Consider the following 72,089-nt stretch of genomic DNA (forward strand, 5'->3'; position numbering starts at 1 on the left):
TATCCCATAATAGTCATCATCTATATGTGACTGTTTAAAAATTACTATTTAAAATGACAAATATTATGTCAATTTTAAGTCATTAGAGGTTTTTGCTGAGCATATGGTAGCATGTCCATAGCACTCTACGTCACAGGAGAAAAAACAATGCTACAGGCTGATATTTAGAATCCCTTAGATCCTCTCTATAGTTGCCTTTTAATTTTTCCATGGTTCACTTAGTGTTCCAATAAATTCATATTTTAGAAAAATGTCAATTATAAGATGAAACTTCTGAAAACCACAAAATCTAAGAAAAAATATTTGTAAACTTCAATCATTCATTTATTCAGAGGCTCTCCATATATTGCTAGTTTTGCTCTGAGAACTTCCCTTTGACTATCGGTCTTTAAGAACTTCTTATCTTCACTACCCATACTGGGATATCAGATATTTTCATATAAATGCTTTACAGTAATATCTGCAATATTAATTAAATTTATAGTCTTCCATAGTAATCCATACTAAAGCAAAGGAGTCTTTAAACAAATTTGGTAAAATAAAATTCAAGCTGTTACTAAACTTGTTCAGTTTTCAGCCCATTTGGATTTCATCTGTACATTTTCAATAAAAATTATTGTCATTTGTGTTATACAGTTTAAAATTCTAGCCTAAAAAGTGATTTCTACTGGATTATTCTAACTAACACAACTGGAAGACTAAAATTAGAGAAGTTTCAAATAAGAACAAATCTATATCACTTATGTTCAGGATTATGTAAGTTAATTTTTGGAAGTTTGTAAAATATAAAATTTAGCAATTTTCACAGATGACAAAAATTTATTTTCATATGACTTGTTTACAAATTATGTACTACTGATACAGGTATATTATTTTTTCAATAACAATAGACATATCAAAAGGTATTAATAAATCCTTATTAAATAATGAACATTTAATTCTCTAATCACATATATAATAAAATATGGTTCTATCATTGTTAATTCATAATTCCTGTCTTTTAAAAAATATTTTCTGGTTTAAAGGAATTCCATGAAAAATTCAAATTTTTTGTTTTCTAAGATTTGTTCTTAAATTTTTTTGATAATACATCATAATCAAAGTGACACTTTTTTAAATATTATAAATAAAATAGTCATTGAAAAAATTAAGTATACGTATTTTCAATTTGCTCTTTGATTATTATTAATAACAGCATGGAAAACTTTGTCAGGATCAGTTTACAAATTAAAACATAATGAAGCACTAAAATAAACGATCCTTTCAAAGTAGGCAATGTCAACAATGCATATAAGAAAAACAAAGTGTATTGGTAGAGCAGGTCTGTGACCTTGCAGTATAAAAAAAGGTGATCATGAAGAAAATGTTTTTTGGTGACTCAGTAGCATGTGGAAGTAATTCATGGTGATATAAGCAAATAAATATTATATAAGTTAATAAAATTGTTGAGTCAAATATTCATATTCTGTCCTAGAGCAGCGTAGTACTATGTTTCACTGAATATTCTACTCAACAAAAACTGTATAAAAATGAACCTACTCTTGGTTTATGATATACAAACTATTTCTGTATGAAAATGTGTATGTGTAATAAAGTAAACCTTTTATTTAGTCTTGCGAGCTATTGGACTTTAGAAAAGTAATTTCACATTACATGTGGTCATCTGAGATTTGTTTTTTATACCCAGCATTATGTTACAAAGGAGAATCCATATATTTCACATGTAGCTGCAATTAATATATTTTCATTGATATACATAGTTCATTGTATGGATACATAAAAATGTATTTGTTTATCCATTCTCATGTCAGTAATACTTTGGTTTCCAGTTTTCTTCTATTACAAATTGTGCTTTTGTACACATGCTTGTGTATCTTCCAATGTACACATGAAAATTATCTCTCTACATATCTATCTAAAAGTGAAAACATTGAATCATAGAGTAAGAATTATTTTAATGTTTAATGTTAAGTACAAACTGTTTTCCGAAATGGCTATAAAAGAAAACTCATGCATCTATATTCTCTGCAATATTTGATATTTTAGATTAATTTCTATAAGCTCTATAGGTGTAAACTATTGCATTGTGTCCTACACTCTCATTTTTCCTAATAAATGATGAGATAGAATACCCTTCATATATATAATGACTTTTAATTTCTTTGTTCTTTTAAGCAATGTCAGCTCATCATTTTGCACAGTGTTCTACTAGCCAATTCAATTGTAAAGGAGTCCTTTTAATGCCCCTATTACAAATTACTTGTCAATTATATGTGTGAAAAAAAAATCACGTTATTACTTTCTCATTTTAATGGAGTGATATATTTTATAAACAAGTTTCAAAAATATGAAAAGAAAGAAAAATAGATATATTTAATTGTATGAAAAGAAATTCTGTCAACCAACAGATGTTTGAAAAAGTAAAAAAAACGAGCTAAAAATTGGGAGAAAAATAGGTTCCATGCATGAAATTGACAGAGAATTATATTTAAAAATTATCAGGACTGTTAGAGGCCTATCTTCAGAGAAGTTGGGGATGTTCTATGGTCCTGGAAGGAAAATAGAACTGAAACTAAGCAATGGAATTCTTCACTACAAATTGAATTCAACATGTGTTTATGAGGTATTTGGCTCATAATTTGGCAATTTGTATATGGAAATAAAATGAAGAAAGAGGTGAGGTTGACGCCTATTAACGGAATACACAAACAATGCCAACAAAAGTAAAAGGAGATGATTTTAGAGGGAAGATAATGACTTCAGTTGTTGTATACATTGATTTTTTTGTGTGTGCTGTATGGAAGGGTCACATTTCATTCTTTTTCTATATGAATACCCCATTATTGCAGAAGCATTTGTTGAATTTTTATTTCTTTGTTTATTTTTGTTGGTTTCTTTGTTTGGGAAGGGCATGGGGCGGGAATTGAACCCAGATCTCCTATATGGCAGGCAAGAATTCTACCACTGAACTACCCTTGCACCCTGATTTTTATGTGGTCTATAGGACCTCCAAAAGAAGATGTTTGATCACATTTGAGTAATATTAAGGTTTACTTCTGGTGTGTTAATTGTGTATAAATTTAATTAAACTGTTAGCAATTCAACCTAAACTAGGGTAAAAATAGAAAAAACAAGCAAAGAAATATAAGAAAATACTCTGATGAACATCCACATTTCTAAAAATTTAGTAAAAGTCATGAGAACTTTGGGAGGAAAAGCAGGAGAGAATTGTGTCAGGATTCTAAAGGCAGAACATTTCAGTAAGCAAATAAAATTGTCAAATACTGACAAGAGGTTACGTAACAAAAGAACTGGATGTTTCCAATAGTTTTAGCCACAGGTAGGTGGGCTGTGCCCTTTATAAAATCATCTGCAGATTTCAGTGGATTAAGGATATACTGAGAAGAAAGAATAGAATAATAATTTCATAATTTTATCTTTAAAATTATATAAATATAATATAGTATTTTAAATCATCATAGAAAAAATTTAAAAGTCTGATTCTTCTACTTTCAGTTTTCAATTTGTTTCATGTAACTTATCAATTCACATTTTGATTTAGACAAGCATAATGATGATAATTTCCAAAGCACAGTTTAATTTCAATAATACGTTATATGATTCAATAACGCAGTACAAACACCTTAGCTGAATCATTTTCTTTCTCATTGCTTGGTTAGAATTCTGTATGTAATTAGGTACTAAATAGAAAAATAAACAATGCATTATATAACAAAATTTGTAATTCCAGCATTTAAAAATTCTAATTTAAGTTCATAGGAATAAATAGGGCCTATTTATCGATTTAAATAGGGAAAATAATAACATCATGGCTTTAGCTTAATATTCTTATTTTGGATTATTCTTTAAGTCTGTCTTATTTCTTTGGTATAAGTACAGAATAGTGTTGGCATTTATTTATTCATTCAGCAAATATTTACCAAATATAACAAGATACAGAACATGTAATTGTGTTCTGGGCATTTATCTATTTATAAAGTCAAGAATACGAAGCATAGATAATGAAAATTTCCAAGCTTATTCTTCTTCCTCTCTTTTCCTGGACCAATTCCACATCTTTGCTTTATAATGTGATTATGAAGAAATAAAAAACAATAACTCAAAACTTATTTTCCTTTGTTAATAACTGTGCCAGTTTGAAATAATGTGTACCCCAGAAAAGCCATATTCTTTAATCTGATCCAATATTATTTAGGATGGGACTTTTTAATTAGTTTGTTTCTATGGAGATGTGACCTACCCAATTATGGGTGGAATTTTTTGATTCATTTGTTTCCATGGAGATTTTACTCATCCAGTTGGGGTGGGACCTTTTGATTAAGCGGTTTCCATGGAGATGTGTCTCCACGCATTCAAGGCGAGTGGTTTACTTCAGTTCTTTAAGATAGAACCATTTTGGAAGGAGCTTCAGAGCTGACCCAGAGAGGGGTGTTTGAAGATGCAGAAACAAAATGCTCCTGGAGAAGCCATTCAGAATGAGAAGCTGGGAGGGAAAGCTAGCACACATCAACATGTGCCTTCCCAGCTGACAGAGAAAGCCCGAATGTCATCAGCCCTTTCTTGAGTCAAGGTATGTTTCTCTGGATGCCTTAGTTTGGACATTTTTATGGCCTTAAAATGTAAACTTGTAGCTTAATAAATTCTCTTTATAAAAGCCAACCCAGGAACTTCCTGGAAGATGGCGGCTTAGTAAGACGCGCGGATCTTAGTTTCTTCTCCAGGACACCTACTAGGGGAGTAGAAACGATACAGAAAGCGCCCAAAGCCACAACAGAGATAAAAAAGACAGCGTACCCCATCCTGGAACGGCTGGCTGGCTGAGAGAAGCAGCTCGGGAGAGATCGCCGAGGCGCGCGGGCCTTACCGGGCGGGGTGGCAAGCGGCCGGAGTTACTCCCTTCCCCCTTCCCGGGCCGGCTGGGAGAATTGGAGAGGTGGTCCCCTGAAACCAAGGCGACTGGTGCCCACACCACGCGCAGCCCCCGGACCAACTGAGAGAATTGGATCGGAAACCCCCAGGCCGCGTAGAACGGTGACCCCGTGACTCCCGGGGAACGTGCACTCTCTCGGGCGGGCCGCTGCCGCTGGTGCCCTCCCGCCACGCTTGTTGCCCAGGGCCGACTAGGAAATTCGGACGGGCTCTTTCCCTGGCTGCGGCGACCAGCAACCCTCCCTGCGTTCGGACCCCGGGCCGGATCAAGCCGCTTCGGCTAGCGAACCCCCAGGACGGCGAGAGTTTTCCAAAGTTTAAGGTCCCACAGCACCTTTTACTGGTGGGACCCGCAGACAAACGTGTGCCACGAGCGCCACATACTGGGCAGGATAAGAAAAACAGAACCCAGAGATTTCACAGAAAAATATTACAACCTTGCTGGGTCCAACACCAAGAGAAATCTGAATAAATGCCCAGACGCCAGCAGCAGAAGATAACTGTCCACGCTCAAAAGATTGAGAATATGGCTCAGTCAAAGGAACAAACCAATAGCTCAAATGAGACACAAGAGCTGAGACAACTAATGCTGAATATACGAACAGAAATGGAAAACCTCTTCAAAAATGAAATCGATAAATTGAGGGAGGACATGAAGAGGACATGGGCTGAACATAAAGAAGAAATAGAAAAACTGAAAAAACAAATCGCAGAACTTATGGAAGTGAAGGATAAAGTAGCAAACATAGAAAAAATAATGGATAGCTACAATGATAGATTTAAAGAGACAGAAGATAGAATTAGTGATTTGGAGGATGGAACATCTGAATTCCAAAAAGAAACAGAAACTATAGGGAAAAGAATGGAAAAATTTGAACAGGGTATCAGGGAACTCAAGGACAATATGAACCGCACAAATATACGTGTTGTGGGTGTCCCAGAAGGAGAAGATACGGGAAAAGGAGGAGAAAAACTAATGGAAGAAATTATCACTGAAAATTTCCCAACTCTTATGAAAGACCTAAAATTACAGATCCAAGAAGTGCAGCGCACCCCAAAGAGATTAGACCCAAATAGGCGTTCTCCAAGACACTTACTAGTTAGAATGTCAGAGGTCAAAGAGAAAGAGAAGATCTTGAAAGCAGCAAGAGAAAAACAATCCATTACATACAAGGGAAACCCAATAAGACTTTGTGTAGATTTCTCAGCAGAAACCATGGAAGCTAGAAGACAGTGGGATGATATATTTAAAATACTAAAAGAGAAAAACTGCCAACCAAGACTCCTATATCCAGCAAAATTATCCATCAAAAATGAGGGAGAAATTAAAACATTCTCAGACAAAAAGACACTGAAAGAATTTGTGACCAAGAGACCAGCTCTGCAAGAAATACTAAAGGGAGCACTAGAGTCAGATACAAAAAGACAGAAGAGAGAGATATGGAAAAGAGTGTAGAAAGAAGGAAAATCAGATATGATATATATAATACAAAAGGCAAAATGTTAGAGGAAAATATTATCCAAACAGTAATAACACTAAATGTCAATGGACTGAATTCCCCAATCAAAAGACATAGATTGGCAGAATGGATTAAAAAACAGGATCCTTCTATATGCTGTCTACAGGAAACACATCTTAGACCCAAAGATAAACATAGGTTGAAAGTGAAAGGTTGGGAAAAGATATTTCATGCAAATAACAACCAGAAAAGAGCAGGAGTGGCTATACTAATATCCAACAAATTAGACTTCAAATGTAAAACAGTTAAAAGAGACAAAGAAGGACACTATATACTAATAAAAGGAACAATTAAACAAGAAGACATAACAATCATAAATATTTACGCACCGAATCAGAATGCCCCAAAATACGTGAGGAATATACTGCAAACACTGAAAAGGGAAATAGACTCATATACCATAATAGTTGGAGACTTCAACTCACCACTCTCATCAAGGGACAGAACATCTAGACAGAGGATCAACAAAGAAATAGAGAATCTGAATATTACTGTAAATGAGCTAGACTTAATAGACATTTATAGGACATTACATCCCACAACAGCAGGATACACCTTTTTCTCAAGTGCTCATGGATCATTCTCAAAGATAGACCATATGCTGGGTCACAAAGCAAGTCTTAACAAATTTAAAAAGATTGAAATCTTACACAACACTTTCTCGGACCATAAAGGAATGATGTTGGAAATCAATAATAGGCAGAGTGCCAGAAAATTCACAAATACGTGGAGGCTCAACAACACACTCCTAAACAATGACTGGGTCAAAGAAGAAATTGCAAGAGAAATTAGCAAATACCTCGAGGCGAATGAAAATGAAAACACAACATATCAAAACTTATGGGACGCAGCAAAGGCAGTGCTAAGAGGGAAATTTATTGCTCTAAATGCCTATATCAGAAAAGAAGAAAAGGCAAAAATTCAGGAATTAACTATCCATTTGGAAGAACTGGAGAAAGAACAGCAAGCTAACCCCAAAGCAAGCAAAAGGAAAGAAATAACAAAGATTAGAGCACAAATAAATGAAATTGAAAACATGAAAACAATAGAGAAAATCAATAAGGCCAGAAGTTGGTTCTATGAGAAAATCAATAAGATTGATGGGCCCTTAGCAAGACTGACAAAAAGAAGAAGAGAGAGGATGCAAATAAATAAGATCAGAAATGGAAGAGGAGACATAACTACTGACCTCACAGAAATAAAGGAGGTAATAACAGGATACTATGAACAACTTTACGCTAATAAATACAACAATTTAGAGGAAATGGACGGGTTCCTGGAAAGACATGAACAACCAACTTTGACTCAAGAAGACATAGATGACCTCAACAAACCAATCACAAGTAAAGAAATTGAATTAGTCATTCAAAAGCTTCCTAAAAAGAAAAGTCCAGGACCAGATGGCTTCACATGTGAATTCTACCAAACGTTCCAGAAAGAATTAGTACCAATTCTCTTCAAACTCTTCAAAAAAGTCGAAGTGGAGGGAAAACTACCTAATTCATTCTATGAAGCCAACATCACCCTCATACCAAAACCAGGCAAAGATATTACAAAAAAAGAAAACTACAGACCAATCTCTCTAATGAATACAGATGCAAAAATCCTCAATAAAATTCTAGCAAATCGTATCCAACAACACATTAAAAGAATTATACATCATGACCAAGTAGGATTCATCCCAGGTATGCAAGGATGGTTCAACATAAGAAAATCAATTAATGTAATACACCATATCAACAAATCAAAGCAGAAAAATCACATGATCATCTCAATTGATGCAGAGAAGGCATTCGACAAGATTCAACATACTTTCCTGTTGAAAACACTTCAAAAGATAGGAATACAAGGGAACTTCCTTAAAATGATAGAGGGAATATATGAAAAACCCACAGCTAATATCATCCTCAATGGGGAAAAATTGAAAACTTTCCCCCTAAGATCAGGAACAAGACAAGGATGTCCACTATCACCACTATTATTCAACATTGTGTTGGAGGTTCTAGCCAGAGCAATTAGACAAGAAAAAGAAATACAAGGCATCAAAATTGGAAAGGAAGAAGTAAAACTATCACTGTTTGCAGACGATATGATACTATACGTCGAAAACCCGGAAAAATCCACAACAAAACTACTAGAGCTAATAAATGAGTTCAGCAAAGTAGCAGGTTACAAGATCAACATTCAAAAATCTGTAGCATTTCTATACACTAGTAATGAACAAGCTGAGGGGGAAATCAAGAAACGAATCCCATTTACAATTGCAACTAAAAGAATAAAATACCTAGGAATAAATTTAACTAAAGAGACAAAAAACCTATATAAAGAAAACTACAAAAAACTGCTAAAAGAAATCATAGAAGACCTAAATAGATGGAAGGGCATACCGTGTTCATGGATTGGAAGACTAAATATAGTTAAGATGTCAATCCTACCTAAATTGATTTACAGATTCAATGCAATACCAATCAAAATCCCAACAACTTATTTTTCAGAAATAGAAAAACCAATAAGCAAATTTATCTGGAAGGGCAGGGTGCCCCGAATTGCTAAAAACATCTTGAGGAAAAAAAACGAAGCTGGAGGTCTCGCGCTGCCTGACTTTAAGGCATATTATGAAGCCACAGTGGTCAAAACAGCATGGTATTGGCATAAAGATAGATATATCGACCAATGGAATCGAATAGAGTGCTCAGATATAGACCCTCTCATCTATGGACATTTGATCTTTGATAAGGCAGTCAAGCCAACTCACCTGGGACAGAGCAGTCTCTTCAATAAATGGTGCCTAGAAAACTGGATATCCATATGGAAAAGAATGAAAGAAGACCCATCTCTCACACCCTATACAAAAGTTAACTCAAAATGGATCAAAGATCTAAACATTAGGTCTAAGACCATAAAACAGTTAGAGGAAAATGTTGGGAGATATCTTATGGATCTTACAACTGGAGGCGGTTTTATGGACCTTAAACCTAAAGCAAGAGCACTGAAGAAGGAAATAAATAAATGGGAACTCCTCAAAATTAAACACTTTTGTGCATCAAAGAACTTCATCAAGAAAGTAGAAAGACAGCCTTCACAATGGGAGACAATATTTGGAAATGATATATCAGATAAAGGTCTAGTATCCAGAATTTATAAAGAGATTGTTCATCTCAACAACAAAAAGACAGCCAACCCAATTACAAAATGGGAAAAAGACTTGAACAGACACCTCTCAGAAGAGGAAATACGGATGGCCAAGAGGCACATGAAGAGATGCTCAATGTCCCTGGCCATTAGAGAAATGCAAATCAAAACCACAATGAGATATCATCTCACACCCACCAGAATGGCCATTATCAACAAAACAGAAAATGACAAGTGCTGGAGAGGATGCGGAGAAAGAGGCACACTTATTCACTGTTGGTGGGAATGTCAAAGGGTGCAACCACTGTGGAAGGCAGTTTGGCGGTTCCTCGAAAGCTGAATATAGAATTGCCATACGACCCAGCAATACCATTGCTAGGTATCTACTCAAAGGACTTAAGGGCAAAGACACAAACGGACATTTGCACACCAATGTTTATAGCAGCATTATTTACAATTGCAAAGAGATGGAAACAGCCAAAATCTCCATCAACAGAAGAGTGGCTAAACAAACTGTGGTATATACATACGATGGAATATTATGCAGCTTTAAGACAAGATAAACTTATGAACCATGTAATAACATGGATGGACCTAGAGAATATTATGCTGAGTGAATCCAGCCAAAAACTAAAGGACAAATACTGTATGGTCCCACTGATGTGAACGGACATTCGAGAATAAACTTGAAATATGTCATTGGTAACAGAGTTCAGCAGGAGTTAGAAACAGGGTAAGACAATGGGTAATTGAAGCTGAAGGGATACAGACTGTGCAACAGGACTAGATACAAAAACTCAAAAATGGACAGCACAATAATACCTAATTGTAAAGTAATCATGTTAAACCCTGAATGAAGCTGCATCTGAGCTATAGGTTTTTGTTTTGTTTTGTTTTGATTTTACTATTATTACTTTTATTTTTTTCTCTATTTTAACATTCTATATCTTTTTCGGTTATGTTGCTAGTTCTTCTAAACCAATGCAAATGTACTAAGAAATGATGATCATGCATCTATGTGATGATGTTAAGAATTAATGATTGCATGTGTAGAATGGTATGATCTCTAAATGTTGGGTTAATTTCTTTTTTTCCGTTAATTAAAAAAAAAAAAAAAGAGAAGGGATAATTGGAGATGAAGGGATACAGACTGTACAACGGGACTGGATATAAAAACTCAGAAATGGACAGCACAATACTACCCAATTGTAATGCGATTATGTTAAAACACTGAATGAAGCTGCATGTGAGGTATAGGTTTTTTGTTTTTGTTTTTTTTGTTTTTTTTTCTTTCTATTATTGTTTTAATTCTTATTCTGTTGTCTTTTTATTTCTTTTTCTAAATTGATGCAAATGTACTAAGAAATGATGAATATGCAACTATGTGATGTTATTAAGAATTACTGATTGTACATGTAGATTGGAATGATTTCTAATTGTTTTGTTAATTCTTTTTTTAATTAATAAAAAAAAAAAAGCCAACCCATTTCTGGTATATCGCTTTTCTGGCAACATTAATAAACTAAAACAACCACCTTGTTACATTTCACCTGTATGTCCCCTTTGTATCTCCTGGATCAATGTAGTAAGTAGCTTATAACCATTTTTTAACCCATACTTATTTAATAGCTCAATATTTCTTTGACCTAATAATTTAATATTAATAGTAGGCCAAAATCTGAGTTGTGACAATGAATAATAAAATAGGCTATGTGGTTGCTGAGAGATTTAAACTATGTGATAAGGAAAATCATTGCCAAGACAGAAAGAATATTCTATGCCAAAACATATTGTTTTTTCCCCTCCAGTAAGAAAACAGAAAATTAATTTGGAAGTGGCAGGTTTATGCTACTTTTGGTATCTTTAACACATGTTTATAAAATACCTGGAATTGTCTTTAAAGATATCTTCATGCTTCAACTTCTCTCCCACGATGTAAAATTAGGCAATTGTTTTTGTAATAAAATACATCTTACAACTGAATTTACTATAGTGAAACTTCTAATGTGCTTTTAAAATAATACAACCCCCCTCATAACTGCTAATAATGTTTAGTTGTCTTCTTTGCACAGGGTTGGAGGATTTCTATCTTGTTTTAATAGATAGCCAGTTCTCCTTCTCCAGAATTATGTAAATTATATTTAAATGTGTACAGTGAAAATTCTTCAGTCACGTCATTTCAGACTTGCTACTACTCTTTGAACTCTTTTGCTTGTTATATATTATAGAAGCAAAGTTTAAAAAATATGACTCAGATATTTTAATTTACCAAAAATATATTCTTCATTCTCATGTGCACACACAAAATTTAGACTGGTAAGTGAAATTCTTAGAAAGTAAATCTATGAATGTGTGTTTTCTTTTCCCAAAATTATAAGCCAAAGGACTGAAAACTTCAGAAATGTGATGAACAAGAATCTTAGTTGTTCGTATGCTACTGCAATTTATTACCATATTCAGGGTATATATTTAGCCTGTAGACTTTGGGCTAGCTATAGATATAATAATGAAATAGTTTAGTAAAGGAGATGAAGTCATTGGCTGAGTCCCCAAATCTACCCAGAAGTGACCCAGCCACCTCAAATCCTTCCAAAGAGTGGCCTGTCTTCAGTTCTAGCCTTCCATACTATCATTTCATTCTCTTGCCAGCTTTGGTTCTGACTGGTCAGTGTTCACTAAATATTTTGATTAGCATCACAGGTGAAACTAGAGAACATCAAAGAAGAGTAAGGAGGCACTTAAATGAATTCCACTGTAGTCATTGTTTTCATACAAATAAGAGTACCAGAATTTCCCTAAGGACTTCATTAGAGATTCTTTAAGGACTTGATATTTCTTCTTCCCCCAATGTGAAATGCATATTATATTGAATACTCCTTTCAAATGATTGTACGACATCATGAAGTTCTATATGCAAGAAGTCATAAGAGTTTATGTTTCAGATAATGGGATGAATAAGACCTGATCTTTTTCTTCTCAGATTTCATAGGAAGTAGCTGCCACATTCAAGGGGTATCAAACAGGGGTATGAAAAGACAACTGAAGAGGTGCAGATATCCAGCAAAAGGAAGAGAATCTAACTTTACCTCCCAAGTAGATAAAGTTTCAAACATTTCTTTGGAAGAACAAGTTTGGGGTGCATGGAGTTGAGCCAAAGTTTACCTTGACCTCATTATATATCACAAAGAGGGAAGAGAGCAAAGAAATACACAGGTGTATCTCTTTTTAGATGTCATATACATTTCATTATTCCAATATTAGTCTTTCATTAAAATAAGTCCCAGTTGGTGCCACTACATTTTTTTTAAAACAAGAAAGCTGATTCTAAAGTTTGTAAGAAGTTCATAAGAAAAACACTCAAGAATAGGCAGGAAAATTATAAAAAAGGAAGAGAAAATTAAATATTGAGAAAGCATCATCTTATTGATGCCTTGATTTTGGACTTCTCCTAGCCTCAAAAGCATATTCCAATAAATTTCCATTGTTTAAGCCAACCCATTGCATGGTACTTGCTTCAGCAGCTAGGAAATTAAAACAATGGGAAAGAAAAGCAATTACCAGAAGAATTCAGAGGGTGTTTACCAGATACACAAAGTTTAAAACATGCAAAAGAATAATGAGTTTCTCTAGGGATAATCTATATATGGTAAAAAAATATGAAGAAATGTGTTGAAATGATAAACTTCAGATTCAAGATTGTGCTTACCACATGCAAGGGGAAAAGGGAGGGCAGAAAGGATTCTCAATTGGAAAGAGGACACAGTCTCAATTCTTAATTTTTTTTAACATGGGCAGGCACCGGGAATCGAACCCAGGTCCTCTGGCATGGCCGGCAAGCATTCTTGCCTGTTGAGCCACCATGGCCCGCCCACAGTCTCAATTCTTAACATCAGTAATTGGTACATAAGTATTTGCCACACAATTATTCATTTGAATTATGCAAAGCAATTAATTTGCTAAACTATAGCATATTAAAATTTTGAATTGAACAACTGACTTTTCTGATAAAAACTACTATACCTTCAACTCTCTAAAAGAAGCCGCATTCCCCTTTTCTTTTCTTTTTTAACTTACTTATTTTTATTAGAGAAGTTGTGTATTTAAAGAACACCGTACAAAATACAGTCTTCTTCTTTTCTTTGGAAAAAGAAACCTGAGCCTGGAGTTATTACATGATTTTAAAGCCTGTTTTTATTGACCTCTGAAAAACATAATTATTAAGAACTGCTCCGATAAAGTATCAACACTTTGAGAACTTAACCTGGCACAGAAGATGCTAGGTATTCTTTGATTATTTTTAATCTCTTAATAACCGATTTGGGCTGGCAGCCAGGGATTCACGGCCCTTGGCTTTCTGTCAGATGTCAGTGGACATGGCAGTTCTCCCGGCTTCTACCATCTCTTTCAGGTTCCGTTGATGTTTAGCTTCTGGCTGCTCCCTCTGGCATTTTTTCTCTCTGTGACATTTCCTATAAGACCTTCAATAATAGTATTAAGACCCACCCTGATTAAGCTGAGTCATGCCTTGTTTAAAGTAAACTTATCAAAAGATCCTACTTACCAATGGGTTCACATCAACGTGAATGGACCAAGTTTAAGAACATGTTTTACTGGGGTACATAGCTCCGAACCACCACCACACTCCCCAACATGATTTGTTTGTGATATTCACCCATGTTAACATATGTGGATACATTTCATACTTTTTTTTGCATCAGTAGGCACCAGGAAATGAACCCGGGTCTCTGGTATGGCAGGGGAGACCTCTGCCACTGAGTCACTGTTGCACCACCCTCCATTTCATTCATTTTTCACTGTTTTCATTATATCCATTACTTTGTTGTCATATTCACGTGAGACTTTCTATAGCATACAGTATTAGGAGCAAAATTGCTCAAAACTAAAGAAAGGACCTATTCAAATTGAATAAGTCTTGTCAAAGTGCTTTTAAATGTGGGTATATTAAATTATATTCATATCATCAGTTTATGAGTTTTTTCCATTATTCCACAGTCAGTACTATATGCACTATTTTCAGAGTTGTGTGTTTTTGCATATCTTTAGGTATGAACTTCTATCTCTTCATAAGTTTAATTTCTGGTTTCCTGATGTGATACTGATGGTCATTTCGTACATTTATTGATTATTTTTGTTTCCTTTTCTGTATACAGCTTTGTCACATCTTTTATGTATTTTTCTTATTGATTTGTACAAGGTCTTCATGAATTATTAAATGTATTATGTATGTGTGAAAATGTTATTGCATTGAAATTATTTAGGTTTGTGTTAATGTTTTTCCACAAATGTTTATTACTTCCGCCTTTCAAACCTCATTTGTTAGATTTAATATTTGGAATATTCTGGGGAACATCTGGTAAACAGTATCTTTCAGAAAAAAATAAATTTTCTGCTGTTTTAGTGTAAGAAATGCAATCAATATCATATATTGATTTTCTATCCAGGATATTTGCTTAATCCTTATTGTACTTTGAATAATTAACCTACTTATTCTCTTTTAAGTTTGATATACAGATAAAGCATGATATTTGTTAATACAGGCATCTTTGCTTCTTTTCAATCTTAATATTTTATTCCTTTTGCTGTTTATTCATTCAATAAAATATTGAATGAATCTGATGATAGCAGGCCATGTGATCTAGTGTCTTTTTTGAAATATATGCTGATGATATTCATATGATAAGTAAATATTTGTTTTATAACTTTTATTGGCCTGTGAAAGTATCCTTGTAGTCCTACTTTACTAAGAGTTTTTGTCTATTTATTTTACCTATATTCATTTTGAATATTAAAAACATTTTCTGTATTTCCTGCATACACATTTTTGCTCGTATTCTATTCATTCTTTTAATTACATTAATTTGTATATCTATGTGTATGTGCACGTGTGTATATATACATATGCATGCATGTGTGTGTGTGCATCTCGGCATACATGCAGACACCTGAAGGTTATTGATTAGGGAATCTGTATATGCAATTAGACCTGTATCAAACAGATTTACTTCTTTTGGTTTCATTTATGTTCTAAATAAGATTGCCTTATAATTTTCTTTTCTCTATTATTCTCATTTGATTTTGATAGCAAGGTATATAACTATTATTGGGCTAGGTCTTTCCTCTTGTTATATTCTATTGAATCATTTGCTTATGATTATTATAATGATCTGTTTCATGAATGTTTGCAGAAATCACATGTATATATCCTTGGGTCTTGTCATTTTTTTTCTTTTCTTTTTTTTTTTTTTTTTTTTTTTTTTGCATGGGCAGGCACTGGGAATTGAAACTGGGTCCCTCTCATGGCAGGTGAGAATTCTGCTACTGAGCCACCATCGTACCCCCCTGGGTCTAGTATTTTAAAGTAGATTTTATAGTACTGAATCAATTATATATATAAGATTAATCATATTTCTAATTCATCTTGAGTCAAATGTATATGGCACACACACACATATATATATATATCCTACATATATAAGAAAATGTGTGCATAATTACAGCTACAGAATATATTAAAATTCAATTTTTGCAAAGAAGCTATTTCATTTTTTTTGAATTGAGTTTGTATTAATACTTTGCAGAACCTTTTAATAATATTCTCTCTTTTTTTGTATAGTGAAAGAATTTATAAAGACAAGATAGTATTCATGATACTGATGTTGAAAACCACCAGGTGTTACTCCATGTCAAACGCTTAGCTTTCACACTGTCCCAGGTGATATTAGAAAGAGTGAGCTGTCAATAATTTATAAATGTTTACTTAAATGTCTATACTTAGATAGTTAGTTAATTTTGCAGTTCGAAGCTTTTATAAACGATTGCAAATTGCCCACTTTTCGTACTGATTACCGAGAGGATTTAAAAATATCCTGATGTGATGGTGGCTTTCCTTGTTAAAATTTAATCAAGCTCCTTAATTTTATCCATATTGCTTTATTTTGCATTCTGGATCTGAACATTCTAATATGAAGTGACCTGGAAAATCTAACTCTATTATGTGACTGTTTATGGCATATTTACTCTTGTATTTTGTAACCCTAAATTATGAGCCACGTTCACCTGGCTGGTGGATTGATCTTTGTGTCCTTATTGAGGGCTTGTGCCTAGACAGTTAACAGTTTTTAGGTTGTGATTTCCTTATCTCCACAATAAATGCAATTTCAAATCATAAACCCATGGTGAGGGCAAAGCTACGATTGCAATTTCTTAATAAAGATGCTTTTTGCCAATGTATAACCAATTCCGAAACACACAGTAGGCTCACTTTCTCAATTTGTTGGAAAACAAAATTTTGGTTTTTAGCCTATCCTTTCCTGAGGGTGTGTCCTCAAGTAACCCCATTACGTGCAAGATCTCTGTTTTGCACACACGCATACAAACACATACTCACACGCATACTCTGCTGTCACACAGACTTGTCTCCTGTCCCTCACTACTTTAAACTTAAGGCACTGGTCTCGGTATCAGTTAATGTAACAAGGAAGACCACAAATAGAAGTCTGTATTTTATATGAAGTCTGTATTTTATATGAAGATACAAAAACTTAATGTGTGTTTTCCATGATGTGACTGATGTGAGATGATTCCTTTCTAAAGGACCACTCTGTGCAGAGCACGTTGAGAAACAGTATTGAGTGGAGAAATTCAGGTGCAGGCAGCAGGGAAAAAAGTGATGAGACCAGTTAAAGGCTCACATAGTCTCCCTGGAGGGAGGAGATGGTGATTGCTCTTAGGAGGGTTGCAACTGATTCTGTGGAGACTTAGAGGTGTTAAGAATCTTTGCAAAACACAAGTAGCAATGAAATAAATACCCTGTGTACATATTTTGTGCATTCTAATTGTAGATAATGTTCACAAAGCAAATATTTGAGCTAGTTATGTACTCATTTGATGCATTTTATTTTATCTCTATAAGTTACAATATTTTTTCTTCAGATGAAAAGTTTTCATGTTAATACTACTTAGGAGCCTTATATTACGTGGCATCATTTTAATGTTTTATCCTATTCATCTACTGGAAGAAGATTAAAGGAATGTAGTATTCTGGAAATAGCAGGAACTGTGGAGTTATAACCACTGTTTAAATTATGTGTCTGCAACTTGCATGGTGTGTATTTTTGCACATTACCTAACTTTTCTGAGGTTCATTTATTGTCTTTGATCTCTGGCTAACCTGCACAGTGGTTAAGAGAACTTAAAGAGCAAGCATTGAAACACATACTACAAGCCTGCCTCATTCTAAACTCTCCAGAAAATGGTAGCTGTGTATTATCCTCATTATCGCTGTTATTATTATTAGAAAGCTATTCACTGAGCTCTGGATGATGATGTTTCTGTCAGCACTAGTTTTTTTGAAATAGCTATTTTATTATCCAAGTGAATTAACAGGGTTCATATAAAGGTATCTACCAACTCAGTTTCTGGAAGACTTCTGAAAATAAAATTTAGCAATTCTAAATTCTATATCGTCCTTATTCATGCAGAAGCAGATCCCTTTTTTGAATTGACCAAAGCTTATCCATGTGGAAAAATGTATTTATAGAGCAAGACCTAAAAGCACACATACTACATACCTTCCCAAGATTCTAAAAATCTTATCTGTGTGTGAGGGTGTGTGTGTGTGTGGAAAATGGAACAGTCTTCTATCATATATAGATTGAATTTATTTCTCAAATTGAAGGTGAAAATTGTCTTATAATAGTGATTTCTCTTCTGGCTTTAAAACCATCTTAAAGTAATTTTGAACGTGTCACTTCTCCATCTGTCATCATAACAACATCATTTCATCTCCAGTACTGTTAAAAAGTTAACTCTAACCTCCACATCTCAATTTGTATTATTTTAAGGAGGATAAGTGAGAAGTATAAGTGGTAAATATGAAAAATAATACTTTTTAGAAATTTCTTTTTAAAACAATATTAAAGTTTTTGACAAAATTTCCTCTGTCTGAAAGTTAAATAATTCTTTCAAAGTACAAGCTCTCATAACCAAGATGCTAACTTGCTAAAGTACAAAATGTAGCACAATTCATTTGTATATATATAATTAATTCACTGGCAAATTATATGACCTACTTTCATGTATGCAATTAGCCATTCAACTAAATCTCTTACTCTGAATTACTGAGAATATTTTGGTGCCCATGAGAACCAGCGGGGGGCTATCTATTTTAAGTATGCCTTAATAGCAGGTTATGACCAGGATGAGCATATTTCCATTCATTTAGTAATTTGTAATGTGTGAGAATAGTAAAGCTATATCTAATTAAAGTATCACATAAATCACACCTCATTTCTAATTAGTAGTAAATACTAAGCAAGGAATAAGGACATATTTTCCCCCTCCGTTAGAATTCCTAATTGAATTTAACTGATGGAAGAGAAAAGAATACATGGCCCTTGTTTTTGCCATAAATGAACACTGATCACTTTACTTTCATTTATTTTATGAGAGAGTGGCATTTTGTTTTGTGCTGTAGTAGTGTGAGGGTTAAAAGTAGACGTTCATACCTTTGCATTGCCTCATACATTAACCTAAAATAAACAGCTCAATTGCATATTTCAAAGGGAAGGTAGTTGAATTTTTAAATTTTGGTCTTAAGTATTAAATAACTTGAAAGTATTCAAGGCATCAGTACTAAAGTCACAGAATTTAAACAAAGGACTTAGAATTAGATTTGATAAGGTGTGTATTTCACACCTTGCTTGGTCAGTCATAATTCTATTTTTTAGTAGCCTTTACTCAGTAACATTAATACAGTTCTCAGGAGTTTTGTAAAGTAGAAGAGCATCTCTTCAATGAAACAAATGGGTAAAAATGTTATTTTTTATGAGGTAGCATGTCTGAAATTCTAGGATATTTTATACTGACATTTTACACCAAAAACCTTAAAACATGGATAATTTTACACAGAAAGTAGCTGATTCATATTACACAAATTTTATAATTATTTGCATTCTTGGCCATGAATACTAAATGCAATGACGTTTGGTTTCCCTAAAGTACTTGGTTTTTAATTTATTAGTTACTAAACATTTAATTCTTATCATAAATGAGATATGAATATATTTCTTCTGTGGCTGTAAATATTACATATTTTTAAATCAGCTAACATAATATTTCAGGAAAAATGTTGCTACATCTTAAAATTAAATAATGGTTTGCTCACATTTATTAAGGCTAATTATGTAGACAAGATGTTAATTCACTTAATGATGAGTAAGTTGTCACTTAATGGTTAATAACCATTTTGACACTGTTTACATGGAGGAAAATTTTCCATTTTTAAAAGCAATTCTGATTGTCAAAAGTCAAATTATTAAATAGGTTTATATTGCTCCACCCAGAAGCATGCATTATGCTATCTATCTCTGCATTTTGACAGAAAAAAGCAAATTTCAATAAAATAGATGTATTTATTTTTTCCCTCTCAAATTTCACATAGTTTTGTTATTGTAATGGACATTTGATTTCTTTTTTTAATGTCAAGCATCTAACCCAAATTCACAATAGTACTCTGATATTTGCCTGTATGAGATGATGGAGGGAGATTGTTTCAAGCATCCAAAGGCTTGTTAGACAGGCCTACTCCACTAGCCATTCAGTCTTGCTGCCTGAGGACTGACAGACTACATTATGTGCTCATTCATTCTGATGCTTCCCCAAAGGGCCCTCTTCCACACACCTACACACGATGTCAAGACTCACTACAGAAAGGATGATTGGATTGGACAGGCTGTGAGCAAATGTTCCCATATGCACTGGTTTGAATCAGTTATCCAATCCAGAGAAGACCATATTCTTTTAATCCATTCTTGTGGGTGCAGATGCATTGTAGGTGGGATCTTTCGATTTGATTATTCCCAATTCAAGGTGGTTCTTAATTCTTTCACTGGAGTCCCTCTATGAGAAGAATAAAGACAAAAAACACAGAGGGACAGATACAGAGTACAGAGAGATGAAACCAAGTGAAGGGACAGAGACAGAAAATGCCCTGGAGACCTAAGACCACAGGACACAAACAGATCAGAGAGGTGTGACTGAAGAAGCAAGCAAGGATGCACAAAACCTAAAAGCAACTGAATCCGGGAGCAAAGGACCATCAGAAGCCTTCCCACGTGGCAGAGGAAACCAGGATGCCGTCCCTCTTTTGTGAAATTGTCTTGTTGATGCCTTAATTTGGACATTTTCATGGTTTTTGTAATTCGTAACTTAATAAATCCCCATTGTTAAAAGTCAACCCGTTTCTGGTATATTGCCAGCTTTAGCAAACTAAAACACCATGCATGGTCTTTGAAATGGTTCTTGATGGCTAGCCTTTGGAGCTCACTAATTTCTAAATTTTCTGGAGTTTTTTTACCCAAAATCTATCGTCAGTATAGTACCCTGCAATACGCAGCAAATGAATCCCATTTTTACCTAAAGTAGCCTGGGTTATTTTATGTTGTATTTAGTGAGTTATTTCAGCCAGTACCTTTTTTGACCTATAAATTTCCATATTTTTGTATTTTATGTTCAGATTTAATTTTTCTCTCTAATGCTCGTTTTATCTCTTTGGAGCTTCACAGTTCTAGAAAAACAAAAGTATAGCCCAAACTCTGAAAATATTGTAGAAATACAATATAAATCTTTAGTTTATTAACTAATCTACAGAATTATTTTTGAAGTTTAATCATTTTGCTAATCACTATTCTGGCTTCTATCAGCCTATATTAATTTTGTCTCTTGAACTTCATAAAATGATTCACACAATCTGAACATTTATGTGTATGACTTATTTTCCCCATTATTAACCTGTAAGTTTATTTCATAGTGTTAAATGTAGCGGTAGTTGTTTTCATTTTATTTGCTGTCTCCTATTTGATTTGTATGATTACACCAAATTTTTTTTTCTTGATTCTACATTTTTTTTCTTAATTCAGTTTTTCCAGTTTGGAAGTATTATGAATATACCTGCTTTGAACAGACTTGTACACGTTTATATGTCTTATAGTGAACATTTGCAGTCATTTCTTGGAATATACATTTATATCTATCTATAGTAGACATTTAGTGGAATTTCAAAATGAAGTAAAAAAAGAAGCAAATGTTAGATATAATTTAAAAGTTTGCTATTTTTGTCTTCTAACTGTCGAAATAAACACCATGCAATGCACTGGCTTATGCAATGGCAATTTATTGGTTCACAGTTTTGAGAGAAATTCAAAATCAAGCCATCATCTAGGTGATGCTTTCTCCCAGAAGCTGGCATTCTGGAGGCCGGCTGCCAGAGATCCCTGATCCTTTGCCTTTCTGTTATATGGCAGTACATGTGGCAGTGTCTTCTGCTTTCTCTTTCAGGTTCCCTTGATTTCCTGGTTCTGGAAGCTCCCTATGGCTTTCTTTCTCTGTGTCTGAATTTCACTCTACTTATAAAGGGCTCCAGTGCTGGTCTTTAGACCCATCTTCATAAGTTGTGCCACACCTTAATTGAAGTAATCTCATCAATAGGTTCTATTTTAAATGGGTCTCATACCCACAGGAATGGATTAAGACTATGTTTTTCTGGGGTGCATAGCTCCAAGCCACCATTTTTGCCAAAGTGCTTTCATTAATTCTCATACCCACCAGGTTTGTGTGTTTTTTAAACTCTTTTTGATTTTTCTAATTATCAATTGCCACCATACTGTGGCTTTAATTTCCAAATAACTATGAAGTAATGATTTTACTTTACTTCTTTCTTCTGGGTGGCAGAAAATCCACAGCTAGCTTCACACTATATTTCCAAATTTGGTGATCATGTCACCAACAGTATGGTCTAAGTCCTATAGGATTGCTCTTAATAACCTAAGCTAATTTTCTTTTCTCTCTCAAATATTTAATTGTGTCTTTTAAGGATATTGTGGATGTTTATGCTCAGTAGATTTTTAGATTAATAAAAATTAATCTATTCATAATAAAGCTATTATACTTAATAGTTTTTAGATTCCTCCCTTTGCAGGGATACTGAGCACCAGTTTTATGTTTCAGTTACAGTGTTCATTGAGCTATAAGGCAAAATAAACCTAATAAACAAGAAAGAAAAATACATCACATGATGTTTCAAAATATTATGTTACCACATTGCTTCAAAATTTCTGGGTTCATCATGTTTGTGATGGTTGGTTCTGGTGTCAAATTGGTCAGATGATGCCCAGTTGTCTGGACAGGCAAGCACTGGTCTAACCATTGCTGCAAGGATATTTCATGGATGGTTGATAAACTGGAAGACTGATGTATTAAATTACCAGTCCGTTGATTGCAACTATGGCCGATTATACCTACACTCAACTAAGAGGGTGCTTCCCTCAAACAAAATAATCCAGTCAGTTGTTTTTGATCCAGTGGGTTGAAGATGTTTAAGGAAAAAGATTGAATTTTCACTGTTTCTTTAGCCAATGAACCTCTCCTAGTGGAGTTCATTGAGACCCTTCAATGGAGTTGCCAGCTTCACAGCCTGCCCTAAGGATTTTGGACCCTAGCTTTCCCATGGTTGTGTGAGACACCTTTATAAATCTCTTATTTTCAGATATCTCCTGTTGGTTCAGTTTCTCTAGAGAGCCCTGACTAATACAATGTTTGATCTAAATATCCATAAAAAGAGTGGACAGAAATATAAGCAAAAATGTAGAAGAATGAACGGAAGTATTAGCCCAACAAAGCAAAATTTATGAGTTGTGTTTCACATTGCCACAAGCTGGGAAATGTTGGGCTCTTTGGTGAACACTGGGATGGTTTTTGATATGTCAGTTTGGCTGGGTTAGAGGCCCAGCTATTTAAACATTCATATAGATACTGCTGTGAGGGGATTTTACAAATTTATTGAAGTCTCCAATCAGTTGACTTTAACTGTGGGAAGTTATCTTTGGTGGGATGATTGAGTCAATTGGAATGTCTTTCAAGGAGGGCTGAGGCTTTCTGAGGGAGAAAATATTTCCAACTGTACACAATAACTTTGGCACAAACTTCTAAAGTTTCAATTTGTGCATGTTCTTCCCTTCCTGATGATTTCTCTAGTTGAACCCTGAATGATGCCAATTCACAAAGGTTTTGCTGACTCCTGTGTTGCCACATTATTTTATAAGAAAGAGTGCTAATTTATCAGGATTACTACAAGAATTAAAACAGGAGCTCTAAAAATTATCTCATATGACGTTCAAGTTTTCTAGCATTTAGACAAGGTACCAAGAACATGGACTTTAAATGGCATTTGCGGAGAAGTGAAAATATTTGTGTATTGAAACATCTTTAGTTCTAATTTCCAAAAATAGTCTGAGACATCAATGACATGATTAACACAGACCCCCGTTTTCATAAAAGATACTGGCCAGAAGATAACACATATAAAGTTTTTGCCTTGATGGATTGAGGGAAGAGAAGAATGTGCCAAAGAACTTCAAAATTAGAGTACATATAATTGGAAATCTCAACAAGTGTAGCTATATCATTACTTATTTAGGGATTTAGTTCCTGTTTAAAGAAAGTGTCTAAAGTTCCTATATTCTACAAAATAAAAAAGTGACTCATATATTGTTTAGAAAAAAATCCTTTAAGAGTGATTTTTTTAGTTAGCTCTTAAAAATGATTACTGAGTAATATGATATGATTCTTCAGATTGAACCAAATCTCTGAGGTACTTACCATATGCTAGCTCAGTAATAAATTTTGTGGAGATTTGTAATGCAAGGTACAATATAAGGTAGTTATTTTTTTCTGTAAATTACTTTCTTTTATAATCCTGTTGTTACTACTCTTATATATATATATTTATTATGTATGTGTATATATCAGTTATGCACTCATGGATATCCATTCTCAAGAATATATTAACTACCAAATCTCTATTACTTTCTATGTCAAATATTGAATTAAGGTCTGCACATAGTAAATTTAATACTGTCTTTTCAGAACTTAAATCATATCCCACTAATTCATACAAAATTATACATTGCCTGTATAACCTTTATAATCAGAAATATAGTAAATTAAATCTGAGTCAGTACTGTTGGCACAGACTACTTTAGAACTTAAAAGAAGGCATTATCTATAGCATACTAATGTAAATTTAAATCATACTAAAAAGTGCATGAACTTCTACAATTAATCAAATGATCAAGATAAAAATCTAGTGACTTTCAGAACTAATAACAGCATCATTAAAATGAATAAAATGTATTACAAAGCAAACTTTCAAAATAATTTTAAATGAGTTATAACATAATACCCACATAATTAATGAATGCCACAATGGCTCTAAATCCTTAAGTTCATATCACTTTAGCAACTTGGAAAAAAATGGTTAAGTTTTCTAGAATTTTTTATTTTGAGCATTTTAGCAAGAAACAAACTATACACAAATGGAAAAAGGATGATGATATAGCTAAGCACATGCCCAAATCACAGTGCACCTGATTTTCTTTTACTGTACAGAACTATTTCTCCCAGTGAAATTTGCATTATAATTATGACAACCAAGGAATAAGGGAAAAGTTATCTAGGATATGTGGTTGCAAAAAACTAAATGATTATGCCTAACCCAAATATTTCACCCCCTCCACTAAAATTCAAAGTATGTTTTATTATGTTAAAGACAGAAGTAACAAATAATACAGACGTGTATTTTTACAAGCATATACAATAGGTAGGAAGAGATGGAAGGCTAGTGAAAAAATGTTTCTTCCATTTAACATAGTACCTCACATTAGCTTATTAATTTAGGAAGCTTGCAGTTGAGAAAATAAGTAAAAGATAATCAAAAGGAAGAGGGAGAAACAGGGTGAGCTGGACCAAGAGGCAGAAAGAGGCTCAAAATATTGCACAACTTGCAGTTTACTGACAGGTAAATAAAATGGTGACAAAGTGTATCGGAGTGACTTAGAATAGTATTTATCTTTCACCGTATTTTTGAGGCCATGCCTGAGATTCTGAGTGGTTCAGACTTACTCTGACATATATCATTGGAGAGTAAATGCCAGGGGAAAGGCAAGAGTGGGTTTTGTATGTTCACAGTGAGAGCCCAACTGCCAAAGAGTTTTTCAAATATAATATATAAATGATAAATGTTTCATTTTATATATTACTTTTAAATACTGATCTTTCTTCCTGGAGCAATATTAATGTAATTTATGAAAAATATATATTTTAAAAACCATCTACTTCTTTGGGTAAAGGTTAAACAGTTTCTTGTCAAATAAAAGCATGCTATTTCTTAAATAAAAGGGCAGGTATGTTAATATAACTTGGATTTACTTGCACCTAGTCTGAGGTCTTACTGGATGATTACACGAAATGACCTTTAAGTCCATCAAGTCCTGAGATCTCCTGATTGTACGATTAAATAACGTTTTTGTATTTATTCTATACAATAGGAACTGTGATATATCGCCAACAATTCTAACTGAGTAGCATTTTTCTAATCATAGAGATTTCTATGCCAAGGGCACAGCTGTAAGTAAGAATAACCAACTCTGGGAGGCCTTATTTTGATTATAATGATGAGTGGCATGGTTGGAACTTCAAGTACTAGGGTCAGAAGCTTACAAACTAATTAAAAGAATAAGTGAGAGACTCAAGACAGGCATGTTGATACAGATCAGGGATTCATATTACTCTTTCCCACTTATTAGTTCTGTTTCCTGGGGCAAGTCAGAATAGTAAAACCTCTTCTTCTTACAGTAAAGGGATTTAATGAAGATTAAAGAAAATGTCCTACATGAAACCACTTCTCCAACTGTAAAGTGCTGTACAGATATCGAATATTTTTATTTGATATTCTTAATTTTATTTTATATCATTGACCTCGGATTACACACAGATTAATGTTATATAGCAACTTCTGCTACTTCGTAGTTTGTCTTTTTACTATTGCAGGAAAAATGTCATTACTAGAATAAAGGGTGGTAGGAGACAAATGAAAAACCTGAATTGTGTTTTTGGGCTTCTAATATTCTTGACCATATGTTGGTGAGCAGACTTCTGCCCCTTAGAGCTTTGCACCTTATGTCTCATGGGATCAGATAAAAGTTTATAATTCAAACAACTTAAGCAGAAACTTGCATAAATAAATTGCATAGACAGAAACTCTGGAGAATGGAAATATGTATTTGGTGACTTTGTTGATAGGAGTTAATGGATAAAATGAAGTAAAAGGTCATTTGAATCACAACAGCCAGTCTAACGTTCTCACCCCTCTACATTTTAGTATCCTACCCATTTCTGTTATCTTTTTCTTGAGGTACACCGACCAAACGTACAGGAATATTTTCCATGTAGAAGGATTATTTGGCTAAAACCAAGATGTTCATTTTATATGTTGTATCTTTCTTATTGAACTCCATTATGTTTATGAAATTTGCTTCATTTCAAATTATAATGTATTAATAGAATATTCAAAATAAGTACAAGGAGTTGCTAAAACTAAGACTTAAAACAGAATGAAAAACTTTCTTACTGTAGTTCAAAAAATTATCAAAATTTAATTTATATACCACAATGCTGTTTAATATATAGGATATACTGAATAATATTAAAATGTCAATTTTTTTTACAAAATCTGTAACATTTATAAGCTGATTTTGAAGAGTCCACTTAAAATATGATAACTACTTGGTGATTAATAATCTCACATAACTATTTTTAAAATCATATTTGTATATATTTTCATGAATGTACAAATAATTTTTCTAGCATGTATACATAAATTACAAAAGAAAAATATTAACTATACAGGTTTCTCTTTTAGTCACAAAACTTCCAGAGTCTCATGGAATATTAGTATCACACGGAATATCATTTGGGAAATGCTGCACTGGGACAGGGGCATAGCTGTTCTCATAAAAGTCTTCAACATTCTGAATCCCTGCTCTTGAATTATAACTGATAGGTGAAAACCACAGACCTGAAACTATTAAATGAATTATTCTTCTTAATTCTATTGTCTTACACACACTCACATTGAATGCTAACTGTAATTTCTGTTTATTCCTGTGATCAGAGATATACCCTTGAATTTATTACCAATGACTTAGATCTTTCAAGTTCTACGTAGATTCTGAGAAATCATAATGCTTGATCATTTCTCTGTTCTGCATCTTCTGAAGCACCATCTCTATAACTTCATCCATGATATGTCATATCTCTCTCCTTGCATTTTTTTTTCTTAGCATTTATCATTAGGTTACATATTACATATCTGTTTGACATACCCCTTAAACCATGAGCTCCATGAAGGAAGTATTTTTTGCACTTTTTTCAGTTCTATGTCTATAGGTCCTAGAGGAATATGTGGCAATTCGTAGGTCTGTTGAGTGAATGAATGAATTAATGACAAGCATGCCAGTTCCAAAGAAATCATTTTATTTCTAATTTTACATCCAGAGATGTGTTTATTCATCCCTAGACATCATTAGATAAATATTTCCTCCTGACACATAACAGAAATGAATAAACACCAAAGTAATTTGGTGCTTTTATCCACCATTTAACATTGTACAGTGTTGGAGTTTTGACAAAGTTAGATGAAAATGTATTTTTCCTGGTAAATTTTGACACTTTCTGAACTTCTTCACACATAATAATCTCTTCAAGAAAAATTCATTACATTCAGTTATTTTCTTCGTACCATGAAATGCATAAAGCTAGAGTTGGCTTAATTTCAACAAATTAGTTTTACGTTAATAACCCAGAAAATTAAGCAAATTCATTTTTCTCAAGGTGTAACATTAGAGCCAAGTTTCTATGTTTGGGGGAATTATTAACTGTTTAATAGGAATTACTTAGGCCTTTTAGAATGTGAAACTTTGTATCTTCACAGATATTATACTTCACGATCATTACAAATATTGGGATTTTGATCATCAACTTCAATAAATCCTAAACAGGATTTTGCATTAACAAGTCAGTTTTTAATACACTTAGTGAAAGTTTTAAATTCCTATTTAAATTTTTAGTAAAAAATGCATTTTATAAAAATGTTGCTACCATTAGATTTCTTTTTAAGAAAATTAATCTGCTCAAGCTCTAATCTTTTAGTATCTGATTACAGTGACACATAAAGCAAGGTATAACAAGCTTGGATTATTCTAATTAACAAACTTAAGTGGGGGTAAGAACTGATTCTAACAAGACTTGTAGCTGAGAGTTCCCTCATATTATTATCATTATTATTGATATTGGTAAAATTCTATTATTTATCAAATACCATTTATTCCTATTTTATATAAAAGATTTATTGAACACCATTAGTGGCAGACACTGTCTACATATGGGGAATTCAGCAAATGGAATTTGTAATCTAAGATGTAAAATACAATAAACAAGCAAACAAATGCATATGATTTTCATTATTATGACTGCTATGAAACATGAATAGATAGTGCCACCGGAAGGGCGATATTGAAAAAAGATTTAATGGATGAGCCAGAGAAGGGCATTCAGTCAAAGTTTATTCAGACATTTTGAATGAGAGTTAGACAGAGAAGGAACAGCAATTTGAAAACTTGTGCATTGAGAATGTTAGTGCAAAAGGTGTAAAACTGTTGTTATTTTCAAGGACAGGAACGAACCCTGTGTGCTGCCCAAGTTGGAGAATGGTCAAGGATAAGCTGGGAGGCAGGTACGGAAACTAGATCTTTTAAAGCATGACGGTTAGTGCCTAAATATGATTTCCAAGTTCTTAACTCTCGCTTCTGATCATAGTCAATGAAACTCATCGGTATTTTTGTGTTAACTATTAATATATTGACATGCAATTGTTTCATTATTGCACTCACATAGATAAAGGGTATATATATATATATACATACATATATATATATATATATACTTATGCATACATACATATATATATGTATTCTTTCCCCTTTCATCAAAATGATTTCAACGTGTTTACAAAATAACAGGACATCCCAAGGAACTCAGAAATCACTCCACAGAATAAGAACTGCTTTTCATTTCACATTCTATGTCAATACTAACCCTAGCTGTTGTTTGAGGCATTTTACTGCCAGAGTTTTTGAGGGACTGTGTTCTATATGGCAATCCACCACGAAATTGCCTTGTAAAATAGCAAAGATTCCAAAAATGGTTAGGAGTTATCAAAAGGGAGAGCAGAATATGAGATACTCTATCCCTTATTTATCTCCTTGGAACTGGCTTTGAAATCAAGAAGGATGCAAGTATCCTTTGTAGTTTGGAGTTTTACTTGAGAGAAAAAAAGGTATCCGTCTGCTTCTTATGTGGACATTCTGAGATGAAAGATTTGTTGGAGTATCTAGCACATGCAGGACAAATGGTAGCCATAACGCACTCAGAATGCAAAAGAGGGTTCCTCCACTCCCTGAGACCCCCTGAGCGACTCCGGCAGTGAGATGATGGACAAGAGTGGCAGAAGTGGTAAGTCATGTGATGCAGGTGAGCAGCAAAGAGAGAAAGAGCTGCCAGTCCGGGGTCCTCAGCAGCAGTGGCAGAGGCGTAAGTGTGCTGAGCGAGAACACCAAGCCGCCACACACGCGCTGTGCACACGTGTTTGCCTCAAGCACACCGGGAACGGTTCTAAATCAGGCTGAGACCACAAACTCTTCCCCATACCACCTGAAAGGGCAAAAAAGAAAACAGCCTCAGCCTCGCGAGCTCTGCCGTATTTGTCTTAAAGGCCGTAACTTATGTAACCATCACCCCACAAACTCTTTTACTTCTTGCACAGTCACATCCTTTGAAAAAAAGTATAGCAGGTGACAGACTGAGGGAGGGAGCAAAACACCCTTGAAAGAAAACCCTGATTGAGGAACAACCTGAGAAATGCAACACTTCACAGCAACTGGAATTTGAATACTGGGATTAGTTTGGTTTTGCAATCTCTGGTCTGGATTGAGGAAATCCGAGTTTTGGTTTGTTTTTACCCAGAATCAGATCTGGACTTCTCAAAACAGTATAAGTTTATTTGCGAGATAAGGAGAGGTGAGTGGAGAAAGTAGAAGGATATATTATCAATCCACCTGACCCCGTGGGCCCCTACAGTCCCATCTCACTGGGGACAATCCTGGAGTTAATGCAGACAAACATGTAAGAATGAGTCCAACTTGGGGTGAGAGAGCCGGGGTTCAGTTCCTCCCATGGTGTGTGTGTGTGTGTGTGTGTGTGTGTGTGTGTGTGTGTGTTAATTCTGCAGCATATCTAGTGAGTGCATGAATGTTAGCGTAGACTCAATTAGGCAAGAGAGAGCTGGAAGGCAATGTAATGTAGTTGTGCTTTTGAAGTCAGGCCAGTAGTCCCTGATGGGCTGAGGTAAGAGGTTATGAATGGGGTAGTTCCAGAATCCTGTACCAGAACCAGCATAGGGGAAGGTGTCCACAACAGGAAAATATAGGTGGATTTAGTGCCAAGAAAGAGATATATAACTTATAAAATAAAATAATTTCAAGTATGCATATATTTATTGTGACCAAGTAAATAGTAAAATTCTAATGGTAAGTGGGGATTATGGAAACTATGATTTATAAAGAGCCATGTATAGACACTCTATTGGACAAAATTACTTCATTTAGTCTTACTATAATCATTAGTATCTTATTATGTCTACTTAAAATAAGAAAAACTGAGGCAGAGAAAGCTAAATCTTAATTTTCCCATATCTAGTAAGTTAAATGCAATACTATACATGGTACATAGTTATAAAATAATTGTACAATAAAATGTGAACATGAATGAATGACAAATTATTTCAAAATGTGGATTTCTAAAATATGTTCAATATACATTTCATAATTTTTAAATGCTCTAATTGAATGTGTATATCATTATATTCCCCCAAGCCGAAGTGGTTTGAGATATTACATTTTAACTATTTTTGTATCCAAATGTCATGCAGCTTAGAATATCCTGTTCACAACAAGTCTTCTCATTTGAAGAACTGTGTTTTAATACTTTAGAATGCTGTCTTGTGGGAACGTTCTCTTCTCAGTGCCAAACCATTGCATCTCACTGAAACCCTGCCGAGAGGATACCATTTATCTCTGGTTTCCATGAGATAGCAAAACTCCATGTCCTAGGATATCAGTTTTTCTTGCACGAAACATGAAAACAAGGAAAAGGAAATTCAGTTTTCTGGACGTAAAGATAAGATCAGCTGCTGCTAGCATATGACCCTCTTGAGCTGGATGCCTCTTGTCCCTTCCCCATTTCCATGCTGCTTCCCATGATTTTTTACCATAAATGATTGTTCCTTCAACATTATGTGCACCTTTGTTCCGTTGGTTTGTTTCATAATCCCTGCTCTATATGCACTCTTCCTGGTTTCACAGCATCAAATGCAAATATTCTTCTATAGCCTTCGATATGTACAACTCAGAGACTTGACCAAAATATGTGCTAAAACAAGACATCAAGTAATGCAATGATAATAGGATATTGCTAAAATTAAGATTTGCCAAGCTTACCCCATGTGCCAGATAGTGCACTGTGGTTTATACACAAATTATCTGGTTTCATCTTAAGAGTTTCATAATTTTGATATTATTAACCTTATGAAATATCAACAAATATCAAAATTCCATTTCTTTTACATGAAATTATCACCCAGAATTGTAGGGAAAAATACTGAAATAATAGATTTATAATCCACAATTTGACAAGTAAATCTCAGCTTTTAGCATGCAAACATCATACCCCTATACTCTATTTGAAAAACAATGACATCTATAACTTTCTATTCATCAAGTAGAAACATTAATAAAAAGAAGTGGAGAGAAGAGAGTTGTGATTTGCTAAACATCTCCCATGTTTCAGGTGATTAACATAGGCACAGTTACCTATTATGTCCATTAAGTATCACAACAGCACGAAAAGGTAGGCATAATTATGGCCATGTTACAGAAAAGATTTAGAACTTCTGAAGGATTAAATTAACAAAGAAATAGGAATTATGTAATATCTTCTTTGTAACTCTGGATTTTAGAAGACAATTTATAAATATCTTCACAAGTGTTTGTTTTAGTGCTCAAAGGTTGTTTATTAACACTAGAGGCCAATAGGGGATTTTTTTTCCCCAACTATGAATAATAAAAATTTGAGGATGACCATTAGAAGACCAGAAATAAGATGCCCAATTCTGATCCAATAAATTTAGGAAGGAAGGGACCAAGGAAGATTATTCTATCTTAAAAGGGTGAGGGAAGAAAAGAAGAGAAGTAAAAAAGGAAGAGAAGAAAGAATGGATGAAGAGAAGGAGGGGAAAACATCAAGTTTTTCCATATAGAAAACATAAAATAAAATGGTAGTTTTAAAAGAAAGTGTCTTAACTCTTTAGTAATCTGAGTAATGCTTAGAACTAAAACAAAAACTAAAACCAGATTCATGTGATAAAGTAACAGTAAAATAAATGGCTAAATTTGTAAGGAAAAAGTTAACAAATTTAATATAGTAATATATTTTAAGATTCTTGAATGTGAAAATATTTTATGGATTGAAAAAAATAAGGTTACAGAAGTTATGAAAAATTAACCTATATAATTTCATAATTTAACAGTCTGACCACATATGTCACAGTGCTCAACAAAAAGAAAATAAAATTTTTAAGCATTTAAAAAGCATTTTTAATTGGCTAATTTTAATTAATGTCAAAATAAGAAATGAATTCTATATTGTATTTTAATAATACTATAAAATTAGAATTCAAAGGAAAAATACTGCAAAACACATAAAACTGTTCAGAAATTATGAAAGTATTGTTGAATATTAATTAATTAATAATTCCATAAGTAATTGATTAGATTCATGTCTAAAAATTAGGAGGGGTGTGTGTGTGTGCAAACAACCTAAATGCTTGTCAATATTGCAGAGTCGAATAAATTATGTTATAGTTGGACTGTAGCAAACTATGTATAAAATATTATAAGGGGGAAAAAATTGGGTAATAGATCTTGGTGATAGTATGCAATATCACAAATACAATTAATGTCATTGAATTGTACACTCCAAAGTGGTTAACATGGGAAATTTTGAATTGTATATATACTACTACAATAATTTTTTTTTAATAAAACAGTTTGCTAGACATAAATGGAATGATTTGGAAAGATCTTCTCAATAAACATGTAAAAAAGTATGTCTGACAAGTATTCAAAATTCAGTGCCTTGTAAATATGGACACGTGTAGTTTTCAGTTGTCTATAGTAAACTGGTTTACCAGTTTTTGATACTGGTTTGCAATTATGTACAGCTACCAATAGTCACTATAGTGAGTGCTGGAGAAGGCAGTGAAAGAGAGATCTCTGGGAAAAAAGAGGGCATTCATATTTTTCTGGATATATTTGCACACTATTTGAATATTTTACAAGAATTTTCCACAGTTAAAAATGTATAACACACACACACACCACCACCTAGTTGTATAATTTGTCAATTACTTTATAGATATTATCAATATTAGATGTTACTAAATGGTTGCCATCAACTCTTTTCTCAACATCATATATTTATTGCAACAACAACAACAACAACAAAACACTGCTTAGGGGGCAGGCAGTATATTTTTCCAACATTATACTTTACTTCTTTTTAACTATTCTTATTTCAAATTCAAAAGTAAAGCTCATATTAATATATTGCCTACTTCTTTACTGTTGTATAGATGGAAAGATGGACTGAGTAGTGACCAGGACCAAGAAGAGATCAGGAGAGAGAGAAAATTACTAGGATACAGAGTTGGATACCAAGTAAGAACTTTCTAGCCATTGAAGGCAGATGGATGTAGAAAGTTGGAAACCCTGCATCACTACAGGATTCCACACAGTAGTAACTTTTGGGTATATGTCATTGTATGTTTGAGAATACTGTAACAAAAATATTTATGGGACATAAAATATAATGGGGCCAGAATAATGGCACTGGATAAATGGATGACCAGCTGCCCTCTGTCCTAGTTTGCTAGCTGCCAGAATGCAATATACCAGAAATGGAAAAGCTTTTTAAATAGGAAGAATTTAATAAGTTACAAGTTTACAGTTCTAAGGCTATGAAAATGTCCCAATTAAAGCAAGTCTATAGAAATGTCCAATCTAAGGCATCTGGGGAAAGACAACTTGATTCAAGAAGGCCACTGAAGTTCAGGGTTTCTCTCTCAGTAGGAGGGGCTCAGGGCAAACAAGGGATCTGCTAGCTTCCTCTCCAGGCCTCTTGTTTCATGAAGTTTCCCAGGGGCGATCTCCTTCACCTCCAAAGGTCGCTGGCTGGTGGATTCTGCTTTACCTGGCTATGTCATTCTGAAGCTTTCTCCAAAATTCTTCCTCTTTGAAAGGATTCCAGTAAATTAATAAAGACCCACGTAGAATGGGTGCAAGCATGTTTCCATCTAATCAAGTTTAATACTCATAACTATTTGGGTTACATCTCCGTGGAGATAACCTAATCAAGTTTCCCAACCTATAGTACTGAATAAGAATTAGATGAAACCATTGCTCTTGCAAGACTGAATAGGATTAAAATATGCCTTTTCTAGGGTACATAAATCTTTCAAACTGGCACACCCTCCATCTCTCTTCATAAGGAAATTACCCTGCCCAGTGAATTATGTAATATTTAATACCCTTTTCCCTGCTTCTGGATCTTCTATTGTGTGTTTCTGCACCACAGAGACATGTGTATTAACTATGGCTTTGCAGAGGAAACAATTTCATGGCTTTTAAATTACTCTTGTTTTCCAATATCAGAGTGCAGAGTTCTCTAAAAAGTTTAAGAAAATTTGTGGAGAGCCGCCTCCCGGGTCAGGCCTAGTGGTCGCGCTGCAGCCTGCTCTAAAGTTCCCCCCGCCCATCGAGTGAGCCAGGATGGCGCCCACATCCTGCTTCCGCTTATGACACACGCGCCCACCAACCCTATCTTCCAATCACCTCTGTATACGTGGCACTAACCTATTGGGTTTGGGCACAGTATATAAGAGGTTACCCGGACGGGGTGGGTGGAGACGACCCACAGGGAGCCGTACCTGACGGCCGCATAGAGGTTGTTCCCCCGCGGGGTATCTTGTCCCGCGCGGAACCTGTAACAGAGAATGCAAGCTTAACTCCAGTAAAGGTCTGTGCTTACAACTGCTACGTGTCTTGGATCTGTGTTTCTCACCAGCGTGGATTTGTCTGCGTCTCTCTGTCTCTCCTCATTGTCTCACCCGCCGGCCGGGGGCTTGACGCTGAGCGAGAAGTCGCGGACAAGTGGTGGCCCGTACGGGGAACCCTTCTGCTGCCTTTCCCCGAGCTGGTGAGGACGTGCTTCTTGAGTTCGCAGCGGACTTCCCGCGCCTGATCACCGCGAGAAGGTGAGTACTTCTTATTACGTGAGAGTTAAGGCCCGCGGGCTTTCAGGTAGCCCCGGGGACTCGGAAGAGCTCTCCGAGTGATTAAGGTCCAGTGCCGACTGCAAGCATGGGGCAGTCAGGAAGTTCACCTTTATTACCCCCTTTAAAAACCCTTTTGAAGCAGCGGGGCATCTCGGTTAGGAAGAGTTCCCTCCTGCGGTTCCTTGACGATATTGCTGCTTTTGCCCCTTGGTTCGCCCATTCCGGTAGCCTCAGTTTGCCTTCTTGGCTGAAACTTGGTAATGACATAGAACGGGCGCGCCGGACGGGCCTTTGTATGGACCCGATCCTGGTCCCTATCTGGGAAACCGTCCGTGCTTGCCCTGAGGCAGAGTCTACTTCAGGCCTCAGTCCGTCTTCCGCCCTGCTGCAGGCACGGCACGCGCTCCAAGAAACTCAGTCAGTTTCGTCTGCGGACGGCTCCCATAAAGGCAAGCCGCCAGAGTCAAGCGATAGTTCAGACAGCTCTGACTCAGAGTCAGATGGTGATGAGACCGAGGGTGCAGACGCGCCTCCGCTGATCGATTGGGGGAGGCCCCCTGTCTCACCCACGCAGCCTTCCGCCCCGCCAGCGCCTGCTGCAGGGGCGCGGCGGCTTCCGGTGAATGGTTTTGGTGATCTCGCCAAAAACCCTCACCACGGGCTCCCTCTGGTGGCCGAATCAGGTAATTACAGTGGCTGCTCTCCAACTTCTAAGCGCTTGTTAAAAGGAATGGGATATGTCCCCGGCAAAGGCTTAGGAGCCTCATTGCACGGGCGCGCAAGGCCTATACAAGCTGTCTCCAATTCTGACAGACGAGGCCTGGGTTTTTCCTAGGGGCCACTGAGGGGAGATTCCCACCCACACCTATAAAACTAAAATGGAAGACCAGTACCCCGGTGTGGGTGCCTCAGTGGCCATTATCACAGGAAAAACTCTCAGCATTACACACTCTAGTGTCAGATCAGTTAAAAAAGGGCCACATCATTCCCTCCACATAGAGGTCTAGTCCGTTGGAAGGATGTCCTGTCAGGACAATGGCAAGGCCCTGACCCAGTGCTCAGCTGGGCCAGAGGCTCTGTTTGTGTTTTTCCCCAGGAACCAGGACGTCAACCAGTGTGGGTTCCGGAAAGACTGGTGAGAACCGTGACGTCGCCCGAGGACGCCAAGGAACTGTTGCCCAGAAAATTGATAAGCCTCCAACCAGAGCCACCAGATCCGGCCTCCAACTCTGCTGATGATGGCGGCGACTGACGAGATGGCAACGAAAACGCCGGTCACCCTTCGATTGTTTAGAAGGGGGACCAGTTTTAATACCCCCCGCTCTCCCAACAGGTGGAATCAGACCTTAAAGTGCTTGGGAAGATCAAGTTAACCCCCGTTGCCTTCGACCTTTCCAAACTGGGCGAGACTGTACAAAGTCTGTGGAACCGAGTCACCTCTTGGTTCTCTTGGCCCAATTTGACTACTTGGATTCTCGTAGCAGTGGGACTCTTAGTAACTCTGTTCATTGTTAAATGTTTGTTAGAACGCTCGTTCCAGACACAGCAGCAATTACGTGTCACTACCATGTTGGCTATGTCGCTCGCCCCTGATGCTCCTGGCAACGACCGTCCCGCTGCCCGGTCCTCCCCCTCACCGGACGGTCCATCCCGGCCACTCAGGGCGGGGCACTCGAAAACAGGATCTGCTGCAAGGCCCATGGCCGTGTCCCGGGTGTAAAAGGCGGCACCAGATGTCATAATTTTGGTCTTAGGATGATCTCTAAGGCAGAGTCATGGTCCTGGCCAGACTAGACTCCGGCCATTGCACAGAGACATCTAGTGACACCCTCGACTCTGGTTGCCGCTCTCCTGAGCCCCGCTTAGCCCAGTTGCGAGGCGAAGCACTGCAGGGAGAGTCACGTGGTTTCCAGTTCACGGGCTCTCCGGTCTCTATATGAGGAGGCATTCTGGTTGGTGCCTAGCAAGCCTAGTCCAGACTCCCCAAAGCACCAAAACAAGTAGTGGGCTAATCAAGCTCACGGGAGCTCACTCATCAATGGAGACACTGGGTCTAAGAAAGGGTCTACGGACCAAAAATAATAAAAAAGGGGGAGATGTGGAGAGCCGCCTCCCGGGTCAGGCCTAGTGGTCGCGCTGCAGCCTGCTCTAGAGTTCCCCCCGCCCATCGAGTGAGCCAAGATGGCGCCCACATCCTGCTTCCGCTTATGACACACGCGCCCACCAACCCTATCTTCCAATCACCTCTGTATACGTGGCACTAACCTATTGGGTTTGGGCACAGTATATAAGAGGTTACCCGGACGGGGTGGGTGGAGACGACCCACAGGGAGCCGTACCTGACGGCCGCATAGAGGTTGTTCCCCCGCGGGGTATCTTGTCCCGCGCGGAACCTGTAACAGAGAATGCAAGCTTAACTCCAGTAAAGGTCTGTGCTTACAACTGCTACGTGTCTTGGATCTGTGTTTCTCACCAGCGCGGATTTGTCTGCGTCTCTCTGTCTCTCCTCATTGTCTCACCCGCCGGCCGGGGGCTTGACGCTGAGCGAGAAGTCGCGGACAAAAATTTTCATAAAGTGTCAATATATCTATACTTTGATTCAGTATGCTATAAATATAAACACAGTTTCACCTGTCTTAAAATTTAGTTTCACATTTCACTCTTGTGTTTACTTTGTTAAAATGTATAAATTACTTTTAGAATTTTAACCAACTGAAAAAAAAGAGATCATATATCTTCCCTTTCAATGAAATATCCCTAACCTAATTTCATGGCAAGTATTTTTTCAAAATAAAACATAGTGGATTATTAAATACAATCAAGATTTAGACTATGGAAGTAAATATTGAATTTTTAAGTCAGAAATGCTTTCTGCTCAATGGACTTAGTGTTTAAGTTCTAAATGTTTTCTGCCTAATCGAGGACAGGCATAAATAACTTTAAAATGTTCTGGCATGATAAGAAGGAGCTGCAGATTAGGTCATTGTGGAACCATAGTTCCCCTGCTTAATGATTGTAGAAAATTGCCTGGCAATCAAACAAAGAGAAAGAGCATGATGTGTTGAATTCAGGCTAATTAAACCAACAATTCCTTCTTGTTATATACCCAGATAAAGTGCCTGTAATAATTTTAAATGAAGTCTTGGAGCAGTCTTCTTGAATGAAATGCTGTAATGGTTTAGAACTCTACGACATGAAACTCTCCTCGTGCTTAGAAGGCCTACTTCTCAGAGTTCCTTTCGTTGCTTGATTAAAACGGCTAAAAGAAACTAATGGCATGATATGTCCACATCAGATAATTTTTTTGTTCATGCTTTTATTCTTATAACATTCTTATCACAGAATGTGTTAATTTGGAAATTTATTTTTGAAACACTTAAGATGGGACAATCTTGCAATTTTCTTGGGGGAATTTTTATTATTAAAATATGTTACCCTCTAAAATCCCATTGTATTAGCCATAAAATAGTTCATACCCTTGACCATATGTGATAAATGTTATTAGAAATATATTGAGACTTCTATTCCATAAATATCACTTAGTTTGTCTTGTTTATCCTGTAGAGTAATTAATACTATTTTGACCATACATCATGCAACAATTCTGGTTTAGATATAGTACATTAATATCCTCAAAAGAAATTCAAATATCTATAATTCTTAACTATTAATTTTTATATTTTTATGATAAAGCTTCTAGTGAGCTTAATCACTCATCTGTATTGATTTCTTACAATAATAAAATATTCTCCCATTTGTATACCAATACTACTTTTATCTTTTCTTTCTTGTTAGCAAAAGAGAGAATTGGAGAAAGGCAGAGTCATATACCACTAGATTCTAAATGCTTCATTTACCAGCACTTCCAAATTTCAAAATGGATTGTGAACCTCTATTTTCACTGCTTGATAACTGTCTCATGACTTTGATTGCATAATCATTAATTTTCAACCTCTCACTATAGTGAATACTAAAATGCTGATTTCCATACCAACCAGGTTGTTTTTACTCTGCCAGCATTCATAGATTTAATTCTCTCATGAAATAAAATTAAATACTTTAAATATGTTATTATGTGCATATATCATTCATTTAATCAAGTATTTGATCCATGGTTAATCATTCTCTCAATACCATTGGCTTTTCAAACTGTGAAATCTCCCATATTCAGGGATAGAATTTCAATTTCTTAACAATTCATATGTAATTATTATAGAAAATATCACTTATTTGTATAAAAACCTATTTAAATGCCATATGTGGTTCAGTATCCTTAGCTGCCCATATATGGTAATACATTTGTTATTAATATTTCTTAATTATCTAATTTTATACTTATATATAATGTGTATTAAATCTCTATTTCCTCTTTCTTCTCTAAATAAATGATGCTGAAATCAACCTACATTTCATGTTGACATGAACAAATAATTCAATACATTTATTCCAGCCAATTGAGATTTTTAGGAAAAGCATATAGAAGGCAGGCCTCCCATCTTCACTTAATACAATGCATAATAGAGCTTCATGAATATAAATACTTACTAAATATGATTTAGAGTCATACTATATATGTTGATCTATAAGCAACAAAATTTGTTTGGGAGACTTTTAGATTCATGAAACTAATCAGTATAATTCAAAGGACATGCTGAACCTTTTAGAGTAAAATAATAATAATATAAATAAGCACACACATATAGATATTAATATAAGTCAAAGAGTATATAAAGTCTGCACAGATATTACTGCTCTTATGTGTTCCCGTGTGTGTGTGTGTTTAAATTTTCCTGATGAGATTGAAGTATAAAAAATATATAGTACTGAATGGATGATAGAAGCTAAAATGTTTTTATATTATAATTTATTTTATGTAATTTTTGTTCTCATGAAGGCATTGCATAAAATCTAGAGTTTTTATTTTATTATAAACTTCCGTTTTACTCTTTTTCTTTATGATAGAAAACTTCATATCATTATGTCTTAGCGATATTTGTTGAGACCAATATTTCTAAGTGTGTCTTGGAAACACCCTCTAATACTCATTTAAAACAAACATTTTGATGTAGCTCTTCGTAAGGGAGAATAAGTGTCTGCCGGTAAGGAAATCTCAACTTTTCTATGTCTTCTTTAATTTATTAGGAGTTGGGAGAAATTAAAACTGTAAAATAATTTAATGGCATCCTAATTTAGTTCTCATAATTTTAGAGATGAGGACAGTTTGCAGCTATAAAGTTATTTGTTTAACTATCACATAGACTGACCTTAAATTCATGGCTGAATTACATGTGTCATAGTTTTTACTTCTCCATGGATATGCCTATTTTCCTGTTTTATGATAATACTTCTCTGGTGTAATCTGATCATGAGTTACATCTAGACACCTCACACTCAGCAGAGAACTGAAAACACAGAGTTTTTCTTTTTCCTAACAATTTGCCCATTTCCTAACAATCTACAATTCATTCACAGAAAAGTAAGCCTGCACAATCATTTCCCCCAAGGAAAATGCTGGCAAACTGTTCTTAACAAAGTAATTATCCTGAAAATTCATGCAAAAAAAGTCATGCAAACAGTTTATCATTTAAAAAATCTTACCTTTTTTAAAATGAACAAATCAATTTTAATCTTTGAAACTGACATTTATAAAGTGTGGAATAAAATTTCAGGGAGAAATGCATTCAATATGCTTGAGTTGGCAGAAAGTCATACAATGAAAGACAATTTGGCCATAAAGAACTTATTTCTATTTGTTCTCTGTCTTTCCAAAAATCTCTGATATAAAACCATCTGTTTAAAATCTGTAAAAATATTCTGCCAATGCATGTGATTCTAAGCATCATAAATTACTTAAATAGTGAAAGCCTGAAGTATTATGCCGATACAGATGATTCCAGTGATGAATGAATATACAGAAAGACAAAGCATACCTGTTGTAAGTGAATAATTGTATATCATTAGTGGTTTATACACAAATCACCCTAACCTCTCATTTCAATTCTAATTTATACAATAATCATTTTGGCTTATATCAGAATGCTTTAATATTATTAAAAACATTATAAGTATCGCTCCATTTACAATACAAGCACTCACTATCTGAAATACTAAGTTAATATCAGCAGAAATAAAAAACACAATAGCTGAAAAAAAATATTACCCAACACATTATTTGGTTAAATATTTTTTTTTTTTTTTTTTTTTTTTTTTTTTAAAGACAGAGAGAAGGAAGGAAGGATAGAAGGAAGGAAGGAAGGAAGAAAGGGAAACATTTTTTTAAAACATTTTCTTGTTTTATTGTATTCTGTTTCTCCGTTTTTGTTACATGGGCTGGGGCCGGGAATCGAACCGAGGTCCTCCGGCATAGCAGGCAAGCACTTTGCCCGCTGAGCCACCGCGGCCCGCCCTAAATATTTTTTTTTAATCAACAAAACAACACATAGTAGATTAATGGGATAACCACAACAAAGGACTGAAAATCATAAGTCACTATTTAAAAAGAGGAAATTTTAATATCAAATGTAAAAATAGTGGCATCTTTTATTCTTAAAATATGATGTAAAAATCAAAGTGTTTTACAAAACTCATTTTTAAAATAGAAAATGGATATATGTTTAATAACTCACCTACATAGAAAATGTTTTACAGAATTAACCACAAAACAATAAGAATACAGATATTACTAACCAAAGCGTATAAGAATTTCAAACACTAGCCATAAACTTTCATGATAGAACTCATCAATATTTATTTCAGAGAATAAATACCATTTCCTCGGTCATAACTGTCCTTCTTTGCAGAAAGGCAGGATAGCTTAGTGGTCATCTACTTGACTGTGGGGTTACATCTTGGCTCTTCCAATTTTGAGTTGTGTGCTTTTTTTGCTAATCACTCAGGCTCTCAAAACATTGTTGGTAAAATAGTGATTCAATGTTATCATCCTCACAAGGCTATTGGATGAATTAAATAAGTTAAAATAATTGTTATGTTCACTGCTATTTTATGCCAAAATATGTTTGAATCTGTTATTTTTTTTTCTAGTAGCATGACATTAGAGTGTCTCCTGGCTTTGAATGAGCTTCCTTTTCCCCATACCAATATTACACAAGCACTCCTTAATTTCTGGAAATGCAGTAAGTATGCATTTGTAAATCTTTCCAACACAGTACAGCGCAAAACTTGACAGTAGTCCCCTATGAAAGTTGTGGAAAATAAGTGTTAATTCTACTTAACTTGCAGCAAAATAAACATATTTTTCATTACATTAGAAATTAAAATACCAATTATAACAAACATGTTAACTTTGTAAAGACAAAAGACATTTACTTGTGTAACTAGAAAATTAAAATAACAATGCAAAATTCTCTTTACAAAAGGAACAATGCTGTGAGAAAAAAAATGCCAAAGGTAATGCAGTGATTGGAAATAAGTGTCCAAGTTTATAATAGAAAATATTTTTAAAAGCAATGTGAAAAGTAAGTATCAGAGAGAGCAAACCACAACAAATAACTCAAATTTTTATTTATCTATATTAATATCTATATTAATATGAAAAATAATAAATTATCTAAAAGTTATTTTATAATTAAAAATATATCTTAAGCTATATGACATGAAACTGAACAGTAATGCCCCAGACAAAACTTTGGAAACTATAAAACAAAAGCAAGATTTTCTTTAATAGAATAGATAGATAACCCATGACTAATGTTCTTCCCATTAAGAATCCCACTGAAGTAACAGAAAATATGTAAAAGAGAGTAAATACATGTCTGCTTTGAGGGAAAATATGGAATGACAATATAAGCAGATCAGAAATGTTAGGAGATAACTGTAAGATTGAAAAGGCAGCATCATGCTGATCAAGAAAGTAGAATGTAATGCTATGACAGTTAGCTTTGGCTCAACTTGGCTATTACAGTGCCCAGCTGTTTGGTCAAACACTAGCCAAACTGTTGCTACAAAGATGTATTGTAGATGTGATTAGCATCTACAATAAGTTGATTTTTAAGTAAAGAGATTACCTTTAATAATGTATCTGTGTCTCATCCAACCAGTTGAAGGCTCTGAGTGGTTTCTTGGAGAATAAAAAAATTCAGCTGTAAGCCCATCTCACCATCACTTGTCTGAGTTTCCAGCCTTCCCTATGAATTTTTTTCTTCCCTATGAATTTTATTTTTTTAATTTTTCTTATTTTTTATTTTTAAATGGGCAGGCACTGGGAATCGAACCCAGGTTCTCTGGCATGGCATGTAAGCATTCTTGCATGTTGAGCTACCATGGCCCACCCTTCCCTATGAATTTTAAACTTTAAATTGCAACCTCAACTCTCATCAAAATGTCTAGCCTCCAACTTGCCCTATGGATTTCAGACTTGATTAAGCCCCATAATATTGTGTGCAAATCCTTAAAATAAATCTATGTATGCATGTGTGTATATATTTATGCATACACACATATATAAACATTTATGCTGTTGGTTCTGTTTCTCTGAGGAAACTTAACTGACACAATTACCTCTGCTTCAACACTTATAGAGATTCAAAAAGCAATGCAAAAGGAATTACAAACTAAGAGAAAATAAATGTAAACTATAAAATAAATTATTTATGTAATTATTCTATATAAGTCATGTCTAATCCTTAAAATACTGGGTTGACTACCTGTGTTTTAATGCTGGCTCTGTCATTTTCAAGATGTTACCAATAGCAAGGTAAGTGCAGTAAAATATATAAGTTCCTTTATCATTGGAGATAATTTAAATTATTACAGCCTTTTTGGATTACATTTCACAGTATCTTTTACATTTGAAATGCCCATATTCTGGCATAGCAATTCCTTTATTGCTGGAATTTTTTTCTAAAAATATGTTTACATACAAAGAAAATGGGACTCATAAGATACATTGTGTGTTTAGTCAGGATTTTCCAGAGAAACAGAGTCAACAAGATAGATAGTGCATAGATACATATATACAGGAATAAATAGATTAGATTAGGTAGGTAGATGATGATGATAGATAGATAGATAGATAGATAGATAGATAGATAGATAGATAGATAGATAGGTAGATAGATAGATAGAGATAGATAGATAGAGATAGACAGACAGACAGATGATAATTAGATAGAGATGTGTACATTGGCATAGCCACAGTCATAGATAGAAGTATCTGATAAAGCTAATTCTGAAGTCTGGCAAGTCTGAACTCCCTCTATAGTACAGATCATAAGCTGGAAACTCTGATAAAGCTGATGCTGAAGTTGAGTCTGAATTTCCCATGGGTTCCTGGTAGACTGAAGTTGAAAATTTCATCTCTGACATCCTCAATTCTGGCTTTTCATGGTCTTCTAATCAGTACTTACATTACTGAAAGAAATCTCCTTTGCTGATGATAGAAGTAATAAACTGACTATAGATTCAAAACCTTCCAGATAGGGTGGGCCATAGTGGCTCAGCAGGCAGGAATGCTTGCCTGAGATGCCAGAGGACCCGGGTTCCATTCCCGGTGCCTGCCCATGTGAAAAAAAAAACCTTCCAGATACAGATACCTTCCCAATAACGATGAAGCCAGTACTTGTTTTACCAATCAAGTGGACACCATAATCTAGCCAAGTTGAAAGGTGAAATTAGCTACTACAATCCACCCCTTGTCAACCTGGCACCCACATACAATGCATACATCTCTGTAAAACATATTTAATCTCCAAATCAAGACAATAACATTGTCATGTTTTTGCCTTGCGTGATATTACTGTCTTATGTACAACTGAGAACATACTAACTTTTTCCTCAAGAGAGGATGGGTGGTCACCAAGCAGTCCTTGGGTGATATTTGCCTATGTACTTGATATCCTATAACTTAGATATTTTGACATAAAGTTAACACAATTTATGTTATAAGAGGTAATAAAGGGAACAAAACAAATATATTTGAGATGTGTGCGTTTGTATATATATATATATATATATATATATATATATATATACACATAGTCATAAGGATATAAGGAGGAAATACACATACAAACTGTGATATAATATCATTGAATTCTAAAATTAAAAACAGAAAGCCTCTTTTATCATAATAGCTATTAAAACTGCTGGATTGGAAAGAATAACAAAACAAGGTAGTAAAAAAGAATACACACCAGCCATATTAGTCAAGGTTCTCCAGAGAAACAGAATTGAAGGGATACATCTATGCAAACATTAACAGATTTATTGTAGGTATTGGCTTATGTGAACATTGGAATTGGCAAGTCCAAATTCTGTAAAGCAGGTGAAATTCTGTAGAGAAAGTGATCTTGAATTCCCCTGGAGATGTTTTCTGTATGAGTTAGAGATAGAAATTCTTCTTTATAACTGTTGAAGTCCTCTGTTCTCCCTGGAAGGACTCCAACTGATTGGATGAAGAGAGTCCTCTCATTGCTGAAGACAATCTCCTTTGATTATGGGAGATGTAATTAGTCATAGATGCACTCAACTAGCTAATGAATTATATCCATGAAAAACACGCACAGTAATGATCAGGTCAATGTTTGCTTTAACAAAGAACTGGGCACCTGAAATTAACCATCACAGCGCATGCGTTGTCAATTTTTCACTCATACACATCTCTTTAAGCCATACTTAATTTCTAAATAAAGAGATATAGTATAATATAGTCTTAATTCCACCAAGCATAATTCAATTGTGCTTCAAATGGGAAACACAATAAAACTTTCCCCAGAAGAGTATGGAAGTCTTTAAGAAATTCACTCTTATATTTGATATCCTTTAATGTAAATACTAGGGTATAAAGTTAATCCAATTTATGGTATGTGATAAAATAAGAGAGGGAAAAACAAATATATGTCTTTTTTATATATATTCAAATACATTCATAGCAAAATGAGGAAAATACAAATAATCATTATAGTCCTCATTTCTGCAATTGGTCATGTTGTCATAACATGTATTTATAATTACTTCCCTCCGCTAACTATTCCACATTCCCTTTACCCTCAGCAAGCACCTCAGCTGGTCATGATTACATGACTGGTGAAATAACCCAAACCTTCATTCCCAAACGGCCTTGTCTGTTAGTGACCCTGCCTGGATTGCGTTTTTGCAGCTTTCCACTGACTTAATAATAGAGTCTGGTAAAACTAAGAGATGTCCTAAGGGATCCGCTGTACTCCAGACATACTCTTCTTGACTACAATTGTGTAGTAATTTCCCCTTGGAAATTGGGATAGCCCACTGATCATCACCGTAATTACCTTCTTTCCTATTAATTCAGAGTCATGAGGAACACAAGGTAGCCAGCTGTCAGTATTAACTCCCAGTTCAATGAAATCTTTGTTAAGATTCCTGGTGGAGGCACTCCTCCTTTTGGTACTGTGACAAGCAGAACAATAAACTATGGGACAGGAAGCAAAATTTTTGCTAGTGGATAACTAGGGGTCATGCTGATATGCACCACTCCCATTACTCCATTACTACTCTTGGTTCCTGACTATGGAAGAAATAGCGTCCTAGATTAGATGCTGATTTTCAGCATATAGTGCCTCCTGGAGAACACTGTCTCTGTTCTGTGAGATACTGCCACTCAGTTGGTGCCATAATTTAGTCTTCAAAAAAAGCCGTTCTACAATTCTATTGAATTCTTCCAAATTATGGAGATCATGGTGAGATTTCCATGAGCAAGGCCTACTGCCACACTTCAGTTACTGTGAAGTGTTCTCCTCGCTAATAAGCAATGCACTGTGGAATACCATGATCATGGATAGGACATTCTATAAGTACACAGATGGTATTATTGGCAGAAACATTGCATGCAGGGAAGTCAAATCCAGATCCAGAGTAAGAACCAAACTCTGATCCTTCTATGATCAAGGTAGTATAAGATAATCAACCAGCCTGCTGATCACCTCGGGGAATGGTGCCATACTGGGGACTGAGTGTTGGGTCTCTGCTGCTGTTAGATGGGCCACTAACAGTAGCTATAGCCAGGTTGGCCAAAGGAGTGATGTTCATGTTGCTGAGCCCAAGTGTGACTTTCATCCCTACCTCCATGGCCACTTTGTTCTTGAGCCAGTTGGGTGGTTACAAGTGTGACTTGGGAAATTGGCCTCAGTAGGCCTGAATAAATTCCTGTTTTGTGGAATAATCTGCTTGAGTATTAAAGTCCTTCTCTGCTGAAGACATCTACTGGTGAACATTCACAAGGCACATGGATACCTTCATGTTTTTTGCCCATGCAGAAAGGTCTATCCATGGAGCTCTCCCTGAGACCTCTTTGTCATCAATTTTCCAATCACATTTGAATTCCCTGACAACCAAGCCCAAGGATTGGCTACAGTCCGTGAATGAGTATACGAATTCACCTCTGATCGTCATCTTTGCAAGCAAAATGAAAAACTAGGTGCACTACCCACTAGGAAGACTTCCTGTTGCCATTGTTCTTCAGGTTATCCCAGAAAGAGGAGGTATTGCTACAGCTCTCCACATTTTGGAACTATCTGTAAACAGAACCAAGTCTTGTCTTGCTCAGTCGTTTGATTGTAGGGAACTCTCCATGAAGCCAAAGGTATAGCCCAGAAGAAAGAAGGTAACATGGCATGAGTGGAGCTATGGGCATTTGGGCCACATCCTCATGAAACTTACTTGAGCCTTCAGAACCTGCTAAAGCCCGATCTCATACACCACTTCCATGTGATGATGGAGTGCTTTCGCACAGGCCCAACTTGTGTTTGGCAGCTAAGTGCTTCCCCTGGTCTCCTGTCAACCCAGGATCAGATCAGCCTTATTGAATTTAAGGATCGCAAGTCAGTTACAGCTATCCTCACAGTAATATCTGACCTCCAGAGAAGAGCAAACAGCTATCTTCAGGGATCCTGGGACCCTTTTAAATTTATTTCTGATAACTCATTGAGAATGATGTGTGCTCTGGACAGCCTCAGGGTGGGTGAGAAGGGTTGTACAATGAATCTATTCTAACATTCCAACATCCCTAAATCTTTGAATGCATTCTTCTATATTATACGTCTGCAGCTCTGGCATTTCAACTTCATTTAATACAAGTTACCTTTTGGTCCACATTTCAGCACGCCAGCCAAACAACCAGTTAGAGCCCTTTCTAGTACCTTGAGCTACAACCAGAATTTCTGCTTTAGTGGACCCATATCAATAAATTCAGCCCAATCCAACTTTTGTTCCTTTCACCATTATCGCACATCCTGCATATCCATTCACACATTTGATCCATTTATTTCTATCTGTATAAATTGGAAAAAATCATGCAGTTCTTTTGCAGTGTAACACACCTCCTCTCAGCTCACATGTTGTATCACACCTTTCAGTGCCAGCTGGGAGTTCAGTCTAGTAACAGGTCTGGAAGCAAAGAGGGGGATAGGTCTTAAGAGGAATTATCAGTGTTTCACAAGTCAGCTACCTCAGGGATTCCATTACAGTTTCGTCTGGCAAAACAGTGTTCATTCTCCTCAAATGGAGGTAGAAGTGGTGTTTCCTCAGAGATTTATTATAATGTAGCTGTTATATTTGTATGTGGCCTATATAATCTATAGCATGGCATGTAAGAGGCCTTGTGAAATTGTCCTAATGGCTAGAGAAGCAGACCCTACACTAGCAGAAATCACACTGCCTCTGCTATGAAGTGATGAATGCTGCTGCCATCTCAGAAAGTCATCAAATCAAGAAGCTGATAAACACAGAACAGCCTTGCCTCTGCAATGATATGCACCAGTGAAAGTCATTATTCTTGTCCAAACACTCACTCCATTAACTTAGTCCTGGACACATGTCTCATGAAAGTCATGTCTGAACTTTTACCTGCTATGGAAATTGGAGAATATAGTTTTTATTTTCCTGGACTATACAGTCCCCAAAGTCATTCTCTAAAGAGGCTGGTATGAAAGTAAGTAGAGTCAAACCACAGAACCCACTACAAAAAATGTTTATTTAAAAATCATTTGGATTTTGACACTTCAGTTTTTCTTCATTTTATTTTGCATTTAAATGTTATGCTGCCCAAATATTGACATTTAATACATTTAAATAAGTCCTTGTCAATATTGTTAAGCAGAGAACAATTTGGTATGCTTCCTGGGCTTAAATAGAAAACTTAACCTGAACATTTTACAAATTGCAGTTTTAGTATATTGTTAAACATTTAAATCTGTGTTAATGAAGAAAATTATGTTATTGACTCCCTTACTCAGTGGTGTAAATTTTCTGTGGAGGCAACATAAGTGAGAGATGTTGTTTTATTTAAATCTGATATGAAAAACTCTCTTAACTTCATATGCTTCTAAAATCGACCACTTTCAAATACGTGAATGAGCACTTAACTTTCTTTTTGACTTCAAATTGAGAAGACAAGAAGACCCTGTTTTAGCTTGGTAAAGCTGCCATAATGCAGATAATATAAAATAGATTCGGTTTTACAATGGGAATTTATTGGTTTACAGCTTACAGTTCTGAGGATATGATATATGAAAATGTCCAAATCAAGACACCATCTAAGCTACGCTTTCTCCCCAGACACCAGCTGCCAGTGATCCTGGACTCCTCTGTCACATGGCAAAGTGCATGGTGCTGTCTGCTGCCTTCCGCCTTCGCTTGTGGGTTTCATTGCCTCCATCTCCTAGCTTCTGCAGCTTCCTCTCTCAGCTCCTATGGGTTATTCTTTGTCTTTTTCGTGGGGGCTTTCTCTCTGTGCCTGAATTTCATCCTCTTATAAAGGACTCCAACAAAAGGATTGCAAACCACCCTGAATGAGGTGGGTCACACCTTAAAGTAAGATCTTACTCACCAAACAATCCTAATTACAATCGATCCACACCCACAGAATGGATTAATTTTGAGAACATAATCCAAACCATCACACTTCTCCCTCTGAACCCTCAAAAGACATGTTGTTTCCATAAGCAAAATGCATTCATTCCATCACAATATCTTAAAGCCTAAATCATTTCAGTAACAATGCTAAGTGCAAAGTGGCATCAAAATCAGCAGACATATGGGTATATTATAACACTGCATGGATGTTATCTGGTATTTGAACACGGACAGCCAGATCCCAAAGTTCACACAACTATGCCACTGTCATTCTCATTTTTTTTTAAAGGAGACTGCCAAATAAGGTAAAGAAATTTTAGAATTCACTTAACCTAGGCAAAAAATTGTATTGGAATTGGTTGAAAGGAAGGCACAAATGAGAGAACCAATGCAAACCTCCACATATTGTGGAATTTTTAATTTTCTTTAGGGTGCCCCCTATATAAATATCAATTTCCATTTTAAATATTATTAAAATTTAACTGTTATTTAACATTTTAATATAGGTATACATATTTACTCATGTGCTGAGTGTCTGCTTTCAGCATTGCATTGTTCCAGACATCAAGAGATATATTCATGAACAAATATCACTGTGCTTGTGGAGCTCACATTATAGAATCAGAAAAAATATAAGCAATAAAGATAGTAGATGATTAAATTATACAGTATGTTTGAAGGTAATGAGTATTACGAGAATCAAGTATACTTAGGTTAAGTGGGACCAGCTGGTGACGGTCAGTCCCTATAAATAGAACTTTAGGAAATTCACTAAGAATTTGAAGAAGGTGGAGGAGTTAGCCATACATTACCCATGTGAAACTTTCCAGACAGATTGCAGAGTTCGGACATGGCATCATATGGCGCGGAACCCCCTGAAATATGTTCAGGGAACAGCAAAGAATTCAGTGTCTGCTTACAGTGAGATGATTTTGGCTTTTACTGTTACAGGAATGGTTTCATTGCAAAGATTTGGGAAGAGTTGAAATATGATTTTGACACATTTCTAAAGGACCATACTTGACTGTGGAAGAGTAGTTCCCCGCAAGAACCAATACACTGATTCAGATGAGACAAGAGAATAGCTCAGAGCAGGATGACAGTGGTGAAATATTGTAGTCTAGATACAAGCAAAAGATAGGGTTAAAAGAATTTGCTGCTGAACTTGATGTTAGTATGAAAATAAGTGAGTCATCAATGAGACTCCAAGATTTTTGATCTGAGGAACTGAAAGGATGGAGTTGTTAATTTGTGAGATGGAGAAACTGGGTAGAGCAGATGAACAGAACAGAAGCTTATTTTTAATTTATTAATTTTTAAACACTTATTTTGCAGTGAAATAGTAGGTAGTTGTAGATAAAAACTTTGGGATAGAAATACAAATTCTAATATATCATCTTATTTGGCATTCTCTGATGTGCTCGAAGACTATTTACTTACATGATATTGACCTGAAATAGGTTATAGCCATGGGGCTGGACAGAGTAGGGAAAATATTAAGATGACATAGTTGCAGGTTCTTAATAATAGATTCTTAAGTGAAGAATGAGAGAATGAAGAGAAATGGGAAATCACATTTTTAAGAAATATTTTTTTGGAATGTTTGAAAATTACCACAAAATCTTTAATTTGAGATAAAAACTCTATGGGTATACCAGAGTAGTGCCTCTGTGCAAGCCCTTGCCAAGGGTGGAGCTGCCACTCCATCAGACCCTGAGGACAAGGCATCTTTGTATGTTGACTCTCAGACCTTGAAATCCAATGGAGTATCCCCTGCAAGGCTTCAGAATTGTTTGGGACTCATGGTCCCTCTTTTCCCTCCAGTTTCTCCCTGTGACAGTGGAATGTTTACTCTGTGATGGTCCCTCCTCTATATAATGAGAGCAAATAACTTGTTCTAAGTTTCACAGTCCACAGCCAATGGATAATTGTGCCCTTGGACACATAAGAATATTATCAACTGCAAGTGTGAGGACCCAGAGCCCAGGCCCCACCTCCTCCTCCATTATGAGAACAAATTACTACACACAGCTGCCTACATGGCCAGAACAGACATTAAAGGTCAACAGACCCCCTCGGGGGGAAAGAATGACATTAAAACTTACCTCTCGATCAAATCTTGTGAGACCCTGCTGAAACTCTATTGTCACACTCTGTGAACCTAAATCATTATAAACCACTCCTATGACACTCTCCCCTCTTGCTCTTTTATAGGGAACACTGATTTCCATTCCCTGAATGGAAGAATCTTCTCCTGTTAGTAAGTCCCTAATTAAAATCATGGGTAACTCCATACCAGGTGTGTTCTTTGGTCTTGGAGCTAAGCTGGGTTGGAACACCACGTTTTTCTGCCAAGATGGAATTAATTTATTCAAGCATAGTACTTAGAACAGTCCTGTTTCATAGTAAGACCTCAATTTTGTTTACTCTTTTTCTCTTAAAAGTGTACAACTTTATACCTTTATTTTATCATGCTTTCTGTTTGTTTGTTTTTATCTTTTTATTGTGATAGCATACAAATCACTCAAAATGTCCAACTATAACTACCTTAAAGTACATAATTCAGTGGTAGTCATTATATTCAAGATGTTGTACTACCATCACTACCATCCATTACTGAAAATTTTTCATCTCCCCAAACAGAAACTCTGCACCCATTAAGTAATAGCTTTCTATCACCATCTCCCACACCCCTGTTGGTTTGTAATCTACTTTCTGTTTCTACAAATCTATATATTCTAAGTAATTCATGTAAGTCAAATCATACAGTATTTATCCTTTTGTTTCGGGCTTATTTCACTCCATATTATTTCCTCAAATGTCATCCATTTTGTAGCAGAACTTCATTCCCTTTTACAGCTGAATGGTTTCCATTAAACATATACATTATATTTTGTTTATCCATTCATCTCTTGATGCGTACTTGGGTTGCTTCCACTTTTTGCCTATTGTGAATAACACTGCTATGAACATTGACGTACAAATAGCTATTCAAGTCTCTGCTTTCAGTTCTTTTGGAAATATACCAAGAATTGGGATTGCTGGATCAGTTAGTAATTCTGTGTTCAACTTTTTTTTGTGGAACCACCATCTATTTCTGCACTGGCTGCACCAAAATTGTAAAACAGTTTCAATTTCTCTACATCTTCACCAACAAATTGGTTTGTTGTTTTTTTAATAATAGCCATCCTAATGGGTGTGAAGTGGCATCTTCTTAGTTTTTGCAGAAATGGAAATGCTGATCTTCAAATTCATATGGAATTGTAAAGGACCCTGAATAGTCAAGTCAATCTTGAAAAAGGAGAAGAAGGCTGGAGGTCCCATAATTCCCATTTCAAGTCTTCACTACAAAGTCACAGTAATCAAAAAGTGTTGTACTGGCATCAAGATAGATGTATATAGGAAAGAAATTGAATATACAAATCTATGACCCACAGATTTTCAACATGGTTGCCATGCACATTAAATAGGAAAAGCATGTCTCTTCAATTAAAAGGTGCTGTGAAAACTAGATGCCCACATGTGCAAGAATGAAGTTGCTCCCATATCTCACATCATATACAAATACATATGTATATTTATATGATCATGGACTTAAACATAGGAGCTAAAACCGTAAAAAATCTTAGAGGAAAACATAAGGGTAAACCTTCATGACCTCAGATTTCTTAAATATGACACTAAAACAATAATAGGCTAATGACTGCTTTACAGGTGGGAATAAGTTGAAGCAATATCAGGAAATTTTCTGGTCCAAAATCACAGTAGTTGTTGTTCTGTGGCAGTCATGGACATTTGCTAAAATCTCCCATCAGCATGATCTGTTTATTGATGGTTCTTCAAATATTATTTAATCACAGAGGTCTGCAAGTCTTAGAGCACTTGATTGTGCTGTGGCTTTTTGAAGTTCCAAGAGAGCCTGCCATTCTTTGGAGCCAACTTTAGTTCATTTTCTAGGTGACCTTGTGAACATGAGCTAATAAAATTTCTGTGGTAAATGATTTCTCCAGAAACCAAACAATCCCCTAATAAATCTGTGTGTCTCTTTGAATTAGGAGCTGGGAGTAATAACTTATTTCCAGTTGGTTGAGAAATGTTTCTAGTCGCCCATCCCAAATTATACGTTAGAATTTTGCTGTTGCGCTGGGCCTTGCAGTTCAATTGGAATAATCCATTCACCTCTTGGTGGTCATCAGATTAACACTTTTGTTATCTGTTCTTAGATTACTCTTCAGATTGAGATATTATGATCTTAATATATCTTATTTAAAGATGAAATTTATTTATTCCCTCTTATTTTCCTATAGTGCATTAAATTTAGCACTGTAGTGGATTTGGTTAGTAGTAAATGTTCCCAACTAACATGCCCAATCAAAACAGAACGAAAAATAAATTTGCGTGAAACCCTTTTCCCAGTGGTCTAGGTAAGAGAAGGGTGGTGTGGAAATAGGAAGGGCTCCTCACTCTATCAATTCCAACATTTTCAAAAGTACATTCTAGTGGGGGTGATAAAAATAAATACAAAAAGTGACTTTCAAAACTTTTATTCAGGAATTGCTATGTAAATCTCACTTTAATTCTTCAATAATTTCATAAATCATACCTCCTTTGTTTATTTATACTGCCATTTAACTTTTCATTACAATCCTTAGATGCAGCAATACCTCATGCTTGAGTGTCCAGTAATCCCAATTCAATTTATTCATTTCCTTCAAGGACATGTTACCCATATCGAAGCTGTCTTATTTCCTTGCTGGGAATTGTGCCAAGATTCCTCCACCCTTCCATCATTTAAAGTCATCATCCTCAGTTATACAATAAATTTTTTTATGAATCAAAGCTAGAATAAATTGATTTAATCTGTTATCCTTCCATAAATTCAAGAATTTGGTGACAGCTGGACCTCCTAGTCTTTTATATTGATGCATTAAAATTTTAGGAACTGCTTCATATTTCTCATGTTATTTTTCATTAACCATTTGAATAATTCTACCACTTTAATTGTCCGGAGCTTTTTGTTCTGTTTTGTTTTTGTTTTCATCCCTATTATCCTCATTGCTTCTTTTCTTCTCAATAATGCTAATCTTTTCCCCATAATTCATCCCAATTAGGGTTTCAGTGTGAAGATTTTCATGGTTGCCTTTCACAAAGCATCTTGCTCCACAAAAATAAGTCACAAAATGAGCCCAAGCAGTTGGAAACCCTTTATATCACAGCATCAATTACCACTTTGAGTCAAAGATACAGAATTTCTAGAAATTTTAGTATCATTATATAACCAAACTAGTTTGCATTTTCAACATTTCAGTAGCCTGAGATGGGAGTATTTCATTTTATACTTAAGAGTAGGGTAGCATACTTCTCCTTTATCAAGATTGGGAATTTATCCATTCATCCGTATTTCTGAAAAAGCTATTGATACCCGAAGTGATTGAGTAAAATTAAATATGGCCTTCCATCTGACAGTATCTTATGGAAGAAAATAGCTACTTATTCCTCCATGCATAAAACCCACTTCAGATGTGCCTAGGCAGGTGGTTTATAGTAGTTCATAAAGTAACCTATCTCTTAAATGAATATCTTTGTGCTTCCTATTTAGGTTCTCTCTTGATTCCCTCCCCCTGAGACATACATTGCTTTTCCAGTGATTATCAGTAGGATTAGGACCATATTTCAATGAACAGATAGATATCTGCCTAACTCCCACTGGAGTTATGTTCCTCATGTTTTTAGACCAAATCACTGATGGTAACTCAGCTCAAGCAATCTCGGGCTGCTTCTCAGTTACTTTCATTTTAACCAAAGTGTACAAAAACTGCTAAAGTCCAATATTCTTGGCTGACTTCTTTTTTCGGATTTCTTTTGTAATCTTTTAAACAATTTCCTTCCTCCCTGTATCTCTCAACTTTGGGTCCTATTATTAAACTTTTCCTCACAGCAGAAGTCAAAGCACTCCAGCCATCTCACCCCAAAGAGGGCCAAGAAGCCTTCTTGGTAACGATGGTGCCTCCTTCCTCATCTTTCCTTCTCCCCAACTAACCATAGAGCATCATTTAAATTACAGATTCAAGGTTTGTTTCAATTATCCTTCTCATAGCGCCAACTGCATCAACTAATCAGTTACCCAATTGAAAGGGCTCCACAGGGTGTGTGACCATGAAGACTTCATAAAGGTAAAAGGTACGGCACAAGGGGAGAAAAAAGTACAGGTTACTATAAAGAGGTCTGAAAACTTCCCGATACAGCACTCATCCCTCCTAAGCCTCTCAAGTTCCAGAGGATGTTTTTGGATTATAAACAACCAACCTATATAACAGATATCTTTATTTCAGGGGAGCCTAGGGAAAAGTTTCCAACAAGAAGTATTATATCCCACTGGTTACATGGCTAAAACTAGATTAGGTAATGGATTATACTAGGTACAAACCATCAATATACACATTCCTAAACAATGTAGAAAAGCTAGCCCAAGGTGCCTTCAAAGAAGTTTCAAGCTTCAAATAGCAGAGTATAAGTCCTTAATTAGTCCATTTCGTCCTTATCTTGACCAAGGATCTGTACCAGACTTCTAGGCATCCTTGGAAATAGGTGCGATGCTATCCCAGTTCAACTGTAAAATAAACTTATTTTACACACACAAGGAATTATTCTTCCTCCCAAAACTCACAGTCTCTATCATTCACAAATTTACGTATTATTATTGTTTTTGCATTGTCAAATTTAACATATTTACGTTGTGTTAAATATCCCATAATTTAGAGCTCTTTTCCTATAGCTTGATTATAATTATTGAAAATAATAAGCATTTAAATATTTGTGTGATTATTATTTACTGTGGCTGCAATATTTCATAAGGTATATAGATTATTAAACTATTATTGCTCAAAAGAGACTCTACCATGAATCAAGATCTTATTCTTTTTTATTTCATTTAAATAACACTAATCTAAATAGGTTTCTAGTCTCCCATAACATCTTCCTCCTTTAGTCTCTTTCCCATTTTGTTAAAATAGTTTAAGTATTTTTCTCATACTGGATAATATGTAGATATCTATATGCTTTAGTGGCCATTATTTCTGTAATTGACCCCCCCAATTAATTTTTTTTTTTAATGCTCAGTCTCCAGGAAACGAACCCAGGTCTCTGGCATGGCAGGCGAGAACTCTGCCACTAAGCCACCACTGCCCACCCAACTCTCCCAATTAATTTTTAGGTGTGATATAAAATTGTATACTGTTGTTGTTTTCTTGCCTTCAGATTTTACGTTATCCCATTATGTTTCAGGACCTAGCACTGCTGATAAATCTGAAATCAGTCTGATATTTTTCCTAGGTAGGCTGATTTTTGGAGTGTTATTTTTATTCTTCTTTCCACTCTGAAGGCTTTTAGAATGTTCAAAAATTTCACCTGGCGTAGACTGGATGTGGATATGTTTTCAATCACACCTTTGGGATCCCAGTTGAGATTCAACTCTCTCAGGTGTTCTAATTTCAGTTCCCTAATGAACAACTAACTATAGTAATTTTCCCTTGGTCTGTCCTTCTCTCTCTGTTTTATCTGTTGATTCAAGCTGGGGAATTCTTAGGCTTTCCTCTTCTTTCAGTGGAATGAAGCAGGTTGTAAATAAAAAACAAACATAACATACATAGAAATGATAATGATATTTATTACATGAAATATTATTGCCTGAAAAGCAAGTGGAAATTCAAATCACCATGAAGTTTTTAAAAGAAAAACTGTGTTAGTTATAGTCACATAGTCAAATATAATTTCTTTATTGGCCTCTAATTTGGAGTCATATAACCCCTGGAAAAATCATGCATTCTGTACAATAATCTAGACAAGTAAGTAAGAGAGAAATAATAATTGCAAAATGGTGATGAATAGAGGAGTGGTTTTTCAAGTGATGCATAAACAGGAATGAACATCAGTTCCATTAGAATTTGATCAATAATTTGCTTTCAATGATGCATTGCTAAGAGCTGTTCATTCCTGACCACTTTTTCACTTTTCACACAATGAAACAATAGTAGTTGGGGAGTACCTATTATCTGTAAGTTCAATATTAGTGAGCTATTACTTCTTCTATAACTACTTTGCAATTTAGTATAAGAGATTCTACTTTAGATTCACCAAGATCAGATATTTTGAGGGTTAACTCTCAGCTCCACTCCATGAAGTTTAATCTACTTAATTTAATAAGCTTAATCTACTTAATTTCACAAAAACTCAGGATTGGGATCTTAAAAATGAGGAAAATGTTGCCCTTACCTGTGTGTAGAAATGATGAAATGAACTGTCTTCTGTACAATGGTTGGCTTTTAGTGCTTGCTCAATAAATGTTACTCTTCAACCTTCTTTTATCTGTGCTTCCTCTTTATATCTGCTAGGTCAATGAAAGGAAGGTTTTACTGTCTCTTCTGTGCCATCGTCCTTTTTTCTCTTCTTTTTAGTTTATTCGTTTACTTCTTTTTCTTTTTTCTAGTAAACTTTTCTTTACCTTTGTGAAAGAGGGATATGAATTATGTTAGGTTATTAAATAAAATTTAAGATTTATGTGTCTAGTGGCTGGGATTGTGGGTGGGGATAATTGCAGAGAGTTTCCTGAAGATGGTGAGCACTGAAATGCGGTAGATATGTAAAGATGTTGTTTGGAAAATAGAATGGGAGATGCTATGCGGATGTATATTAATAAACTGCTCTTATATCACCAGTGTCTCTTTCTTTAACTATTCAAGGAAGTTATGGAAATGAAAATGCTAAATTGACAAGCTACAGCATTAGTGATCTAATGTGGACAGCATGCTAAGGTTTTAAATTATAGTATTCCTCCTTGTCTCCATACAAACAACAATATTAACCTAAGTTATTCCTTAGACCTGAAAACTACTTTAAATTGTTCCTCATAATCCTCAAAATGTTACTTTCATCTTTTTTTCTATGAAGAATGGGAAAAAATTATTCACTACGTTTTATTTTGAATATAGAATGGATGAGGTAGGTTTGGGGAATTAAAAAAGAAAGATGATGGATGATGTGGCAAGAACAAACATTTATAAATACATGCTATGTATTGTGACCTTACATTTCTCTGAGAAGTAGTATGATTCTTATGCTCATTTTGATATGGAGAATGAATGTTTCAGACAGCCTAAGTGACCCCCTCACACCCACAGTTTAATAAATGACAAGGTGGAAATAGAGAACAGGGCCAGATGATTGCCTGGTTTTCATTATTTCTTGTCCAGTTTCTTTCTTTTGCAAGTGGCTTAATAGTCACCTTGGCCTCATTAAACAGCAGGAAGAAAGAAGTGTTAAATGGCAACGAAGAGGAAAGTACCTCTGGTAGGCTCTGAATGGGACAACATCATGCCATGCGAGTTTTGCAACCACAGAGAAAGAAAAAAACATGTTCTTTAGTCTTGACTCTATGGATGAAAGAGATTCTTGGAATTTTAATTTCCAAATTTTTGTTCAGCTCATCACTATGATAGAAATCTTTCTAGCCCAAAGACAAAGAATAAAAATGTACTTTTAATTACAAACAATATTACTTTAATGTTGCCAAATCAAATTCTCAAATTTTTGCTCTCATTTCATTTGATTTCTCACAAGCATTTCTCATTTATATGCTTTATGTATTTTATATATTTTCACACTAAGACCCCTGAATTCTGTGACATCATACTTGCACGGTTTCCTTTTGACCTCACGGCCATGTCTCAGAGCTCAGGGCTATGCCTTGTCTTGCAAGCTGTTCTTCCACCCCCCCCCCCCCACCTCTGAATGTTGATACACCCCTGGGTTATATTTTGACCTTTTTCTTTTTTTCTAAATCTGTTTTCTCTCTTGGTCTTTGGCTGTTCTCCTATAGTCTTTAACTACCCTCTATTTTATGAGCATTATCCCATATTTTATATCCCAAATCAGACCTCTTTCATGAACTCCATTATCTCATATTCAACTTTCTAATCAGTATTTCTCCTTGGATGCCTAATACGTATCGCAAAATTAATATGTCCAAATAATTTAATTCATTTTCCTAAAAGTCTGACTTTCTCTTAGTTTTTCCCATCTCAGTACATTTCACTGCCATTGACCTTGTAGGTGGGCCTCAAATAAGATTCACTCTTCATTTCTCCCACGACATCAGCAAATTCTGTTGATCTTGTATATCCTAATTCTAATCATGCTTCACTATTCCACTTCTGATATTTACTCTAAAACCATAACATTTTTACTTGAATTGCTAAAATTACTTCTTACCTAGTCTTGTTTTCTTCCTACATCTGAAATCTTCCACTTTCATTTCTTCGCAAATCAACATGAGTGCTTTAAAATAAAACAAAACCAGATTAAATCACTTCCTTCCCAAAAGCCTACAAAGTCAAATCCTCACATTCATAGCAAATACATAACTGTTCATAACCTACAAGTAACTTTATGATCTGATCCCTAATTATCTCTTCGACTGCATTACCTTTTCTTGCCTCTATTTACTCACTCTTAAGGTTGCCTTTCTTATTCTTTGAACGTGACAAATCTGTCTCTGCCTCAGGGATTTTACATTTGCTGTCATTGTCTGAAATGTTTTTCCTCCGTATCTTCTTGTGATACAGTTTTTCATTTAATTCAGTCATTTCTCAACTAACACAATGAGTTCCTGTTTTACAACTGTTATGAAATTAATTCATAACTGCATCTTATGTCCTTACTACATTTGCTTTTTCATAATTATAAAGTTGCCTGAAATTATTAATTCTTTCTTTATTTGCTTATTTTTTGCACCTCAATATAGTTTAAATTCCATCAAGAAGGGACTTTCCTATCTTGAATATCTTATTCACAGTTATCAAAAGAGTACTACATAGTAAGTGCTCTAAAAATTAATGAATGATTGAATTAATGAATTATTCAGTTCAAAATATGTAAAGAAATAAATGACACATCCTCGATAAGCTGGATCGGGCCACCAGGCAGAGCTTGAAATTTTATACGCTCCATGGTGCTATACGTTAGACATTACTCATTATGAGATAGATGCTAATTTGACAATAATAGCTGTTCAGGAAACAAAAATTCACAGAAACATAATCTGAATCTAAATGTTAAAATAAAATAAATATACCGGAAAAACCTGTTCCAAAATAATAATTTGCTTTATAGTCTCCAAATCAATAGCTACAAGGAATAAAGTAGACATCATCTGAAGACTTCTAAGAATGTATTGACCTTTATCCTGTTTGCTCCCTTTGAGAAGGGCTTACATTGTTTTTATTTAATCCTGACATGTATTTACATATTACTTGTAAACACTTTGTCAAAGTTCCAGGATGATTCCCTTCCCTTTACTATGCCTCTTTATGATTTTTTTGTGTGGGGGACTGCATGGTCAGGGACTCGAACCCAGGTCTCCTGGATGGAGGATGAGCATTCTACTACTGAACCACCTGTTCACCCCCAAATCTGTTGTTATGTAAAGCATGATGTGGATATCCATAAGAAGAAACAAATATCAGTCAAAAGAGATTTGAGTTTATTTCAGATTATAGTTGACAAAACTCTTTTTTTTATTTTCTACTGTATATATATAATATTAAATAATAGTCAAATATTGCCTAAACTGGTTTAGTTTTAGTTTTAAATGTCTGAGCAGTGGAAAAGTTTGTCCCCACATCCGGAGTAGGTAAAGGAGGCAAAAATAAATTGTGTTTATTGCTATGCTATTTGAATGTGATTTAGTAAATCCTTCCAAAGTAGAGAAATATCCTGAAACCTTCCTTTATAACCTAGATTATTGAAGTTTATGCTATTCCATTGAAATTTTTTCTCCTTTGGGGTATAATGATCAACTTTATATTTTCCTCAATTGAGCAGTTATGAAACACAAAGTATGTTTATGTTTTTTTCCCTCAAGAATAAAGTGCAAATTTTTGCAACACATTATCTGTTTCCTTTGCTGATTTATGGAAATTATGAAAGAGGTGTTAGAATCTTTCCTTGGTACAATCTAGAAATATTGCAACAGCCTACCATTGATATGTCTTCTCAGGAAAAAGAAGGTTTTGATATTTGCAAGGTGGAAAAGCCTTGAATTCAAGAAGATTATCCAAGCATAAACAAATATTTGTTGACCAACAGTATAATCCTTAGCAACATCAAATGACTGAGCATTATCATGTGGTTTTCCAGGGAATTGAGCAAAGCATAAATCATTAACACTTTAATCTCTTGCTATTCACTGGGTTTCCTAGTAGAGGGAGAAGTGTTGAACCAACATCTCTTCCCCATCATAAAATAACCTTCATTCTTTTCTACCTTCACATCAAATATGATTTTCCTCCTCACTATATCCAAACAGCTTGCTAAAGTAGTCTATATTTGTCATCTCCACTTCTTATCTTCCAACTATTTCTATCACTCAATTTGAAGTTTGCTTCCAACATTAGCTATCTATAGAAAATTCTCCTAAAAAGAAATGACCTCCTATTGCAATATTAAGGAAAAATTGTAGGTTCTCATCCGTCTCTGTTTATTTGCATCATTTCATGTCTATTTAACATCCTTTCATTCTTGGAACTGTTTCCTATTAAGTTCCTTTTTTTTTTTTCCTTTTTCAAATTTTTGCCAATTACTTTCCTCCTCATTTTCTAATGAACCAGTTTCAATATACTTAAAATGTTTATCCTCTGCTTGTTACTTAACTATTGGAATTGTTCTGTATTCCTAATTTTTCTCCAAATATAAGTTTTCTGAAGGTCATTTCTTATACACAGTGACTGGATTATAAACATTCAACTTTTCATAAGAAACATTTTTTTAAAATAAACTCGTGAGTCACACCCATACACAAACTAGTTGCAAGTTTCTGTCTAAAAGATAAACTTCTTGCATTGCTTATGTTCCACCATGTGTAGGACAATGCATATATATAGTCATTTTTTTGTATATGTATATGAATAGATGTATTTTTATCCCTTAACAACTTACATGTAAATACCTGTTGATTTCCTTATTAATCTTTCCTTCATCTAATTCCATGAGATAAACATGACTAGTTACTAGGGAAACTAAGGAATAAAATTCACAAATGAAACATTGGTTAAAATAAAAAGCCATAGAATTTCAGCTGAATAAGAAAAGACATGAAGATACAGGTGATGTGCTGGAAAGCTTAAATTAAATGGTGCTAGGATCAATAGTATTTAATGTCATATTAAGTGTTGAATAATTGCACAAGTAGGAATATAATATGGTGTGAAGTAGAAATTATGGATGATGGTCTGAGGGTAAGGTGTTTTTTACTGAGATTAAGAGGAGGAAAAGTTATTGGTAGTGACAGTATCTAAGATATGACCAAGGGAGAAAGTAGCTAATTAATGGTGGGGGTAACAACACGGGGAAAAAAAAGTAACAGAAGTTAAAATCCAAAGTGGACCAAGTCTGCATAGCCTTTGAAAACAAAATTATTACATGACTAATAAGCTGAAATCCTCAAGAAAGGACACAGGCATTTGTGGTTAACTATAACAAGTTATAGGATCCACAGTTGATTTATCCCATTACATTAGCATGTCCTGTTGGCCTTTCAAAATAGTAGAGATCACAATTTGATACATGGTGTATAATCAAATTCCCAGTTGAACATGAAGTTCAAGACTTGGCATTCTTAATGGAGAAAGGAGAGAGAACCAGATAGAAGTAGCCATGGGCTTCAATGATCCAGGCCAGTGCTATATATCTTCTTCCCTCAACCTCCCAAATCTCTCAACCACCAGAAGTCCCAGCTGATGTATTCTGAATTCCACTGAGGTGACAGAATCAATCAGAGGAGAGTTTACACCAGCATCTGTTGACCTAGCCACATGCCAACCTGCATCTGCATTCATCTACTATGTGTCAGTACCACTGAATGACTGAACGTTAACCAGGTCAAAATCCCCACTGGACACTACAGTCCCCCCTTAGTCTGGCTTTACAAAGTCAGACTCTTAGACAACAATTTAAATGCAAGAGCATTTTAGGAGTAGAGACTGTAGGGAACACAATTTTGAAAATAGAGTAATGATAAAGAGAAGGAAAGACGCCAATAAATGGTGCACTTTTCAACCAGCTATCAGAGTGACCAGAGCTTAGTCAAGTAGGGAATTTTTAAGAAATGCTATAAAACACATACTTTAGAACTATCCCTTCTGAGGGACTAGGAAAATGGGTATTTTATGATAAATGCTTAAGAATCCTGGAGATGGTCCTAGGAAGTCTAATTCCTTGCATATTCAGCCCATCTTACAGCTGGACTTCTATGGGAGTAGAAAAAGAGCCTGTAGGTAGATAAATATTTATACTAAAAGATGAAAGCTGTTGGCTGGAGGCAAATGAGTCGCTTGTTCTGAGGCATATTGGTGGGGCCCTGACAAATCCTGTAAGGAGTCTACCTCCTTTCTTCTACCATCTATTCAAGGGAATCACTCCAGTAGTTATCCCTTCATTCTCTTTCTTAATAAACATTTTTCTTTTCTATTTGATTGCCCCTATTTATATAAAAAGAGTCCTATTTCCCCATTCTTAAAGAAAAAAAGGTATCCTTTACTTCCTCTCCAATCTAGTATTACTGATTTCTTTTCTTCATAGAGAAACTGATGAAACAATTGTCTGTCCTTGTAGTTTCATGCAGACCCTTCCTGTTCTATCTGAAACAACTCCATTAGGGTTTCTGTTCTAATATGTGTTAAAGTTGACATTGCCTTCAAATAACTGAACGCATTGTGCGATTCTCAGTTCTCATCTTACTTGGCCAATTAGTATTCATTGCAGTTTTTCTTTTCCACCTTCTTGAAATATTTCCTTTACCTGAAGTTCAGTACGTCACCCTTTCCTGGTTTAACTCTCTGGTGGTTCCCTTGCTGTCTCTTTTGAAGGATCCTCCTCCATTTGTAGTATCAAAAGGTTGTAATGCCTCAGGTCTCTGAATCTTTTCTATCCTCTACCTATATTCACTCCCTTGGTCTTGAGGAATCTTAAGATTTAAAATATTTTCTGTACACTCATGACCCATGTCCCAGCCCAGCACAACCCCAAGGCCAAAGAACATGTCAGACAGAATATTGCCCATGAGTTTAATAAGGAACTTCTTTACAGGAGTAAAGTTTTCACCAGTGGAAGCTGGTTGGGCAATGAGTCCACAAGCCACCCCACAACCAGAAGAGAAAGAGAGAGAGTAGAGGAGAGGAGCCATAGGCTTATAAAGTTACACAGTCCTGTGAGATTTGGTTCAGCAGATTTTTGCAAGAGTTGGAGTGGGCAGGGCCCTTGTCCTTAAACGGCTGCTGCTGGCTATATAGGCTGCTGCATAATTTGCTGTCAAAATGGAGGAGGAGGCGGGCCAGGGCCCTCGCTCTTCACAAGCTGCTATGGAGTTTCCCAGAATGCATGCATCCATTTGATGCTTAATAGTTATCTCAAACTTAGCGTGTTCCGAGGGGAACTGCTTACCCCACCATACTTGCTCTCCTTACACACACCCACCTGCACACACAGACACCCCTACTTCTCCTATTCTAGTCGAATGAATGGCAACTCCATCTTTCCTGCTCTTAGGCCAAAAGACTTAAGTCATCCTTGATTCAGCTCTTTCACATCCCCTATCTTATTCACTCAACAAATCCTATCAAAATATACCCAGCACTTTCCATTTATCATCTCCACTGCTTTCATCTTTTTCTAAATCACCGTTTCCGCGCACCTAATTTAAAAAAAAAAATGTGTTAGCCTTTTCCTGTCTGTTACTGCACCCCTGCAATTTCCACTATATACACTCGTAAAAATGTGTGTTTTTTTAAAAAGATATGTCTATCTCAACTCAAATATTCCAAAGGCTTTCAGTACTTCTCCGGGTGAAAAGAGTTATCCTTCTGTCTATGAAACTATATAGGATCTGGCTCCTATATTATCTCTGCTCAATTACCACCGTTCCCTTGTCTATTCTGCTCCAGCCACCTTGCTGTGTCCCCTCCTCAAGCACTCCATGCAGGCTCCTATCTCTAAATCTCTGTACCTGCTGTTTCCTCTGCCCAGCATGTTCTCCCCCGATAGCGATACCCTTTAGTTTATATCTCCTTTCCGGTCATTCCTCAAATTTCACCTTTCAGTGAGGGTCTGTCCTGGCCATCCCATTAAGAATTAAGCCTCCCATTCCTCCCTCTTGGGAATTCCTTATCCTTCTTAGGCTGTTTTGCTTCTGCTCACAGTATTTATTATAGTATCTGACATACTCTGCATTGCACTTTTATTTATTACTGTTCTCTGACCCTCACCCTAGAATGTAAACTTTATGAGAACAAAATGCTTGTCTATTTTGTTCATCTGGCAGTGTGTGGCCCACAGTAGGGACTCCATAAACTTCAGGTCAGTGAATAATAAAATGAATAAATACAAACTAGACACTGATGGATGGCTAGTTTCATACAGTCAATATCTGCAAATATAATACATTCTTTTAAAAAAAATCTAGTACAGTGTTTCAAATCTGGGAACAGGCTTACTAAATGTCAGGTGACAACATATTACTTATCTGTACAATTGCATTCAGAATTTTATGGGCAGTCCCATGAGCCAATATGAAGGAAAGGAAGGAACTTAGAAAGGAAGGAGGGAGATAGGCAGGCTTAAACTGCCCCACGGTTCTAATATGAGTTTGTCAAGGCTACCTGGGAATCCCAGAGCCAGTCTTCTGTCACAGGAATACAATTTCTTCCAGGTTAAGGCTTGCCTGTTGTATCTGTGCTGGCTCAGGCATTGGCTGGGAACAGTCCTGGGAAACATATTCTTAATACTCCTTGGTAAGTATAAATTTCAAAGTGCAGCAGAGAGGGCGGCAATCAATCAATTTACTTGGAAGCAGAGATCTGAGAAACATATTCTTGTAGCCACCGCATGTGGTAAAAGCTCTTACATTAGTTTATAGTATATATTGTTAAAGAAACCTGCTTCTGTATCATTACAAAAGAATGATATATCTGTAACAAAAACTTAATCACTCACATAAGCAACAACTAGCCTTAAAATAAACAAATAAATAGGTCTATATTTTGTGAATGTTTAAATTCCCCTTTCCTTGCATTTTGATTTTAGATGTTTCCTAAGCTATAACTGTATGCAGGTCCAGTAGTGGAATATTTTTAGGGACTCTTTGAAATTCTCTGTGCATTCTTGTTTGCAAAAAAACAGTATAAAGTGTCCCAAAATGTGTCAACATGATGGAAAATTTTGGAGAAAACATACCTTTGCGATGGGAAATCTTTACTCAAAAAAAAAAAAAGTTTATATTCAAATATAACAATACAGAACACAAGAATTTATTTTTAAGATTTTTCATTCCAGATCTTTTTTCAATACTTCTTTAACAGACGCTGGGAATAGGGTAACATATTTTTATAACTGTACTTTAACATTTCCTTGACTGTTCTAGCAAATATCATGCAAGGGATTAGTTTAAACAGTAGGAATTTATAAGCTCACAGTTTTGAGGCTAGGTAAAGTCCAAGCAAGGCATCATCAAGGTGATGCTTTCTCCCTGAAGGCTGGTGTTTGAGACTAGCTGCCAGTGATCCCTGGTCCCGGGCTCTCTTGTCACATGACAATGAACATGACAATTCATCTGGCGGCTTCTCCTGGACTTTCTTTTCTCTTTCAGATTCTGCTGATGTTCAGCTTCTCGCTGCTTCCTCTGTAGCTTTCTTTCTATTTGTCTGAATTTCATTCTTCTAATAAAAGGCTCCAGTAATAGGATTAAGACTCCCCTGATTAAACTGGACCACACCTTAGCTAAAGCAACTTCATTCAAAAGTTCTACTAGCAATATTAACTTGGACATTTTATCAGGTTCGATATATAGCTCTGTTGTATTAATATTTATAAATCCCACTCTTTATAAATCTAGTGAAAATGAGAACTGACTACCACAATTAGGGAAGGGAAAATTGATAACTTGTTACTAATATATATATTTTTTGTACTGAAGCATTGACCAGAATTTATATCTTTTCTCTAGTAGCTAAAATTTGTTTCACTTATAGGAACAGCTATTATGTATCTTAGCAATGCCATTCACCCATGCAGAATCTTAGAGACCTTGAATCAGACTGCTCCACAGTGGCTATATTTAACTAGCTTCTCAAGAACAAACTATGCTATTTCTTATAAGAATACCTGATTTCTGCTTATGGGGTAAACAGACACAATAGACTGTGGCTTTGTCAGCACACAATACCTCACATAGAAAAAAAAATCTGTATTTTGTAATTTTATTTATCTAATTTTCCCATATAATGTACTCATGTTACAGGCTGTCATTTGCTTTTGCATTATATGGAATTGTTATTGCCTATATACATTAGTTATTCCAAGTTGCAAAATGATTTTGTGGCTCATAGGTGCACAATTAAAGATTGTAAAAATACTTTAAAAATAAAGTTATACGCTTCTCCTTCCAGTTTTGCAGCATGTGAGTAGATTGGTCAACTTTTAAGTCTCTTACAGAAACTAATGTGCTTCTATAGAAATAAATACATAATCCTGAGATTTCACATTCCATTTTCATTATTGTTTTCCCTTATGGTGAAACATTTACTTGTCTTTACACTGATACAAACACCAAATCTCTAAGGAAATTTCTCTGAACACATTTGGTCACTCACCCATGACAGCCGTCTCTCTCTCTGCTTCTACATAACTAGTTTCAACAGAGAATGGCAGTTTACCTAAGTGTGTGCTGTAGGCTGCCTGCAACAAACCTCCTGGGATGCCTACTAAAAATGCAGGAGGTTTTGATACCATCCCACATATACTAAAAGAAAAGAATTATAGGTGGTCTAAGAATTTGTACTTTCAGCCAGCAATGCAAGTTGAATCTTTTGGCCCAGAAAGTTGAGGTTGGTTGGGACATGGTTTAAATTCAAAGGTTATTGGTTGGTGATTAAATAGACTTTCAAAATATTCTTTTATTTTTATTAGTTGCTGACATGGTACCAACTATGCAAATATGTCTTTGACTATAAGATATTTTTGGTTATTATCATTGCATATAAGTGGACCCATTATACTTAGAACACTTTCTTACATACATCTCCTTCAAGACCACACAGTGACAAAAGTATTAAATATAAATATTTTTATCACAGAAATTCACTGCAAACTAGTGGACATTTGGGGAAGGGGGTGCTTAATTGCCAAATTTATTAGTGCTTTTGCAAAGTTAGGAGAAAGAAAAGTAATCTTCTCAAGCTGACCCCATAATTTGCTCAGTTGGCATCATGTCAGCATGCATAAAAGCTCATATTATGTATGTATGTGTTTCTTCTTCATGTCAGCACGTATAAAAGCTCATATTATGTATGTAATAATTTAATTGGTTCTTGCTTCATTTAAAAATCACTAAATTTAATTTTTAACCATTCTCAGTTTTAAATATTCATCAACGAAGATGAATTTTAACATTCCATTCTTAAATGGTACACCAATGAAATGAATTAGTCTCTTTTTTGTTTTCTTTCTGGCTTGATTTGTTTTGCCTGAATGTTGTTCTGTGTAAGTAAGTACTGGGGGATTTCAGCAAATCGGCCTTCTCACTACAAGGAAACATCAAGTGCACTGTCTGGTCAGCTGGCTGTGGCACCTATGGGTGGGGCCTTGCTCTGGGCGAAGCGATGTGCACATACCTGTTGACAAGACTTTTGCTACTTGATGGGTTTCACTTTGACCCTCACTGCCTTTTAGTATATGCATAAAAACAACTTAGCAGTCATGCACAGACATGTAAATAACTAAACATCATTTTCAAACACAATGAGCCTTATTTTCTATCGTGTCCTTAGCATAATACCTAGTAAATGATGAAAAGAAGCCCTGTGTCAATAGAAATTCAAATTCATTTTATTTCATTATTTTATTGCTCATATGAAAAATGGTTACAAGAAGATCCTGAAGGTCATTCATTATTTTGCATTCCAGAAGAACTTTGCAATGACTGAAAATTATAAACGAAATACTTTATCAGAATCATTAATAGCAAAATTTATGACCAATAAGCTTTAAGGAAAAAATATTCATTGAGATTTATGTTGAACAAGGAACTGAGTCTGTCACAGCTTATATATGTCAGCTCATTAATCATTATTAAAAAAATCAGAAAAATGCTGTATATCAGCATTTCATAAAAAAATAATTTCTCAAAAGTATCAGTTGATTTATGCATTGATCATGCATTGTTTTTGTACTTTGTAAAATGCACCTGAAAATACTTATATCGTAATTATGTATCAAAGCTGAAAATGAAATTTTATATTTATATATCATCTACATGACCATATATGTATCTATATAATCATAGATGCAAATAGTTCTAATGTGATGATAGCTTATTAGCACCTCTCTTGGAGTACAAGTATGAAGACTACTTTAGATTAAACATGCCACAGAATCAAAACATATAGAATTCAAATACTCCACAAATATAAATGACTTGAGACTTAACTGTAAATAAATGTATTCAATAATAAATCTTGCCTTTTTAACCTAAATTATAAGAGTTCATATCGGTAGAAGTAAGCATGGCCAAATCACTGAATATAATAATACATTAATCTGTTTTGAACAGTATTTTTTCTAACATATAAGCCTATCAACACAGATAATTTAAACAAAGTAAACTAGAATAAATGTTGTATATATTCAAAGGCATGTATAATAAATCCAACATTGATTTTTTGGCTATATTTATTTTGAGTGTTTGTAATTCAACTTTATATACCCAGAAAATAAAAGTAGACAATATTATTGTAAGGAGTTATTTAAATAATTTTAATAAGGCACATTAGAGACCTGTAAATGACCCTGAATAAAGTAATGATGGCAGTCTAAATACAGATGGAATGTTGGGCAGGAAAACTAGAGTAAGGACTTTTATGCAACAGGATGTAAGAAAAACTGAATATTCATTCCTTCATCCATTTATTCACTAAATATTTTTGAGAACTGTTTTAAAGCTATTTGCTTACTATATTCTATGCATTTTTCTAGACGCTGAGAATAGAGGATTCAGCAAAGCAGAGCAAGTCTTTGTTCTTGTTATTCAATGGAGCATACATTCTAGTAGCTGGCCGCTGTGGAGATAAAAAAAAAATTAACTTAAAAAAACAAGTAAATGTAGTATATGTCAGGTGATATCAAGGGTTTTCATGAAAATTAAGGCGTGATAATGCAATGGCAAACAGGAGCCGTCCATA

At 35.3% G+C, this 72,089-nt stretch overlaps 2 long non-coding RNA genes across 3 annotated transcripts in view; one reads left to right on the forward strand and one right to left on the reverse strand.

The window, feature by feature from the left end:
• The first annotated feature begins 4,358 nt into the window (after positions 1-4,358).
• Positions 4,359-55,610, forward strand: LOC143666094 (uncharacterized). Of its 2 annotated transcripts, none has more exons than XR_013167380.1 (4): positions 4,359-4,591; positions 29,188-29,250; positions 34,264-34,348; positions 55,525-55,610. It is a non-coding gene; the product is annotated as an uncharacterized LOC143666094 (long non-coding RNA). The 2 variants fall into 2 exon arrangements; XR_013167379.1 differs by lacking the exon at positions 55,525-55,610 and adding an exon at positions 39,760-39,915.
• A 16,261-nt stretch (positions 55,611-71,871) lies between these two features.
• Positions 71,872-72,089, reverse strand: part of LOC143666174 (uncharacterized) — an 11,704-nt gene continuing 11,486 nt past the window's right edge. The window contains exon 3 of the long non-coding RNA XR_013167443.1: positions 71,872-71,966. This is a non-coding gene — a long non-coding RNA (uncharacterized LOC143666174). The remainder of the gene's footprint in view (positions 71,967-72,089) is intronic.

Source organism: Tamandua tetradactyla, chromosome 22, assembly GCF_023851605.1.
Source record: "Tamandua tetradactyla isolate mTamTet1 chromosome 22, mTamTet1.pri, whole genome shotgun sequence".
Lineage (NCBI taxonomy): Eukaryota > Metazoa > Chordata > Mammalia > Pilosa > Myrmecophagidae > Tamandua > Tamandua tetradactyla.